The sequence below is a fragment of the Passer domesticus genome, chromosome 6, assembly GCF_036417665.1.
Source record: "Passer domesticus isolate bPasDom1 chromosome 6, bPasDom1.hap1, whole genome shotgun sequence".
Lineage (NCBI taxonomy): Eukaryota > Metazoa > Chordata > Aves > Passeriformes > Passeridae > Passer > Passer domesticus.
Window position 1 is genome coordinate 43,079,408 of NC_087479.1, and position 72,089 is coordinate 43,151,496.

General features: G+C 37.8%; 2 long non-coding RNA genes across 4 annotated transcripts; one reads left to right on the top strand and one right to left on the bottom strand.

Annotated features, from left to right (window-relative positions):
* Positions 1-1,774: 1,774 nt before the first annotated feature.
* LOC135302144 (uncharacterized) lies at positions 1,775-10,789 on the bottom strand. Of its 2 annotated transcripts, none has more exons than XR_010363849.1 (3): positions 4,318-10,789; positions 3,884-3,942; positions 1,775-1,998 (listed from the first exon to the last, which is right to left on the bottom strand). It is a non-coding gene; the product is annotated as an uncharacterized LOC135302144 (long non-coding RNA). The 2 variants fall into 2 exon arrangements; XR_010363848.1 differs by having other exon boundaries at positions 3,879-3,942.
* A 50,127-nt stretch (positions 10,790-60,916) lies between these two features.
* LOC135302145 (uncharacterized) lies at positions 60,917-66,929 on the top strand. 2 transcript variants are annotated; one of them, XR_010363851.1, is made up of 4 exons: positions 60,917-60,951; positions 61,242-61,310; positions 65,107-65,179; positions 66,701-66,929. It is a non-coding gene; the product is annotated as an uncharacterized LOC135302145 (long non-coding RNA). The 2 variants fall into 2 exon arrangements; XR_010363850.1 differs by lacking the exon at positions 60,917-60,951 and having other exon boundaries at positions 61,189-61,310.
* Positions 66,930-72,089: the final 5,160 nt, after the last annotated feature.

Sequence of the window (72,089 nt, forward strand, 5' to 3'; positions counted from 1 at the left end):
AGGTCTGAACACCCTTTCAGTGAAGAAATATTTTCCAATATCCAATCTAAACTTCCCACAGTGCATTGGGAGTCTGAGGATAGTCTGGCTCAGCAGGTCTGCATGGACAACCATTCCTTTAGGGCCACAGTGACTGCCACACTGCAAAACTGAGGCCGTTTCCTCTTCTCCTGTCACTTGTTACCTGGGAGAAGGGTCCCCTCCTCAGTACAACCTCCTTTCAGGCTAAACCAAATGAGCCCTGGGGAACACCACCTGTGGCTGGCCACCAGTCTGAGTGGATTGAACTCCAGTCACCACCATTCTCTGGGCCCAGCCATCCAGCCAGTTTTTTAACCCAGTGAGCAGTTCACCTGTCCAAGCCATGAGCAGCCAGCTTCTCCAGAAGGGCTTTAACAAAGCACATGTAGATGACATTCCCAGACTTTCCTTCTCCCAGCTAAACAGTGCAACTTGTAATAGAAGTTCAGGTTGGTCAAGCAGGACTTGCTCTTCCCAAACCCAGGATGGCTGGGCCTGATCCCCTGCCCAGCACGTGCTGTGTGATCACACTCAGGACAAGCTGCTCCAAGTCCTTCCCTGGCACTGAAGTCAGGCTGACAGACCTGTAGTTCTCCAAATCCTCCTTCCAACACAAATAATCGCTCAGTCATTGCAGGTGTAGCTGACAGCGAAGTCAGCGTGGCCCTAAAGGAATGGTTGTCCATGCAGACCTGCTGAGACAGACTATCCACAAGGCTCTTAAAACTTCCTTCAAAACAAGGATTTATACTAAGGCAGATGTAATGTACTTGTTGACCAAAGGGCTCAGAAAGGGGCTCCAATGGGACATAATGCATACTAAATTTATATTTTTAGAGCATTTTTATTACCTCAATGTCTTAGCAGAAGCATTCAGACACTTTATTTAACAACATATTTTCAATTAAGGTCTCAGAAAAAAATTGAGTCGAGAGCACAGAATTTGCCTCAATGATTGAAATTTATCTAAAACTCTGTTGCTGACAACCAAAACCTGGAGGGACAACATAATACAGAACAATGAGGCCATTACTCTGAATTTATCTGTGCATTCCAGGAGACCATGTCATGAAAATAGTTTAGTTTCACTTCCATAAAACCAAATAAAATTTTCTCTGGGATGTTTTTCTTATTTTCTTTTTTTAGCTTTGAGTTTTATACAGTAATTCTGGAAAAAAAAATATGATTAATACCTTAAATATTGGGGAAATTCTATCTCCCTATTAAACTGGAATTAAACCTCCTTGCTAACAGGTACTCACAGTTTCCAAACTAGTCAAATCATCTTGTTAAGATGAAAAGATCAATATTTAAAACATCAGTAAGGCCAGGGTTTTCCTGCATGTATCTAGGTAGTAGTAAGTATCAAGTTCCTTTTGCTCCATTTTTAGACACAGAAAAATTGGACTGTTACAACACAGAGTACATGGAATTAAATCTTTAACTAGTTTGGAGGATCTAATTATCTTTCTTAGGAGTGTTTTCAAAGGAGACTCAAGGTTGTTCAGGAGATATGAGAAGGATATTAGATATCTTGGAAAGATATTTCTAGGAGCTTGAGAATTTCTTTATATGCCAAATAAAATGTGCATATCTTTCTTTTTCACTATTCAAAAGTATCAGTAAATCATGTCACAATTAATTGTTCAGAATTTCTCTTACATTAGGAATGCCTCTTGTGAATTATTGCTCAATTGCATTGGACAATGCAAAGTCATGGTGAAGGCATGGTATAGCTTCCATAATTTATTTGAGGAAAAATGAACTTCTCAGAAGGGTTGAATAGACATACCACTGATGGTTCCTCCAGCTTTCCAAAACCCGGTCGTTGCTACCCTTAGATAACCATACATTAACAGATTTCCACAATTTGCCATCATCCATTAAAATGAGGTTTTATGCAGAAGTTGGGCTCTAAAACTGTGTTCATGTGTTTTACTCCTGAAGTGATGTCCTTATACAGTGTCACCTAAAAACCTGACAAAAGTAAAAAGTCCTATGAAGTGTCAAATGTGACTTAGGAAGGTACCTACAGTTACAAGTGCCATTTGGTAGTGTTCCAGTACTGCAGGCACAAATCCCTGAAATACAATTTGCAGACTGATAGCCTGTGTGTGCCTTTGCGTGTGCACAAAGTACACTAAAGCATCCACTCCTTTCACCCTTAACCAAGTCTCCACAGTACTAAAACTCTGCAGACCCAATCCAAGTAATTTCAAATTTCTCCTTGTCTCCTTGTCAAACGTAGGTATGTAAGGATCAAAATTAAATCTGTTGCAATAGTGAAACATAATTCAAATTTCAATCATATGAAGGGGAAGAAAATATCTTGTCTGTCTTGGAGTATGGCGTGAAAAAGAGCAATAATTTCAGAAAAGAAAGAAATATGGATAATTCAGTGAGTTATTGAGACAAGTGTTATTAACTTCACATGAAATGTGGCACAGCCACTGCTTTCAGGACTGCTCTGGCATGTCTGTGAATTTATTTTTTTTGCACAGTGTAGTTATTAGCACTATTTCTCTAAGCTACTAATTTCTAATAAACACTCATGATTTGCCTCTTCACTGTCATTAGAGTCAGAAAAAATACATTCTCGTATAATTTAGAATTTTATTGATTACAATGCACCTACACAGCTGTGTCAAACTTAGGTCAATCATAAAAACTTCTATCCAGCAATTTGTAATGCAGGGAAACTTTGGGTACAAATTACTATATGACAGACAATAATTACAAACCCATGTCAGATAGCAGGGTGAAGAAAATTCCCAGAATGATTACAGGTGAAAATAAAATGTGGGTAGATTTAAGGAGAACTCTTTTGTATGCTTTTGTGAAGAAAATCAATGAACTTTATTTTTGTAAAGGAATTTTCACAAAAACCCCTCTATTTTTGGTTTTGTTCAAATGAAAGCCTAACGAGTAACCTATGTGAAGCCATTAACTGAGAAAGGCACAGATGCTTTGGGAAGTTCTCCTGGTGTACTGCCATGAGCTGTGATGACTGCTTCTTTTGAAGCTTCTGGAAGTCTTTATCCCTGAATATTTTTAGTCCTGGATTGGTCCAGTCTCTGGCTGCTGCTATTGTTCATCCCACAATAATAACAATAGCACTTGGCAGTGATATGTGATGCTAAGGTGTTTTAGTGCTGCTATACATACTTCAATTAATTTTCAAAACAGCTTTTTAAGTATTATTAGCTACTTTTTTCTCTTTTTTTTTTTCAAAATAGGAAGATGAGATACAACACTGAAGTCACACATGCAAAGTTTATTGTCAGCTAACTACTAAAACCCTCCAGTTGCTGGTTATCTATTGGGCTTTGTTTAGGCCATGAGACACTTACAAAAACTTTTTGCAGAGATTTACTTTTTCTTAGAAGTCTCATTGGATATTTGCTGAGGAGGGTTCTGCAGAGAATTCAACACTGAAATAATTTTCAGGGTTTAAAAGTTCTTCATCCATAAGTCAAACTAGTCTATGTGAATTAAGATATGTAACTTTGCGTCTTATATGTTGTCCAGGTTTAGGACCAATATGGGAGACAAATTTGGGATACAAGCATCATAAAGTCACCCCAGGACATTGGCAAAGACTGCATTCCAGCAAAAGCCAAATTTCCCTCTCACTCTATATATTGAACCTGCATTTAGAGCTACTCCCGGGTAAAATGCTCTGCAACTCAAAACATTAACTGGGCTGCCACCACATTTAACTGTTGTGTGTTTGCAGTACCCTGATAGAGGGACCAGGCCTTTGCAGGGCTTCTGAAACCACCAGGATTACAAAGCCAAACTCAGGTCTCAGAAACTGCTGATGAAGTTGGTTTTGTTTGAACTTATTTACCCCTTACCTCACCTTCCCTATTCTGCATTGACTTTTGTTTTCTTTTGGGTTTCTTGAAACCCTTCTTCTCTCTAAAAAGAGACAGAAAAGGTAAAGATTAATCCTTTCATTTCACATTAAATTGCATAACTCCATAACCATGAGAGTTTTATCTTTTATTTACATATTTATTTACACTTACCAGCAAATAAAATGTCAGAAAATATTTTGCATTCAGCAACATAGACATGCAACACCAATGAAAGTCAACTCTATGAGTAGATTTGGGACCTAAATGGGAGGGAGTCATATCACTTACAAAAAAAAAAAAAAAAAAAAAAGAAAAAGAAAAAAGTCCTGGATTTTCAATAAATAAAAAATGTTCTGATCTCTTAAAAATAGGTTTAATAAATTAAAATTCTGATCTATTTTTAAAGAAATTAAGTAGTAGCAATTATATCACATACTGGCAACAAGTATTGTCTGGAATCAATTTTCCATTCCTTGGGAGCAACACATTCTCCATTTCCCACACAGCTGGAGCTATGAGGAACACCATCAAAACATAAGGATCTATGCCATTATTTGCAACTCTATAAAACAAATATTCAATAATTTTTAAGGTAAGCATATTGCAGTTTTGACCTATTCCCACCTGCTGTTCAATGACATCTCTTGATTGATCATCTAATGTACATAGGAATAGAATCTCAAATGAGGGATTAAAGTCAAATTACTCCCACAGGAAACATAATCCTAGTCAATATTTTATAAAACCTCGACTTAGGTGATCATTTCATTTGTGTTCCTTTTCATAAAAGAAGATTTACACGGCCTATGATGGCACTAACCTTTTCCTTGGACGGGTAGCACATCTTGTACATTTACGTAATTATCTGATTGATCTCTTGAATTATCACGAGGCAAAAAAGAATGAAAACATATCGAAAAATGTTTAAAGGGACAATTACATGCACTTATCTGTCCCTACCCTGTTTTCATTTCTCTGTTGATACCATGTCACAGCCATATCAAAGTCTTTGCTCATTGCTTTAGACAAAAAACACTTCTTATGATTTTTTACATTATAGAAGCAGAAGAAACTTATTCCCATGGCAAATTAAAGATTTCTTTTCCTGCACAAAAGGTATTAAAACCACTTTGAAACTACTTAGTCAGATTTTGGTCCATTCTTATTCAAAATCTTACTTTGTCATTATTTTCCTCCTCGTAATGAGGTTAAATATTTCCTCTTGAGCTGGATTAACTCTTGCACAAAAGGCTTTAGGAGAGAACAGAGGTGGCCAGAGCTTAAATGACATCTAAGTGGAACATTGGTCAAGTGCTGGCCCACTGCACACAGTTTATTTAATGCATTAAAATGTATATAATATAACTGGAAATAGAGAGTACAAAAGAAATCTTCTGGTCATGTGATTTCATACACTGTGGTTTTGCTTGCAAATGTAGCTACTTGTAAAGATCATAGCATGTTCATTTGGGTTTTTTCTTCCTTTTATCTTCTGCTACTGCTTCCTGTTAAGAGTAATCTATGTGACACTAGAGAGCAGATGTGGTGGAAAACAATTAATAGAGTTTAAAACATAGAGAAAAGTAATTAGGTGAATTGTCTCCACTTAGATTATCAAAAGGAGCTTTGAAAATCCAGCTCTTTGATTTCCTGCACTTTGTTTCAGGCCTTTGTTGTAGTTTCAGATGTGCTGTGAGGCCAAGGTTTTTGGTAGCTTCAGGGCAAACTTTGGAAACAAAAGGCTGTGTGTGCATATAACATGTATGAACATTACAAAAACTGATATTATTAAGTGTATAGGTTGAAAAGGAAAGACAGTTAATAGAAGTAAATTAAGCTTTTCAGAAAAAATTAACATCACCACATCGTCATCAAGAAATTCAGAAGCTTGATTTATTGTGAGTTTATTGCTTTGAAACAGCAGTGATTAATAAAAAGATCTATCTGAACATGAAAAGATGGTTGATTTAAATATTCTTTTCAGTGAATTGGAAGACAAAAACATTTTCCATGTGTAGTGGCAATGTAATAATAGTAAATCTATTTTATAATTTTATTTTGAAAGCCCAGACCAAAATCATGTGGCTGGTTCCTATCCCTTTGGGTTCATTTAGATTAATCAAACACATTTCAGTGCACTGGTGTTAAATTGCCTTTATCATTACACATGGGGGTTTTTTTCCATCTTATTTTCTCCCTCTCTTTCCTGCTGAGGAAGGAGAGTGATAGAACAGCTTGGTGGCCACATGGCACTCAGCCAGGACCAGCCCATCACACGGCCTTAGGTAACCCAGACTTTGTGACAGTGATTCATTGCTTGAAACTGAGCACCATCTGCGCTCTCAGAAACTTCCCTAGCCAAGGTGAAAGGTGAGGCTTAACAGCTGTATCCTCTTTGCTTTCTAAAGTCCATCCAAAGCTGTCCAAAGGACAGCAAAATCCTCCCACTAATAAGATTGTGACAGACAGAGTCTTCCATATGTTCCGGTATCAATGAACCCATTGAGCAACTGTCCTCAGTCTTGTCATGTCAGTGCTGAGCTAATGAAATGAAATACAGTCCTGTGACTCACCCTAAAATACTCTAATCTCAGCCTTCACCCTCTGGCACTCTGCAGCTCCCCGTTTGACAGAAGCTGCTGCCTCATTCTGCAGCTCCTCTAAGAGGTAGAGAAGTCCTGTTTGTGGTTCATGAAATAGGAACATGCTCCTGTGCGCATACTTCAATGACAGCCATTAGTGATTTAGTTATTTGAATTGGTTCTCTGACCTTCCGAGGTCATAGAGAAAAATTAAGCAAATCAAATTCACATTTGATTTTCTATTGCTCTTTTTATACAGAAAAAAAAAAAATCAAAGCAGAAAATAAATTTTAAAAAAACCACAAAGCCCAAAGCTTTCATTTTTATTACAGGTATTGGTGATTTAAACTTTTTTTCCATAATTGCATAATAAAAAGAGACTATAGTAGTTCCATATAACAAAAGAGTAATACCTCTTTCAGGACTTTAGAATCCATTTGCAGACATGCATTGAAAATGAAGCAAATTAATATTTTTTTTTCAGGATATGCAGGTAGCCACAATATTTTGCCATTAATAATTCTAAGGGCAGTAAGAATGCAGTCCCACGCAGATAGTTGAAAATGTCAGTAAAGCTCTGCTGGTTTTTAAGTCTAATTTATAGTAAAATCATTAGCAGTGCTGGAGAGCTTGGGAGAAGCAGGTATTTCACATTCTTTATTCTAGCATATAGCAAGAAAAGTTGTTTGTTTGGGTTTTTTTCAAAGCAGCAGCACACAGTGCACTGGTTATTACAGTCAGTGGGGCTGATATATGTTTTGTAACACTCTTTAGGAGTCACTGGTTCAGATTAAATTCCTCTCAGGGGACATGGACCTGTGGTCAAGCCTGAGAACTGTTCCATCCAACTAGTGAACTAGGGACCATTAAGAAGGAAAACTCAGACCTTTCTCTGGACAGAATCTGCTACCTAATTTCTCCTACTTTTCTAAAATACTCATTTAAACATATGGCTGAAATTGTCCATTGCACAAAAAGTTTGTCAGTGTGTTGGTGCATCCTTGAAATCTGTATATAAGAAAGCAAACCGGAGTGAAATGGTCTGCAGGTGAATAGTGAATGATGCATTAAATAGATTCCTAGGGGCTGTTGTAAAGAAAGTATAGATGGTGCATAGGGAATTTTTTCTGTGTTCAGGACAGTTGTAAGGAAATGCTGATAGATTAAACAGTCAATCTAAAATGTAACCTCTTTTACCTTTTGTTTTACATAGCATGATAAAGCTAGGGTGAAATATGTGCCACAGAAGAAGACAGAATGTTAGAGAGCCAAAGGATTAGTTTAGAAAAATCTCATGGAAATGGGCTTTCCCTGACAGATTTGCATATTTTCTTTTTTTCTTCTCAAAACTGGTCTGAATTGCACACTGCTTATCCCTTTACTTTTTAGAGGTTTGCATCCATTATTAAGATTATGACTGTGGGGTTTGCATTAGTACAAACCACTCTGCTAGGGGGCTAAGAAGTGAAAGAAACAGTATGTGGAAGTGACCTATTTTCTTGTTACTGTCTCAGAACTCCGCCAGCTGGCACGACCCCAGGTCAGCCACACCACAGAAAACCTTTTCATTCAACGTCCCTGGCTGTGATATTTCAGAGGAGAAAGAAAGAGATTTCAACACCTTTGTGTTGCTTTGAAAGTTCTCTAATCATAGAATCATAGAATGATTTAGGTGGGAAAAGATCTTTCAGGTCAAGTTCAACCATAAACCCAGAACTGCAAAGTCCACCAATAAACCATGTCAATAAGTGTCATCTTAGAGTACCTTGAATGGGAAAACAGGTAAGGGCAAAATAATCTCCAGAAATCTGTGTATCAGGACCTGTTGAGTAAAAATCTACACTTTGACCACACAGAAAAAAATCACTCTCAGAAAGATCTTATTCAAATTTCTTAATCATTTTTTAAACAAAGACTTTATATCCACAGCTTTTTAATTTTATTCAATTTTCCCCTCTGCTCTGGATTTTTAATTGATCTGGAAAATGATGGACATAATCTGAAAATTGATGTCATGCAGAAAAATAGCATCTTTCCCTGTGAGCAAAGGATTCTTCACCTACCATGAGCTACATCATGGAAACCTGCACTGCAAATATACCACTAGCATCTGCCAAGAAGATTATTCCTTCTCTTTCAAAGAATGCCTTAATACTGACTGGAACCAGAGTGGAAAAAGCATTTGCATTTAAAAGAGGCAATATCTGATAGTCTAATGCTTTTCATGCAACCCACAGATTTCCACCTATTTGGAAACTGATTCATTTTCTGACAGATTATGAGATTGATAAGTGAGACTTATTTGTCAGACTTGATGTTCTCCATAGACCTGTCTGTCATCAAGATGTAGAGGACAAATAATCTATCCTATGGGCTTTGCCAGGTCCCAGGTAACTGCATGGAGGAGTAAGAAATTGCCTTTTCTTTCAATGAAGTGAGATAGAGAACCCTTTTTCCCAGATAAGCCATACTGTACTTAGTCTCCTGCAGCACCTACTTCCAGTCCCTGAGTTTTCATGGAAAGGGCTGCTGTGTAGGGGAGGAAGCATTATACAGAGGATGTCCTTGGTGACCTGAAAGAGAATGATTGGGTTCAGGGCAGCTTCTTATTTCATTAGACCTCCCTGATGCTCTGCTTCCTGGTACAACTGGTGATAGTACAGAGCTCTGTGCATGGAAGTCAGGGATACAAAACAAATCCCTTCCAGGAAAGTGTAAATTAAAATTAATTCAGAATGGCACCAGAACTAGAGGAGATACACATGTGATCATCCATCACATAAGACTGTTGTTTGTACTCAGAGGGTTGTTAATTGCTTTGTTGAATACCTGAAGGAAAGCCCTGTCTCTACATGATATAAATTGTACAGCTGAACAAAGCATACCCAGTGGTCTAAATCTATAAGGAACTTAGTGAACAATGATCTGAGAGAAGGAAAAGACATGACAAATGAGATTTTAAATATACAGTCCTATAATTGTAATTTATTTTCTTTGGTAAATGTTAGCACCGAAATGAATGCTGAAAACTCAGGAGGTAATTGGTAAACCTTTTCATATTTAAGTGGTGTTATTAATTCAGATTGACGAGTGAAAGGGAGCTTTATACAAAGCTGCAGGTGAACAAGAAGATTCTCTTGCCTAGCAGCAGAGCCCTGACAGCAGCAGAACCCCACACACAAGGAGAGGAAGCTGCATTCCTGCATACAAGTCCCACTGCACACATCTGGCAGTGTAGGTACCAGTCAGCTGGTGGTAACAGCACAGCCCCAGTGTGGGCTAGGACCTGGACACTTGCTGTAGGGACATGCCCCCTCCCACTGCTGCCAAAGGAATGTGGAAGACAGCATGGCACTCAACTCTTGGAAGCACAGTCTGAGAGACTGGCCCACTGGTCTTGAGATGTAGCCCATGTGCTCAGACATAACCTGGGACCAGGGCAGTCTTGTTCCCCCCGTGTTAATTTCCAGCTGGCAAATCATGCAAAGCAGAACAGATCCAATGCAGGGAGAAAAGTGAAAGCCCATCATGAATATGGTCCTCAAGCAATTGAGGAATTCAGCATCAATATGCCAGAGTTGTGGTAATATATCTTCAGAGGTTTTCTCTCAGTTTATTTGATGAGTCTATCATCAAAATTAACACTCTGCCACTAGTGTTTCCAGGTGCTGTCTACTTAAGGTTTCCCAAACAAACACACTGAAATAGAAAATCCCTCTGCAGTCTCATTCTTAGTTGCAGATTTCCATCTGCTCTTTCCTTGCCATCTCTACCCTTCCACACACAGAAAAGTCAGAACACAGAAGATGAGCAGTTGGGGAGCTGGACTTGGACCACATTCAGGGGCCTGAGTGTGTGGAGGAGATTCCAGAGACCACTGCCTTGGGTGACATCTTCAATTTTACCTAAGGCAGACTCCTGTATTGGAAATATGCTGATACATAAACACACAGTTCTTCTGACAAAAAACAGATCTTATATTTTTCTTCAAGGAAATACTGAAATAATTTCAGTATTGACCTAATGTTAGGTCAATATCAGGTATAAGAGGGGAAGTCTTACTGAAAACCTCATAAAACTTGGGAATGTACATGACTTTAGCTATAAATGCTCTTTAGCAAACACCTTTCTGAAGAAAGCAGCAACAGGAGTGTTCCCTAGGTGCAAAAACAGAGCTAAATACCAAAATCGTTCGCAGTAGGACCACCCTTGCTGCACAGCAGCTTTGGCACGAGTACATCCCCGGACATCTCCCAGGCAGTGGAAAAGGAATATCACCCTGGCAGCGGAGGGGCGCGGAGGGGCGCGGAGGAGCGGGCTGTCCGCAGCCCGGTCCGCAGGGTGCGGTGCGGTGCGGGCGATGCCGCGGTCCCTGCAGGCAGCAGTTGCCTGGCAACTCCCGGCTCCAGCCGCATCCTGAGCTGCTCCGCGCGCCCGCCTCTCCCACCCACCCGCTGCGTTCTAAACAGAAAACAATTCTTGCCTTATCGACAGCAGAGCCAGTTAAAGATTCCTAGTAAACGAAAACTCAGACAAACTAAATCAACTGCGGGGAAAAGTCAGGCTAAGACACACTGCTCTACTCCATCACCCATGCCTTCCCTTTGGAGACACTGCCATTTGAAGCGGGGCTTAGTGCTGGAGCAGGGGCTTAGTGCACTGTGCTGGCATTTTCTCTCGGAACCAGGGGTTTGCCGGCCAGCTGACTAATTAGAGCAAGGAGCCGTCCTGAAATAACAGGCAGGGTGGATAAGCATGCGCTTGGGATTTAGAGTTAATATCCACTGGAAGAAATTAAATCTTGTTTGAGTGAGTGGGTAGCCAGATCATGATGGGAGGGGGGGGAATTTGGTATATGAGAACAGTCCGGTGAGTCATGCTGAGAAATTAATAGATTTTTTTAAAAGTACTCCACCACAAAAAAGGGCTGAACACCTTCTTCTGATGAAATAGGGAGAAAACTGCTGTTAAAAATCTGACACAGAGAAAAAGAATGCTTAACAGCTAGGAGGAATGCTGTGAAACTGTGATATAATAGCTCCACTGAATGTTATATAAAGATTTACTATCTGCTAGGCATGAAGCTGGGTGATTTAATACAAACTTCAGTTCCATGTGATAGCTAGCAGATAATGACATATCCTGAGGTACAAGCATTTGAAACCTTTTTCAAATCACTCATGGACCATCTGCATGCTCATCTCTCTGATGCATGCCCTGAGTTTGCCGTATTGCAGTTAGCCAATTTTTTGCCTTTTATTCTTTTTTTCCTCATTCTGCTTTACTAAAAGGATAGACAAGATTACTTTCATGAATTTAGACTTTTAGAGTGATTTTAAAAGTTTTAGAAGGACCGACTTTCTCACAATCTTTTTTCAAAAATATCTTTCTTGGTAGGTGCACACACAAAAACTTCCCCGCCTCCCCAAAACAAAAACCCCAAAGCAAAACAACAAACCAAACAAACAAAAAAACCCTCTTTTCTTATGCAAGTACCTTGGGGACCAAATATTAAAAAATTTTTTGCTATCAGATTTTGAAAATAAAATAATTGTGTTCCCAAAGCCCAAGGGGAAATATCATGGCAGAGAGGGCAGAAGATTAGATGCCAGTGTCCAGCAGCATTATGCATTGCAGTTTCTCATCCACGGGTGGACCTGGACCCTGTGTTATTGAGACAGCTGTATAACATAGTACTCATGTCTATTGTCCAGGGAGACCAACTCCTTAGTGCTCTGCATAAACTTTCATCAAATACTTTTTCATTGGATAGAAGGTTATATTCTACTGAGGTTCAGAAGCAGAAGTATTGGGCAATCCCTCTCAGATGGAGCTGCTGCTCCATTCTGCCAAGGCCTGGCACTGTTTGCAGCCTTAGTGAACTGTGGGTTTCTGGAAGCTGCTTTCATTAAATCCGTGTGACATTGGGACAGAATTTTGATCCTATTTTCCTCACTTTTTAAAACAAGGATGATTATGTTTGTCTTCACCACAGGGCAGTAATTATAGCTAGTTTCTAAAGAGCTTTGGTATTGCTGAACAAATGGTAGAATAAATTCTCCTCCATGGGATGTATTGATGAAATTCTTTTCTCGTAAGTTAGCAAACAGTGAATGACCACGTAATGTCAGAGATCCTGACTCAGCAAGCTCCTTCAGCATTGCAAGGTCCTTAGAATCACAAGAGGTTTTATAGATATGAATGGTACCACCAACAGACACAAACACAACCAAGCCCTGACAAGTCAAAATGATATAGCTTCCAATTAGAGCCCAGAAACAATTCCCAGAATCAGATTCTATATAATGTCTTTACAAGTGACCTTTGGGGACAGTTTGCTGCATGACTGCTGAGAGAATGTTACTCAGGAAAGCTGTGAAATGAATGACAGTACACAGGGTAGAAATTATAATTAGTTCACTGTACATTTCTCTTATGGGAATGCCAAAGTTCAGCAACATCCATTAGTTTTACAGGGCTTTGGTTAGTCCTTCAGATGGTCCAGTTTCATATAATCCACATGATTGCATTGCTGCTGAGACTTCTTTGTTGATGCAAAATCCTCTGGCTTTTACAGACTGACCTCAGAAAGAAAGCCATTATATATTTGAAGGATATAGACAGTTGTAGCCTGCTTAAAAATATTTGGACATTTTGACAATGCTTTTAAAGCGGGTTCTGTGAAGAATTCTAATGGAGCAGAGGATGTGGGAAATAACATAGTCATACATATCACTGACTGTGAAGTACAGATTAAATTGTGAATTACTTGAGGATTTGGGTGGTTTCTGTGAACTACTTCAAAGTGGTTTATGATAACTAATGCATTTCCATTGTGAAATACTGGTAGTTATATCATGTGAATCCCAGTGGAAAGAACATATGTTGTAGCCCCATCATATTTTTAAGATTTTCCTTGCTGCAGCTTTTGTTCCTTGCTTTATTGAAGGATGGTACTTTCGGTGCTGCAGGTTGTCTTCAGCAGGTATTCAGTTCACACCAATAGCAGAAGTCACTTGAGACCTCTACAATAACCTTTATAGAACCTTTGTATTTCTTTAGAGCTTTTCTAAATCACAGTGAACACTGAATATTTTGAAATTTGCTTTTACTAGATCAGTGCAGTATTACTGAATGAAGGTTTGAATACTTTTTCTGTGATGTTTACATGAATTCAACCAATTAAGGAAATTTCTATGGAGCAGGCATTTATAAGAATATATTTTTACATGTAGAGGAGTTCCATTTTGGTTTTCTCCTTTCTTTTCTAAATCCCTTGCAATCTCAGACTAAAAAATTTCTGAGGCAGGTGTGAGATCTTCTTTTACATATTTGCAGTACAAATCCTGATCAGACCATCTGGGCTCAAGCTCAGTGTAATTATTGAGTATAATGTTTCCTTCAGAGGTGATATTGGCTGTTATTTTGGTGTGGGCTCTGAGGCCAGCGCTCTATTGTAGAACCTGCAGAAGAAGAAGCATGCAGATTCCTTTAAGTAGAAAATATAGGCAGAAGTGAGGTGATTATTGCCCAAGTCTTGACTGATCAAAGGTAATTCCTATGCACTGCCAAATTTGCTGTGCTGTACTTGAAGGGCTAAAGAGTCTGTGTGAATTATAGCCCTTAAAAGGTTGAATGTGATCATGAGAAAGCCAAAAATTCCTTGACATAGAAACCACCACAATAACAAAGGTGGGGGAGGGTGGGGGGCTGTATCTGAATTAACATGAGCTACTTAAGATTATTTGGCTTTATGTGAATATTTTTTTATAAATGCCAGAAGACTAAGCCTTGTTGTTCCCAAGAAACCACACAACAAGATTGCATATCAGACTATATGGCCAAAATGGATAACATAACAATTAACAATGGCCATTGTTGCTGTGATAAATAGGCAGATTTCAATATTCTTACATATATTACTTTTCTTTTAAGCAAAGAAAAAGCTCTGTGGTGGGTAGCATTCTCAGACACAGTTTTTGTACTTCTCTCTCTCCAGCAAAGTGTTCTTTTAAACAAAGTATGTTTTATACAACTGCATTAGTTCAGAAATGAGGCTGCACTATATTAAATTCAGATTTTAAATTTTCCAGGGAATACAGAGATTCAGGCTTTTTACTGTCATTAGTCAGAGGCAATTTGTACAATTGTTCTGTTGAGCAGAGATTCTGAGCTGGATGTGCACCTGTATTTCAATAACAGCTTTAGCATATGAAATATATCCCAGGGAATTCTTTCCCTGTCCCTTTGGCTTTGCCCACTATTAGCTTGCTTCTGTTTGATAAGTGCACAAGGCATGTATAAACCTCATTATTTAGCCCTAGAAATAAACATTATACCTTTGCACTTGAATTACTCCAAGGATCTCCCAGCCATCTTGGGGGAATTGCATTGTACAAGATCTCTAAACAGGATGCCAGGCTTGTCATTTGCAACAGGAATTTCAGAAGTCTGCCCTTCTCTTTCCAAAACTGGAATCTAGAGTGACAACTAGCATAATTTAAAGCAGGTTAAGGAAGAGACTCAGTCATTTTCCCAAGGAAAACCTTGCACTCTACCATGACAACTCCATCACAATTCTTAGGCAAACGCTTTTCATATTACTGTGTCTGGGGAGTGAAAAAACAGGTATTGCCCAAGAATTTCTCTGTGTCACAGAATATCTTACTTTTTTATCTCTCCTAGTACGTCTGAAGTTCATCAGTTTTGCTAATCCTTTAAACAGATGCACTATTTGTGCTGCCCATTCTATTGATAGGACAGGGCATAATTTTCACTCAGTCTGTCTTCCCTACGAAGTTGCTGGTGTTTATGTGACATGTCCAGTGTCTAGGGCAAGACAGGTTGTTTTCCCATTTTCATGCTGTGTGTTTGTACACAATTGTGATCCCCATCTGATTCAGAAAGGATTCCAGAATTTTGATAAATATTTTAGGACAATAAAATAATGTTGCCACTCTTTCCAGGAAATATTCAAGTTCAGAATATTATACTCAAATGAAAGACAGGAAAGGAGAGAAAAAGTATTGGGGTCTGTGTAGATTCAGAGGAATAAAGTTTCTGTTGGTCTAAAGTGTTGTTGACAGACCACTAATCTCACTAATCTGCCATAGGCAGTTCATAATTTGCATTTGAGTCTGTTTTCTGATTTTGGAAATTCTTAATTTCTGAAGATAAACACATTTTGTCACTATTCAATCTTTGCAGGAAGATGATATGTGAAGAACTTCCTCTATAAAGAAAAAGAGTCCAGCTGTAACCCTCTGATCAAAGCAAACTGATCTGTGAGTTAACTGTGTAAGTTATTTCAAGTGGATCCCTCAAGTCACCTGCTCATCAAAATGGTAGAATTTAAGGGCAAAAGAAATTCCACGTAACATAAATACTGCATCACTTTCTAGGAGGCATTGCACTCCCTTGTGGGCATTTCAGCTACCTGACTCTTGACTGTTGGCAATCTGCTGCCATTTAATTATATCTTTACAGATTAATCTGCTCATAATTTTTTGCTGTATCTCAGTAAAGCAAAAGAGTCATTACCAGTTAGATGACTGGGAGAGGATTTTAAAGAGCAAAAATGAGCAGTCACAAACAAGCGACTGAAGTAGAAGAGAGAGAAGAAGTCCCTTGCCTGGCCTGGAATCAGCCAGTACTCCCACAGGATTTATGACAGAATCTATTGCAGTTCCCTATACCATAAAAATGAACAGTGAGCATAAGGTCTAAACTTTCCCAATGGGATACAATTGTAGAAATATATGGAATTTGCACAATCCCTCAAAAGAGGAATTGTTGCCTCAATGGTGAGGAGGCTCCGTAGCTTACAGGCTGGGCCATAAATTCAGGGAAAATATAGGAAACAGGGTAAAAAAAGAAAAAAAAGTTCTACATATTTTCTGTCTAAACTGAATAAACATTTGGTGAGCTGGTGGCCTGTGTCTAAAAATGAATAGTGTCAAAAGACTTTGGGGAAGACAGACAACTTTCATACATCATAAGTGTGTAGCACTGTAGCAGATGGATGGAATCAGTAAAAGCCAGGGTTCTTCTCATTTGGTCTTGGTTAACAGTCCTCTTTCCAGCTGGAGATTGGACCAGATAACCTCCAAGGATCTTGTTCAACCAGGTATTCAATGATTCTATTAATTAAACACAAAGATTGGCTGAGAGTGTCTTTGTTCCTAAGTAGATCTATTAACTTATTGCTAAATGTGTGAAGTACAACAGCATATTTGCTGCCTTTCTCCTTTCTCCACTGTGCACTTTAGAATGAAAAGAAAAACTTTTGTGGCAGTCATAGTAGCTTTAAGGAAAAACATAATGCCAGATTTTGCATAACCCTCCTTTAAAACCTACCCAAGGAGAACACCGCTGTTAATAACTTCCTTTAAAGTCTTTTCTGGTCACCTTATTTGACAATGGAAGAAATAGAAGACATAAGAGGAAGACTTATTAACCACTTTAGACAGAAGAAATCCCAGGCTTAACAGGCATAATAGAGAAGTCAGTGACTGAGTAATCACCAAGACAACTACAAATTAGCTTTCAAAGCAGAAAAGAGGATTGCATTGCATTGCCCTGTATTATATTGGAGCCTATCCTTCACCAGGCCATCTTTGCACCTCCTTTTCCATTTCCACCTCTCTGTTTATGTACCAAACATTTGTACACTGACTAGTGCAGTCATCTGGGTTTAAAGATGTCTGAGTGCATTTGCATAATGTCCAGTTACTCTTTTCTAAAACTTTTATAATCAGCTTAGGTCTGCTCAATGATACTGATTAGACAACCTTAATGTCCGCTGTTATCTTAATTCTCTGTAGAGCAGGCAACTGCCTTGAGGGAAGACATAATATTGTGTCTCTACCTATTTATGCCAATTTGGCTTGCAGCCTAAAACTTCCTTAGCTAACAATTCAGTCAGATTTTCAAAATTAAGCCAATAGATTTGTAAGCACCTATACTTATGCTCGTGTCCAATTTAAAAAATTTACAGAACGGGACAGTTTTAATAGATCTTCAAAAGCAAAAATGAGTGATATGTACCCAGCTTATTGTGAAAGACTTCATTAGAGCTGCTTGATATTAGCTTCAGTTTAAGCCTTTGAAAATCTCTTACTTAACAGCCTAATTCCAACTGCCAGTTGTTATTTACACTTGTGCTTTTTCCCCTCTGAGTGCTGGAGCAAAAGTTCTGTGCTGAGATTCAATAAATCAGAAGTGATAATCGGTTTTCAGGCAGGGCAGTATGACTTGTGCAGACTGAATTCACATGCCTGAAGGGAGACTTACAATAGTTCCATCACAGTTTTCTTTCATCAAGAAAGCAAGTAAAGAGCTTGCAAAGAGCTTGCAAAGAGAATGGCAAAAAGGCTGTGTACAGATGTGGCTGCTCATTGGCACTGTCAGCATTCCTGGTTCTGTAACCTGTGCAAAACATGCTTGGGAAGGGCAGGCAACTCTGCAACCACACTGCCAGCTCACAAAAACTTCCAGCTATTAGGAGCTTATTTCCAGCATTCTGCCAAGCAGAAAAAGTAATCCATGCCCAGTTTAGCATTCTCTGAAGACATTATAAATTACCAGCTGAACGCTTTCACCATATCTAACACTACACAATCAAACTACAGCAGCAATGGTATCTGAAATGCACAGTGACTAAGAGTCAGTCAGACAGTAACTGCCTGAGTTCCTACTGTTCTTTATAAAATGCACTGAAAAGAAAATAAGCAGTAAAGGTCTGATATTTTTCCACTGCTGGTGAATACACAGCTGCCAATATACCTGTGCTTCTTTTGTTTTTTACTGTTGTTTTGTTTTGGGGCATCCTTGAGAGTTTCAGAGTTGGAGTCAAATACAAGTCATTTGATGATCCTTGGATAAGTTATATCTAAATTAACACATGCTCTAGACAAAATTAAACAGCCTGTGGCAAGATTTTTGTGTAAATAGGTGCATCAATACATTGGGTTTTCAGACTATTCATCAAGCCAGAAAGATGAATGAACACAACCATCTTCACGCTCATAACACAATAGGTAACTTATTTAGGACAAGAAGATGTATACAATAAAGAGATTTATTGTGTGACTAAAACTAAAATTAAATTCCTGTTAAAATATTTATGTAGATATAGCTGAAACATTCTGCTTAGAGATAAATCAGAGGCCTTTGGCATTTCACAGACATATCATTCCAATATTCTTCTGCTGCAAATTTAGTGCTTACAAGATGTTAATGGCAGTTCAGTTTTCAGGACAGTCTCTGCAGAATATTTTTGCTCAGCAGGTAGTAGGGATTTGCATCCATATTTCAAATATTCTTCTATCTCATTACCGGCTTCTTATTTCTTTGTGACTTATACCTCTATAAAATCTGGCTTGCACTATGGGAAATGTAATTTGAAAAAAGAAAATTCTGTGTAATGAACATTTATCATATTCTTTCTTACTTTTTCCCTTTTTAGGGCTTTTTTCTAGAGAGACTGGGTGAAAGAATGGCATGGCATGCTTAATCAAAAATTTAAAAAGAAAGAGGAAAAAGGAGTCTTTTCTAAAAATCAAGCACTTAAAAAGAGTTTTAAAATATCGGGGTACTTCTCTCAATATGGTACTCCAAGTTAAGTGATAGCAATATTTCTTCTGTTGCCTTCCTTTCATTAAACTGAGATCTTTAAATAATATATGTATACTGGGAAGCACGTTTGCTTGGGTAAGTTAATTTGTAAGAGTCGTAATCAGTACAAATTCAGTAAGTGCTTTTTGTGATATGGCTGAATGCAATGAAGTGATTTGGTATTCATGCAGATGTCACATGTAATTTCAGAGCTGTTACACTGTAATTTTGTAGCACTTAATAGAAATTATGGTGGTGGCAATTTTGTCACTGTAGGTAAGGGGCTCTTAGGGCTTCTCTCATAAATTTCCAGCTCCCTCTTTTCAGGTGTTTATGATATAGTGTAAAGTTAAAACCATCAGCCTAATAAAATCAGGGTATAATTGATCAAATCCTGCAGAAGAGATGGACAAAACCAGCAAAATTTTAAACCTCTAGTTCAAGTAAAAATGATGACATTTTTGTTCAGTCTGTGATAGATGAAGAAATTCAGTTGTACATTAGGTTTTTGGAACCTTTCTGCCTCATCTTATGCCCCCCTGCACTCAGCACACAGTATTCCAGTACAATGGAATGCTAGCCAAAATTTGCTACCAGAGCTGGTCACAGTTTGGATTTCTAGTTCTTCAGCTTCCCTATTGAAAATCTTTCTCTATTTGATCATTATGAAACTCCTCACTTCTTTTGTGGAGAGGAAATAGCATGTTTGCACATTGGCATTTTTATTTTCCTTACCGCTTTTCAGATAGAAAAGAGATCAGCTATAACAAAAAAAAAAGTGATACAATATTTATACTTGGCATTCTAACCTTTAGCTTTTGGACCTGGCATTGCAGGTGAGCTAGAAAAGCAGCAGAAGGGAGAGGAGCATTTCACCACGTTTTGTTTCACTTGTTTCCATGCCTCTGGGCTGTTTGCAGTGCTTTCAGATCTTATGTGAAGGCTAAGCTCTGCAGTACATATATGCTCTTAACACATGGTCTGCTCCTTGTGCCCTGTGCAAGCAAGGTTCTGCAGAATAAAAAAGATAATTTTATAGCTTGTGACACATCAGAAGATCTTTTATATCTGCAGCAAAGCAGAGGAAATGTGAGATGCTCTACACTGCTCATGCCATGCATTTATATTCTCAGCTGAAGAACCAAGTAAATAATTTAGTTCTGCCGTCTCTTTTGAGATTAGTAATCAAGAAGCGCTGAACAGATGAGGCTAGAAAGAAATTTCTGATGCATTTTGCCTACTCAGACAATCACTAAATACCAATTTTTGATTTATTATCAGCTTAATTGAAAGCTTGGCTAAAGCTGTGAAGGCTTTTCCACTCTATTGTCACTCAATAGAAAAATAAATGTTGTAGGAATTTGCTGGAAGTCATACATTTATTCCCATATAAGTTTCTCTAGTACATAATAAAAGAGTTAAGGGCCTCCTGAAGTGCTGTTCTGGTTTAACGTGGATTGTATGCAAACTATAGTTTCAGACAGAAGCACGAGTTATAATTCTTATTCTGGTTTGACAGAACTGGTTTGTCGCACCATATTCACCTGAGATTTTAAAAGTGCCCAAACTAAACACAAGAGTACATTCAATTTGAAGTTTAATGTGAGTCAGAAACAAACCTCTTATCATATTCAAGTCTGATGAAATATAGTCATTTCCAGACTTAGAATATTAATCAAATACCACCCTGCTTATGTGCTATCAGTACCTGGCCCTGGATGGAAATCAGCCTCTCAGGTGTGTCATTTTTCTTGAACAGGTTCATAGAGAGTCATAAGAAATTCCACCAGGAAAGATTTTGTTAGGCTGTGACTGGGGACATTCAGCCAGGTGATCAACATACAATTTTTAAATTAATATTTACCGCTGCATAATAAGACAAGAATACACTAATCTTTAATAATGTTTTAATTCAAGCAGGTCTTATTGCCATTCAGTATAATTGGTAGATAAGATGTAAGAAACCTCTGCAAGAAGAAATGCTGTACTGTGCTCTTTACTAATCTCCATTTATGCCACTCAGACTTAAATTCTTTCCTCTATAATAAACTGCATCTCTATTTTACACTATTTCCAGAGTCAAGTTAAATTCTATCATAGATTCTAATTTTACAACATGTTTTGAAGAGAAAAACTATACATATAAATATATTTCTTCTGCTGAAAGGTCTGTTACCTTCTCCTAAGCAATTTTTGAATTGCTTTCCCTCTCCATGGCAAAGAATTCAAAAATTGTTTAGGAGATGGTAAAAGAATTTCTTCTTTCTTCTTTGTTGTTGTCTCACATCTCCTTCCAGAATAAATCCCATGGAAAAAGTTTGAAAGTATTGGGAATTGAAACTTGATTTCAGTGATACAATGGGATTCACCTTCAGAAAATGGTTTGCATCAATCTTCCACAGGAGATTTAACGAGACAAGTAATTGAGTGGGGTCTTATTCAGGTTACAAGATATGGGATGGCCCAGAAGATTAGCAAACTGCCATTGTACTGGCTGATCCACTCAGGGGCATGGAGGCCCAAGCTCAGACAGAAATAAACCCAGCATCCCCTGGGCTTTTCTGGTTGAGAAATTGCAGTAAAAAACAAGAATGCAAGAAGCATTTCTCACTTTATCATTCATGTTGCTTCTAAACATCTGCTGCTTCCTATTTTCCATTTTTCTGGAGGTAGGGAACTTTAAGAATGCTTTATCTATCTGCACTGACTCATATCCTTCAGGACTATGAATTCCACCAGTGCACGATCACTGCAGCCCAGGCTGCCACCAATCTTGATGTCACCAACTACATTGCACTGCTCACCATCAGGTCTAGTTTTGCAACCCCTCTGGTAGGGCTGTCTATTACCTGGCTCAAGAAGATATCCACAGTAAATTCCAGGAATTCTCTACTCCTGGGTTGCCTACAGATTTCTGTGCTGCTCTTCTCTCAGATGTCAGAGCGGTTGAAGTCCCCCAGCAGGATGAGAGCCTGTGAGTGTGATGCCTCCTGTACCTGGAATAAGAAGGTTTTCTTCAATAGCCTCTCCTTGAACACATAGTGAATCCAGGAAGCTCAGAAATTAGAGGTTCAGAGCTGTTTGATGGACATCAGAGGAAAAAGGGGAAGAAGAACAGTGTTTTAAAAAATAAGAACTACCATCATCAAGGAAAGCATGACTCAGCTTCAGGCACTGAGTATTCCTGGCTCACTAACACAGAGAGCTTCTCTTTCCTGAACCAAACAAAGCCAAGGCTGGAAAGCAGTTATTACTTAAGCAGAATCGCTAAGTATCTGGAGAAAAATAGTGCATTTAAGTTCAGAAAACAGTACACAACAGAATTTCTGTCCCATTACTGCCTTGGCACAACCTTCTGGAAAGAAAGAGGAGCTTTGATTAAGGTGCTTAGGATCCAAGTGGGCTGACATAAACACACCTAAAGGCTGGTGTCATTCAACAATTAAGGTTATTTTGTGGGATTAAACTGAGCAGGTTTCTGGCAGTTCATATGCCTAAATCAAAATCAATAAAAAGGCCAAACACTTTCTTTTCAAAAGTATTACACATTTTGCACTAAAAAAAAAAAAATACAGTCAACCCTGCAAAAAAACCCCACAGAATCAAAAAAGCTTTTAAAAACCTCTGGTTATGAGAAATTATGAAGTGAATACTTATTTCACAGTTAAAGGAAGTATTTTCTGGGACTTTTCAAGTTGAACAAATAGCATTTTATAACACCTTGCTCATAATATTTGCATTATATTTTCATGTATCTAACTCAAATATAGTTATATTAATAATTTAAAATAAGAATCCTTTTCAGTATAGAGCCAAAACTGACATAGTCAGCTTTACAGGGGATTTCAGCGTAGATCACAGGATTTAAATGATAAGTGAACACATCTTATTTGAAACAATCAGGGAAACAAAAGCATAGTATCAAGAAAAACTGCTAAAATTTACAGAAATTTCTGAGAGATAGGCATCTTGAATGTCTCCATGGCGTCATTTTCTGAGTGCATCATAACAAGGAAATGAGAAAATGTTGAATTTAGGAATGTGCTGGCTTGTGAATTGGTGTTATGAGAGCATATACTGTCAGTATGGAGAGACTTGGACCACAAAGAGGTTGATTAGTAGATAAGAGAGAGTGGCAAATCAAAACAGAATCAGAGTCTAAACAAGAAGACAAATCAGACAGCCCATTAGAATCTAAAAGTTTCTTTGAAAACTATTTCCTTACAGTCAGAAAACTGATTAAATGAAATTTATCCAGAAAATACTTTGTTTCCACAGGCAGAAGCTGTAGCTGATATTTATCTTGTTCAAGATTAGTAACCAAAAATATAATCCTTTGGCACAGTTTCTTTATCATTTCATTCATTAGCTGTTGAAGGTAATTGGTCGATTAGTAGTGCCAGATGGGATTCCAGTGGGGAATAGGAAGATAATTCTTCTTTTATTTATTTCTGCAAAGACATGTGTGTGTGTTAGAATCATGATTCCTATTAAAAAACACAGATGTCTTTCTATAGACTTGTCTTCTTGGCAGAGTCTATTAGAATTTATATGTAGTTAGGAACAGTGATTCAGGTTGTTGTCTTCTACCTCTTCAATGTTAATACTCTACCTGCTTGTCACCAACATTTGGAACATAAATATAGAAACTTTGAATAACATTTATTGGCTATGTCCTGTCAACCCTTCCTTATTGGAGCTTTTATATCTTATTTGGATTATTCATGTTAAATAAAATGTGGTGTTCAAAAAGAATAGTATTTCAGGAAAAAAAGATACCACATCTAGATAAAGGAAAAATACTTTTGAAATTTGCATGCATGCAGAAACAAATGGGTGGTCTTTTCTAGACTGAGCTATTGGATAATACCAGGGGGGAGAAAATCTATCTTCAGAAAGTAATGTACAATTTTTCAAACTAGCTATTTCTGTTTTTTTGTCAATCATCTGCCATCAAGATACAGAGCACATTGTGATAGAGCGGTAAATGATCTGCAGCTATCTACTATGAAACATTAGGTCTTCCATTAACTTCTAAAGGTTTCTAACATATGAGACATGTCCTTTCATGTTCAGTTCAAGCAGGGGTGTCAGTAAGGCTTTGGAGATGCCCTGATATACCTGAGATGCTCACAATGTTCTGGGAGTAGAAGCCACACACCCACCTGGAAAGATCTCAGGACACCGCAAGGCATCTCAGGTAGCACAAGAAACCCTTCTTTAGACAACAGATAAAAACTTCAGCAGTCCTTGGGAAATAAGGTATGAATCACCCTTGAGCTGCTACTGGATGCTCACTGATACAGCAATGAATTCTTTATGGTCATTTGAATTCCTGGCTGTTCATGCTGTGTTTGTGAAAATTACAATTTCTTTTGTGGTAATTCACTGAAAGTCACTGCCTGACAAGTAATTCACATATTTCTTTATGCAGGCATGCAAGCTGTCTGTTGAAACAGCCTTTGAATTTCTCCATCTAATCCAAATAATTTTAATAATTACCTCTCACTCAACTTTTTGTATTTAATTTATATTTTAGTTCCATCTTCATGCCACTCAAGTGTTTCCTTCAAAGACCAAATATCTTGATAGCAAAAGACTATTTTTTTCTCTTCCTCAAGCTGTAATGTTCTTTAGATATTTTCACAATCTGATATTCTGCAGCTAATATTCATTTACATATCTGCAAAGATCGTGGTAGGGAATTCAACAGAGCTTGCAGCTAAGGCATCCATTTCCTTCAATCAAGACGGAAAGGAAATTGCTTGTGGGATAAGGTCTATTGCCGATCCTCAGAACTATGCCAAATACATGCTGAAAGTAAATGGTCACCTAATTTTGATGTATTCCCTCATTTGTGATATCCAATACCCTGCTCAAAGCAGCCTGGAAAGGTTAGAGGCCACCTGTCAAGTAAAGAGGCTGATAATTGCTGCTGTATTACACTAAAGGAGCCACTGGGGCTGAGCTCTGTCTGTGCATGGCAAGTCATGTGCCTCCCTGGTGTAGCCCAGCTGGCATGTTCATTGGCTGAGGGGAATTTCTCATCTGCCATCCATGATGATAATCACAGATGGGGAAATTTGTGTTACTAATAAAGAAATTATAAGAGGAATATATGCCATTTATTAAAAGTGTCAGTTTAAAAGGCAGCAGATATTACAGTAATACATCATTTCTTGACCCCAAAGTCTATTACTGTGCATGCTAAGAAAAGACATTTCTATTCCTTCAGGCTTTCACAGCACTATGCCATTGATTTAACATTAAATGTGATTAGTTAGCATTTTGCTTCTTTCATATGGCTTGCTGCCAAAAAAAATTTAATTTTTGTACTTAAAGTGAAGCAAATCAAACTCCCACCACACATTCTGAAGGATCAGCTGTGCATAAGATAACCTGTATATAAGAATACCTTCATTCGTCATTTCTATGCTAGATTATTCTAGCTTTAAATTAACATTGCACTGTAAGGGAACAATTGTATCCTCTCTCTTGGTTCTCAGAAAGAAGCTGTGTCATGGGATCTAGAGAAACAGCCCAGACATGTCTCAGTCAGGCAAATACTTCTGCAAACACTCCCAGGTTTGGCTTCCCCTGCTCAGGCCACAGGAGGGGAAACACAAGCACTCTGCATGTCCTTCACAGCAAAAGCACCCATTAACTTCAGCCTCTTTGATACAGGGTCATTTGACTTCATGGGTTGATTTTGCAGCATAGTGAATCAGGAAAGGTTCTTATGGTTTAGCCCCAAAAAAGACATGATGCCTACAGCAACAACAGGCAACATTATTGATTTTTAACTGAGAAAGCAAATAATTTTTTTCCAAAGTGATTTATGACTGTATGTATGTCTCAGGTAGTGGATTCAGCTGTTTGTGAACCCAGACATGTTTCACATCACCAGTGCATAGATAAGCTCCTCCACCTTACTTGCTGGACAGTCTTTGAACCAGCTGATAGTTGATGCATAGTGATGCAGTGGATGCCTGTTCTGTGGAAGACAAAGCCATACCTTCTTATCCCTGAGAAATCTCATAAATGGATAGGCCTGTTCCCTCACCTGCTTTCTCAACATCCTGAGAAGTAATGACATTATGGATCTTGAAATTAATGTTGGGGAAAGCAACATTGAAATAAAAAAAATTTAAAAAGTCTTCATTGATAGATTCTGCTATCACTAAATTACTGTTTTGAGCAAACCCTGCATCAACCAGAGCTTTTATTTCAAGGTGATAGGATTTGATGTGAATCCATCTAGCCCAGGAATATGATATGTACCTAATTTTCAGGATGAGATAATATAATCTTTGGGAAGGGGGTTGTAATCTTAGGTATAACATTCTTTGACTTTGGGTGAGTTTTCTACAGCCAGAGTGAGAGGAAACAGAAAGGAACAAGAAAAAAGTATTTGTGTACTTGTGCATGTGGTGATGTATATACAAGATGGGTTTACTCATCTGTTTGACTTTAAAGTTACGTCTTGCTACAGGTTCTGAACCAGATTTCTCTCCTTAGTTTGGTGGGTTTTGATGCTTAAAATGGTCTTGGACACTGCAAAATAGTTATAAAAAACCTCCTAACCAGATTTAATTTCAAATGGACCTTGCCATGCTCCAGCAACACCCCTATCTTCATCCCAAGTGTTCTGTGCGTGCTTCCATCTCATTTGTTGGAAGTTCATTATTCAGCTGGTCCGGCCTCCTGTACCTTTCAGTCACTTGCCCATGGGGATGTACCATTCTGAGCTTCTGTATAACACCTGCTTCTAGTTTTCCAAAACATGAATGTGGGCTAAGAGTAGCAGAAACTCAGAAAGAAGCCAAGAAGATATATTGTGTGTTTCTTTAGCAGATATTAAAACTTCACTGATATTATTGCTGCATTTTTTTCATACTCTGGTAATCACTGTTTTTCTCACAGACACATATATAAATATGAAACTAACCAGAGTATCTGGTATGTTGTTTTAAAGTTTTTATGCACAGTGTGCAGTGGAACGTGCTGACATGAGTGTGGCTCTGACATTCACACTGTGCAAAAACATGACAAGCTATTACACCCCTCACAGTCACAGCCTGCTTTGTCTTTAAAATTATGATGATAGTCTTCCTTTCCCATTCTGAGCCTTTCTGATTTAGGCAATAAAATCTTTTTGGATATAGACTACCCATTAATTTGTGCTTGTTCAACACTGCCATCTCTACTGAGATCTACAGAGACTGCCACATTTCTAATAAACAACAATAATGAGACAACATATACTAGGCTTGTGCTGACAAATACACACCTTCATTCTTATTCCTTACAAGTAATACATATTATTACATGTTTGTCATGCCAATAGCACATCTAGAATATGCTTCACACCAGAATTATACAGATAAAACCTTTACAGAAGTCTTCACAAGGTCATATGTTTTATGGAGATAGATGGAAAAACTGTTGTCTTTCTTTTTGAATTTGTCATGACAGTTTATGAGTTAATTCCTGGATTGTATGAAATCTTTTCTTGGGAATTGGGCATTAATAAACCAGGCAGGTGGCATTTTACAAACCTATAAGATTCAGCAGCTGAGCCTACAGTCAAATGAGAGATGAGAGCAGCAAAAGGGCTGCTCTTCTTTTGCAGTATTATAAATGGATCGAGTTACTCTCTACATGCGAAATTTCTTTCAATCCAGGGAGCAAATCAGATTAGAGGCTAGAATAAATCTTTCTGGATGAAATCACATTCTGTCCATAGAAATTCTATGTGATGGATTTTTACTGCTGAATGCTGCTCTACAGAGACATTCAGCACTGACACCATTTTAGGGCAGGCATTTGAAGGCTAAAGCATTAGAAGATGGTGTTGGACTGATAGAGCCCACCTGTTCTTTTTAAAGCTGCTTCTCAAGTACAAGATTAAAGCCAGGGGAAAAAGACAATGAAGCTTCAATAACTCCACTTAATAACAAGTCAAGCAAAACAATCATCTTAAAGGATTTGGTTTTTTGTTTATCCCATGGAAGAAAGTGAAAAAAAACAGGCTGAGTTTTCAGGACAGTAAATTGGAGAGCTTAGAAAGACTTTGGAAAAGCAAGGCATGGACAAGTTTTGCCCTCTGTTTAAAGGAATTTTTTTTTTTAATATTACTCATTATTCTGTTTTGAGTAGGAAGAAAATGGCCTCAAATTTTGCTAAATTAATAATCCTAGGCATACGAACTGCAGAGATAGAAAATTTGTAATTAAATTGTTAGAAAATTACAGTAATTTAAAAATACATTAAAAACCCTTACTTAATCTAATCAAAAATCTTCACCTCATGCAAATATTGCATATGATGTCAGTAATACTTTTAATTCTTTAACCATTCTTCAATTTTAACCAAGATGTTAAAATTATTTAGAGCAGGGTTTGTCTTGCTATTACTGGCTTATATAAGACAAAGTACTACAGATGTATTATAACGTCAATAGGTCTTAAGAATATGAATGTCCAAGCTTCATATATATATATGGATCTCTTCTGTCCTCTTTCAGTTTTTATTGCTAACTAAAAAATTATTTTGCTTTGGAAAAATGGCAGGAGATAAGAACAGACAATGGACTAAAGTCTTCTTTTGCCAGTCTTGCATTTTTATCTTATTTCCCCCCAGAGAAGAGTAAGGATGATTCACCAAGGACAAGTCAGTATAATCAGAGAAAGTACCAGCTCTAAATAGCTATACATATAAACACACACATATATCTGCCTTTATTTGTGAGTTTTTCTCCTCCAAATTTGCAGAGTTAAGGGAAACAATCAGAAATGTTTCAGAATAGTGCTCACATGTTTTCCATGACTAGAGCTGTGAAAATATGTTGACAAAAATATTTTAGGAAATGAACATTCTTCTTAAAACACATCTGTGGCAATTTCTATATGGACTGGAAGTGTTTTCTGATGAAAAATGCAAACTTACATTTCACTAAAAGCTTTTTAAAATAGAGGAGTTTCAATTTTATGCAATAAATTTTAAGCATTTCAAATGGCAAATGCTTTTTTCAAATTTTAGCATGGTATCTCTGGTGCTTCTATAGAAAATGTTGGCTCTAAACTGGTCTTGTACTTTATCATAGGTACTTGTCCTAAAAGGAGCTCTGTGATTGAAGTTAAATAAACAGCAGCTATTTTATCAAAGCTGCTCAGTGATGACCTGTATCCTGCTTTTGTGTGGGAAAAATGTCTGTGCATTTTTATATAACAACATGAAAAAAACAAATATCTTCTTTCAGTCACATCTGTGAGCTTGTACCTGAAGCAGAAATCATTACACACCTGGTTTTGCAGCTCCTATTCGCAAGACTGATCCCATGAGTGCAAATAAAAGCTACAGGTTTAACACCCATCTGAAGAGAAAGAATGTTTCTGATGAGTTGTGCTGTGGCCACTCAGAGTGATAAGTAAACCTCTGCTGCATATAGTGGTGCTTTCCATTGCTTTCCTTTGCATTACACAAAACCCTATTCCCACTGTACTTATATTTCAGTCATCATTTTCTAGTTACATGGCTACATTTTCATCTGTCCTCTTCTTTCATCAGCTAAAATCAGCAAGGGAAGAGATATCTCAAAATGTCTTAAAATACAGCTCTCCTAGCAGCCATCTTGTTATATTTTAGACATTTGAATGAAGGATAGTTTTGTTTATTAGCGCATTCAGGCAGCTAAAATGGAAAAAGGAGGAGAAGATGGATGTGCCAGTCCACCATAGCCAGCTGCATGAGGTAGACTTAAGCTCCTGCTTGTTTCTGCTTAGCAAAAGCCACTGTGGAATCCAGGAAGCACAAAGGGCTTTTCCTTGGGAAAAACATGTGTGATAAATGCCAAATAAGACAAGAATCATTCTTAAGAATTGTATCTTTCTTTCCAAAAAGATGGCAAGTAGACTTCTGAGACTGCTTCCCTGATTTCTCTCTCTCACCACAAATGAAAAAAAAAAAAAAAAAGGAAGAAAACTCAAGAGAGCGAGACACCTCCCTACAGTTTTCTTCAGTTTCTCCTTCCATAAACTAATAATGATAAGGCTGATTCAATGTGTATCATATGGCATGTGTAGCAAAGCCCACTATAAGCACCTCTGATGCTTTGCTACTGAATGACTCATTTAAACCTTAAAATGTACGTGAATATGGAAAGGCATGTTTCATGTCAATAGAACTAAATATATAAATATATATATATGAGCTAAATACATAAATGACATCCTCTACTAAGGGAAAATATATGCCAGCTTTGACTTTGTGGGGACTTCCTGTAATTACAAGGTTGTAATTAAGATTTTATGGTATGTGGTCTAAAGTTTTCTCTATTATTGGAGAAGTCAGCACCTGTAGCACTGAGTGAAGGCCACCCTACCTGAGCTGTGTACTGTCCCATTCTCCTTTTAAAGCCTCAAGGTTGCACATGGCATGCATGATTTTCTGATTTCAACGTCTTAATTTATTGAACATCTGTGCCTCACTAGCTCTGAAGTCAACCATGATAGTGGATACAACAACCAGTTTCAGCTGGCACATCTCCCAATATTCTTGCCTGTAATGTATTCATTTAATGCCTCAACTCTTTCACCATCCTCTGTGACTTCAGTTCCCACTGGATCTTGCAATGCTGCAACTTCTTTGGCTCCCCATTCACACTCACAAGAACACCAAAAACCTTTTCAACCTCCTGCTTTTTCTGCCCATCTATTAAAATTACTTTCTTGCTGGAGCAACTGTACATTTCCAAAGTTTATGTCAGCGCAGATGACAGACTTTTGCTGAATATGTTGTGGGAATCATGGACCAGTACATTGTGTCAAGTTGGGAAAAACCACTTCAAATCAACACCACGGTTTTTGGGGATTTAAATGACATGTAATTTGTGGTAGCTTACAAGGTATTATGAAAGACAAAAAATGCTGTCAAACTCTTCCAAAACCTCAATAAAAATGCCTCTGAGCTGTTCATCTGAAAACACAATAATCTATGCCATATTTTAAAATTCCTTTTCTGTGTAGTACTAAGTGGAAAAACACAAGACTGCATGAGTATGAAGCTGATATGAGCAACAGGCAGTGGTTCACTCACTCTTCTCAAAGGCAGTTGCTATTACAGATATTATTTACCAGACCTCAGCGCTACACCAGCAAACAACCTTTGTCAGAAGAGATCTTTTCACACATTTCTTCTATAATACAGCAGACTTGTAGTTTTGGGCAGCAGATAAAAATTAATCTCTGTCCAACTGAAATAGAGATGTTATGGAGAATGTAAGCATAAAGAAGAATGTGGTACAGAAGATTTTGTTCAGAATGAACATGTCACAGTGATGTACAAGGTAGAATTTCTATTGCAATAGGACAAGAGATTAATATCCATGAGGAGAATAACTACTACCCATGCAACTCTGAAGATAAATTATTAACAGCAATTGCCTCAAAGGAATGTGACTTGCACATGGCTTTAGACTCAGTGTAGTCAAGGACTCCCAGACTTTTGACATCTCAGAAGTCAAACATAAAAGCACATTAAAACATCAGCTGTTATTGCTGCTGCCTCCCCCAGTTCCATCTAGCTCATCAAAAATTAGCCTCGTGTTTAAAGAGCTTGCTTATGCCCCATATGGATCCTGCCCACCAGGTATCACTCACAGTGTCTGAGAATGCTAATAACACACTTGTGGTCCTTTTCATAACATTGTGTATGTGTCTTCTCTCCTCTTGGAGAGAAAAATTTATATAGATGTACTTACACCTATTTAACTCCCCCATGTGAATAAGAATGGTCATGAATAATGGAAAACCAAACAGGAATAAATAATATTTATAAGCCATATGAAGAACCACAGAATGACAATGAATGGTAGGGGCACCACATTCCTAAAATACCTAACTAGGTACATCAGCAGAAGCAGAAAGTGGAGAAACATTTAATTTTATAAGAGATATGACAAGCAAGTGAGAGGTCAGTAGCACAGCCACTTCCTGAGATATTAACCTGACATGACTAAATTGACACTTACTTTTCAGATTAAGGGCTTAATGGAAATAGCAAATGGCACAACTTTAATCTTGACTTGAGACAAGGATAGTAATGAAAGCAGAAACTGCCTGAGACTTAACCCATTCTTCAAGTTGTCTTAAAACAGTAATCTCAAAATCCTCTTTAAGTGATGGAGTTTGTAAGGCTGGATATAGTAATTTGTAATGGAATTTTACAAGCCATTAGGAATGCATATACCTCAAGAGAATGCCACATGTCACAGCCTTTTCCAGGCTGAAAAGTACATGGGATTATTCTTATTTTGGCCATTTTTCTCATTTTATCTCCTTGTCCTAAAATGTAATCTGTGTCTGATCTTCGTTATGCGTTTTTTTATTCCACTTGGTACCAAGATGTCACATTATAGGAAAGAACGGTCTGTTCAGATCTGTTCTGTTCTGCTTCTTTGAGCACTCAGACCTTGATTAACTTGCTACAAAAGCAATGAGACTTTCCCCAATGACTCTGATGGGAGCTGAGCTGGGCCCTAACTTATTACAAAGCCACAACAACAAATTCATTGAGACAAAGGTAAAAGTTCCTGATTCTTTCCCACCATGAAGCTCTTGATGCAGAAAGATGAGAGCACCAATAATACCAATATTCTGAGAGTCTTTGAAGATATTTTTCAGAAAGGTTTGTGGCTTGTCCTTTCCCCTGAAGACAAGAACAAACACGTCACACAGTCTCTCATCCAAGTTTTCAAGCTCTGGGTATCTTGCTTCCTGTTCTTAAAGAGTTTACTTCTTCTTTAGTTTAAGCAAATTCATGATGGAGCTACATTTTATTCTCACATGCCTCTCTGCCCTGGCTTTGGGGCTCTTTCACCCTTTTTTATTTCCCAGGGCTAAGCACCTGCATGCAAGAAAGCTGAAGTAATTAGCTTCAAAGTATATTTTCATGATGTCAGCCAAATCTGGCATTTGCCACACCAATTTGTTTTCCTATCTGAAGTCCTTATTTAAATTTTCATCAGACAAAAACTTTGTCAGGCTTAATTTATGGGTAAAGAAGTGACAGGCAAAGAAAATCTTTGAAATAATAATAAAAAGATTAATAATAGTATTTAAAAATAACACCACAGCTTCAAGTGCAGAACACCAGCTGTTGGTTGATAATACAAATAGAAAGTTTACGTAACTCTGAAAAAGAAAAAAAAAATTATTTTCACAATGAAGATATTAAAAGATAATTAAATTTTATTTTAAAGGTACATGTCTGTTAAGGTGAATTAGCAGTGGGAGTAGTGTAATTCATGAATTAATAGCTTTAATGAAGAATAAGAATGGATTCACTCTGTTAAGTCTGGAAAACTCAAAAGGATTTGTAATGGGACAGACCCATTTCAGAATTATGCTTCTGAACCAGTGGAGTCTTCATGGCATTGTGTCAGCAACAGCCTGTCAAGAAACAGCATGGAAGGCTGATTGTATACTTCCTGCACAAGAACACCGACACAAAATCTCATGCAGACTTTTAAGTTCATATAAATGCTTTCTGGTTTTAGATGTGCCTAAATTTCAGGAGCATGCATAAAGGAATAGCTATGTGGTGTCTCTTGTTTTGTAGGGGATTAAAAACATCCTTAAGCTAAACTCTGTGGCTGGAAAATGAGGCTGTTTTTCTCTCTTTTGGTTTTGCTTGTGGGAAGTTTTGTTCATAAAAATATCTTTTAAAATGTCAGTTTCACAAATCTTGTTTCCAAGCTCTTTGACACCCTATGGAAAGATTCATCTTGTTTTTAACACACTAGCATAATATGTTCAAAATCTGTATTCTAGCTAAACAGTGTGGTGTCATAAAAAAGAAGAAAAAGTTGTCATCGGTTATTTTCTTTTTGTCCTTTTTACCTGTAATATTCAGACAATGTCTCTAAAATACTGAATTATTTTCTTACTAGAAAATGTTTTCTAATAGCTTTCTTTGGGAACTCATTTTTCAGATCTTCCTTTTCTAAAGATTCAGAACATCCTTCCATACCCTAAGGACAATGAAAAAACCATTATTTATTATTGGCATGTGAAATAATGATTGTTTTCACACTGTAATACAGATAAGGGAGCACACTTGACTAAAATGTAAAATCTGTGAAACAAAGGACTCTCTCCCAAATCATCTGTATGTTCCTTACTGTCCTTATTTATTCCTTAATGCTTTTTCTTTTACTTAATATTGAGCTTGCTGAGCTATTCAAAATATAGTTGCCTACAGAGAAACAAAGCAGAATCTTATGCAAATCACTGGAATAAGAATATACCCACTCTTTACTTCAGAATTGAACCTCTCATGTATTAGATGGAACTCTTTACCTTTCTGTGGCCTCTGTGTCACTAAATGCATTTGCAAGGAAATTTTTGCAAATGATTGGCCATCGTGTTTTTGTTTGTTCTGTCACTATGTGTATGTAAACTGGAAATGTATTGTCAGATATTTCCCAGTTGCTCCAGATGACATTTCTGCTGGAAAGATGTTTGTTGAATACAATGGTAATAAATAAAAAGAAAGAAATATAGCATTCATGTTTCTGATTTAAGTACCATGCAAAGCCAAACTGCTACCTTCTACTGAATCTGGGTTACAATGATTGGTTTTTCTTATTGTTTTCCTTAGGAAAAATAGAAATGCATTTTTGGACAATTTCTAAATACACTTGACAAACAATTGTTGAACTTCATGCTAAATCTTCAGGGATTTAATGATCTACATTGTAAGCAGCTCACTGAGGACATAATTCCATACATCTCTTTTTACACTCTAAAAAGAAAGAATTTTGGCTTTAGGCAAAATGAATCTACTAACCTCTTCATTTCATGGCAATATTAAAAAATATATTATTAAATAAAATCATGTTTATAGGAATTTGAACATGCTGCTTCCTTAATACAAAAAATACAGTTGTAGCACAGTCTTACTTAGTGGCCCCACAGTCCTGAGGGCCTGCACATGGGTTTGAGCCACCTCTCAGGTACCTCATCTTTGCCAGAAACTATCCACATGGTCTTTTATAGTCAGATTCATTCTCAGGTTCCTATTCCAGGCTATTTTCACATTGTTCCTTCAAAATATGATTAAACTCAGCTCTTTGTTGCTAGAGGTGTGCTATGGTACCAAAAAGCACTTCCCGAATACTGACAGGATGTGTGCCTCTCCTGCAGGGCACCGAGGTGTCACACTGATATCTCAGTGCACAGAGCACTCCTCCCTTTTGCTCCAGAAGTTTTTCATTCCTGTAAAATGCAACATTTTTTTTTTACAATGTTCACATAGGAAGGACTGAGATTTACCAAGGGAAAATCACATTTGAAAAACCTGATTTCTGTTTCAAAAGGAATTCCACCAGAACATAAACTTTTCAACAACTGAATCTCCACAGGAGCCCAAAATAATCTAGGTTGCATCTTTTTCTGTGCCTATTAGCACTAATTAAATTTAGGGATGACTACTTGCAACCAGAAATTATTCTCTTGGGATTCTTTATAATAATAAAAAAAAAATTGAAAGACAGGTTTTTCTTATGGCATTCTTCCTTCTTCTTTCAAGGACAGAAATATTGCTTTCTAAGAGAGGTGGTACTGCATTGGTTTGATGAGACAGTTATTGAATAGAGCATGGAAAATCTTAGAACAGAAAATACAGGCATGAAATATCTCTAAGTGGAAGGTAGCTGCCTGCAGACAACTCAAAAATTAGAAACAGTGCACATACAGCTCATGCTTCAGCAATGAAGCAATATCATGGATCATGGTCGAATTGCTCCAAACCAGAAATCTTTCTGAAAACTTTACAGTGAAATAAAAACTATTTTGCAAAGGAAAAATAAAACGAATAAGCACTTTTTCAGTGAAAGTGTCACACTAAATAATTATTTCACTGAGACATTACACAAAGCCACCAATTAGTATTTCATAAGGCATTATGCATAATGGGAACAGTCCTTCAGTTGCAGATTTGAGGGGCATTTATTTAATATTGTTCAAAAGGAAGTTATGCAATTTATTAAGTAATAATGAAATTCAAGGAAGAGTGCTTTCAGCTTTGGTACACTGGAAATAATTGTACTAGATTAATTGGTATTTGCCAGTGATACTGAATATCCTCAGAATTCCAGTAATTTAAGCCAATTGGAATCTGACTAAGCCCCATTTAAAGGACTCTCACCAAACTTTAATACACTGTATTAAAGCCATAAGTAATGCATCATCCAAAGCAGCTAAACTTAGGTCTTTTTTGTCACCTCTTTATATTTTTCCTCTAAATAGTTGTGCAATGCTTGCAATCTTTTTCCATGACAAATCTGAAATTTTCTTTTTGAGTATTTCTCCATTATCCCCACCTCTTTTCTTAATTAATACAAATAGACCAGACCATTTTTTAACTAGTAAGTAAAGACTGACAAGAGGACGTGTCTTATTTATAAAAAGAGAGAAATTAAATATCTTATTTTAATTTATTATGAAGCACACTATTTCTGAAACTTTATACCCAACTGAAGAGTATATGAACCAGAAAAAAGCTTATTAGCAATAAAGTACATCTCTGAGCTTTAAAAATCAATGAAAAGCTCATTTAAATATCTTACAAATATATTAGTAAATAAGTGTACAACAATAATATCGTTTGGAGATTATTTGTGCTCAAATCACTTGTAAGAACCAAAATGTAGCTTCTATTTTAAAAATCCCAGTCAAAACAATCAAGGATTGACATATATGTACAGGAGGAAGATACACTGATCATGTATCTGCAGCAGGAAGGCAACATCAGATTCCCCACTTCCTGTTATTTGCAAGCAGACTTTGTGCTTGATGAGGTAATACTGACCAGGCTGCAATACATTGTCAAGCTGTTTTGGGCTTCAGAACAAGCACATCCCAATGACAATAACATCAAAATCTTTGAAGGTGGCGATACAACTGCAATTTAACATTTCATCAGGTTTTTTTTAAATAATTTCAAAATATCTCAGCAGATGTGATCTGAAAGACTGGATGTGTATGAAAAATACTCATCTGGGATGTAGAAAAATAGAGCAATTTTTACCAACAAATGGCCTTGAGAAATATCTTTAATCTTTCTGCATTTCCTTTTTCCATATACAAAGGGAGTATAGAAAAGTAAGCCAAAGAAAATATTTATTTATGTCCTCAAGGGATTCACTTTTTATAATGGTAGAAGCTACTTAACAGGCCATCAAACCTATTTCTTAAAAACCAAAAAAATCTAGACACATTCAAAATATAGATGAAGAAGTCTTAATCACAAGATTCACCCAAAATTATGTTCAGTTATCAAATATGAACCCAAGATTTTCTTTAGATCAACTATCAATGTAGGAGTCCATAACAAATTTTTATATTGGATTTTCTGCTCCATTCAGAGAGGCTAAGGCCACGTTTTTCTTCTAATTTCTTTTTTAAAGGGTGAAAACAAGAGGGGGTGGCATTGAAGTCTTCCAAAACCACCTTACTAGATATTCCAACAAACAAAAAATATTTCCAAGCCAAAATCATGATTCAGTGTAGCAAACTGTTCATTTGGGCCCTAATCTCTAATTGTTGCTGTTTGACTTGCTCTGTGCACTTTGCACTTAACAGCAGAGTCTGTTTTCAGGATCTAAATGGGGCAAATATTTTCATCTGGTCCTTATGGTTTTCTGGCAGTAGAATGAATAAATACAAGAAACAAAATCAAAGATAGACTGGTGACTACATAGTCCAAAAGATTAATCAACCAATAGCCAATGTGCAGAATTAAAAGAACACCTGGTGTGTTATTGAAGGGGAAAAAATAAAAAAAAAAACAACAAAACAGGGCTGAAAAAGTATATTGTAAAAACCTGTGTGAGATTCTTCAGTGTATTTGAGACGCAAAGTGAGGTAATAATCTCTGCAGCCAGGAAAAAGTTTGTGATTTTGCAAGCCAAGATTAAAAATCTGCAATAAAGAAAGATATCCAGCAGTGCTCCAGCTAAGCTCATAAAAGAAGTTCAGGATTGCACAGCAACATGAGTTCTGACTCTCTAAGAACAACCAACGACTGCAATGAGTGAAAATGAACATACTTTACTCCAGCTTGGAGGGTGAAATGGGCTGGAACATTGTAATTTATGTACCTGCTGAGCCCATACCAGCACAGCAATACAAAAAAAATTATCCATTGGTAGGGCACCAACAGCTCAGACTTTCAGGTCACTCCTTTCACTACTCCTGGCAGGGGTTAGATGATTTCAAAAGAGACGAAGAAATGGATTTGCAACAGAAAGAGTAACCATCAATGTGTTTTGAGGACCTTACTTACTCCTTTTTCTTTCAGTGAAGTCTGTGTTTTTGATTATGCTAAGCTGTCCAAGTATGCTCCTCTTTGGAGATGAGAACATTATTTTCATAAATAATTTCTAAAATCTAGTTATCCAAATATGTACATAAAACAAGCAGGGGTCTTTACTGCCTGATACATTGCACAGTCACCTCTAAATGTAAAACATAGTCACCTCTATATGTAAAATGCAATCACTGTCACATGACAAAGTTCTCACATCCCTTCAAGGTCCTCACAGCTAGGAGTGACTTAAGGGGGAGCATGTCCTGTTCTGAAGTGCTGGTTGACTTTCCAGTGCAGATCTCACTAGTGTGACTGTTACTGGAGCCTTTGAAAATATTCCAAAAGCCCCAGGATCATTGTGAATAAACCCAAAGACCTCGAAGATTTGAGAGGAGAAGCTGGCTCCTAAGAATGCAGGACAGGAAGGAATACCTCTGGTGCCTAATTGCCATTCCCGCTGCTGTAGGTAACCTTTTCAGATAAAGTCTGAAAAGGAGAGGAGTTACCAAAGTGATTTCACTTAGTTTCCAGAGAAAACACAAGGTCTTTCCCCAGCCTCCTCCAGCCCTCTTTATGTCACAGGACCTGTGGTTCTGCAGGTATTCTCAGGTAGCCTCCTGTTGTGCAAGGGTGTTCCCTCCATATCCAGTGCTCCTGCAGTGGCAGAGGTCACTGGAAGTACCCATCTAGGGCATATTTGGCCACTGGGAGCAGACGGCTCCATGGTGTGGATACTGCATGTGTCTGTATTTGGGGAAAGTTGGTGCAATGGAATACACAGAGTCCTGAGGGTCCATGGATTACTTTCTTTAGGTACTTGGTGGCAGTTTTAGCAATCCACCTCACAGAGTCATCCAGTTCCTGGTGGATTATGCAACTCAGCCCTGTTTTGTTAAACAGCAAGACTTGCTGCCTTCCAAGGAGCTCTCAGGTGGTTTCTCCAGAGGATGCCAGTTCCTGGGAAGGATACCCCTGGGATGAATACCTCCTCCAGTCCTTTGCAGCTGGAAGTGGGCAGTCACTGAGGGCTTGGTGGGCACTGATGGTGCTTTGGTCTTTGCAGCTGGGTAAAACTTCCAGAGAGCCCTGATCTTACCATGCTTCACTTTTGAAGGCTTTTTATAATGTCTAATTCTTTTCTTATCAAAGTTAGCTGTTCCTCTTGCTGATGGTGGAAAAGCAGCATCATACCCCTGCAGACAGAAAAACTGAGTCAGTCTTTCTTGAGCTCCTGTGGCTACTGAACATCTCATATCTTTCAGCAACTGGAACTGTTTCTGCTGTTTTGATTAAATGTTCAAATGCTACTAAAAGCTTATGTGAAACATCTGATACCTTTCTCTATTAGTGAATTAAAGTAGGAATGCCCAAGAAAACTTGAGTATTGATAAAGTTAGGGACACACTGTGATTTTAGCAGCTCATTGATTGTTTAAATGACAGATAGAAACAACAGGTGAAATGTGATAATTCATGTTCATAAAGTCAGAGTGCTGCCATGCTGAAGTTTGTGATTTCAGCAAGTTTCCATTTTTGAAGAATTGAGCCAATGAAGTGAATAATTAGCCCAGGATAACCTAAAGAAACTACAGAGGAAATGTAACCCAACACCAAAACACAAGTATCCTAATCATAATTTAACCATGTAACTAGTGCTGGCAAGATTTTTATACCTCACAAACCCTGTGGAAAGGCAACTTACCCAACCTGGTGGTAGCAAGGACCAGGATAGGAAGTACAGGGTTTGGATCACTAGGAGGAAAGAAAGCAGGCATTGGTAAGCAGCAATGTGTGTCTGTCAGAGACATCTTTCCCCCACCTCTAGCCTAGACTCTGCTTAGGCTTCAGCCTCCCATGAAGCTCAAGTCTCTTTGGTCTGAGTTCCCTTTTCCCAGCATATAGGGGGAAAAAAAAAAAAAAATATATATATATATATATATTTATATATTTTTATATATATATTTATATATTTATATATATATATCTCATTCCTGGCCCTGCAGCATCACTGAGAGCTTTGCTGGGCTGAGTACGTGGCACAGCTATGAGCTGAGGAGCCAAAGCAAACTGCAGAGCACTTGGCTCTGAGCTCCTCCAAACAGCACATGCTGCGCAGGAAAGGGGAGTTTTTTCTCTGCTTACTTACATTTTAATCTGATGTCAAGATTTTCTTCCATGTAAAAATATGCTTAACAGCTCTATATCAATCAGCAGCAAGTAAGTATGGCACATTTAGTAGTTATGACTTTTGTTACAGTGAAGAAAATCCAAGAGGTCGTTCAATGGCACAGGAGTGATGGCAATGCAGAGCTCCAGCTCTGCTTCTGAAAATCAGGCTGTAAAATGGAAAATTGATTAAAAATGTAAGATATACTGCTCTGGTTATTGAAAGTAATATAAAAAAGCTGCAGCATATCTGTTTATAGCAGTTTCTGTATCACAGGGGTCCCCCTAATGGTTTATATTTGTGGTGTTGGTCAATTAGTTTAAAATACATATTTTTTTACTTTGTAAGAGGAGAACATTTTCATCTTGTGCTATTTTTATTGCACTAACTGACCATTAAGTGTTTAAAATCTCTTGCACCAAGACATGATAGAGCACATCAGTGGTCACTGAGCCATCCAGCTGGAGTAAGAACAACAGTTTAGAACTCACTTTTCTCTCCCTGGGAGTGATGCAAGAGCTGACCCCTCTGGCATTTAGTCCCTGCAAGGTCTGGGTGCCCCTTCATCTTCTCAAGAAGAAAGATTCATGTGGTTTCATTTAAGGGAAGCATCCTACAAGGATTCTCTAAAATGGGGGGTACAAAGTCAGATTGGGATGTGTTGTGAGTACAGTCAGGAGCCACTCCCACAAAGTGACAACAGACAGTGAACCTTCTCCTCTTACATCTGTCAGGGGGTCTCATACCCTCGGTAAAAGAGGATAAAATATATGCTTGGTTTATCATCTGACACTCCCAGAGGGACAGAAACCTACCTGGATGTAGGAGTGTGGGAGAAGCATTGCTGTGGGTCTTTCTTCTGCTGGCAGCAGACCCTGCACTCCCAGCCACTACCAAAGTCTTGGGTGGGGTCATTTGGGCAAAAATATGGGGCTCAGCTGTACATAACAAAACCAGCACATTTTGGGAGTCCAAGGAAGGAACAGGAAGTAAAATGGAAGGCCAGGAACCTCTGAGACAACAATAAAAGTGTAAACCAGTTATTTTGTGAAAAAATTATAAGTAATAAGCTTGCGCCTCTTGAAGAGTGTTATGGATTTTTATATCAAACATGCCAAATTTTAGGGAATACCTGTTTGTGAGGGATATGTGGGCAATGGGAAAGTCATATATGTAGTCATACTTTCTAAAAAAAAACATGTCAAATTTCATACTGGATTTGTTTTCCTGAGTCTATTTCTGGTTTATTCTTTTTATCATCAGGGTTAGTCTTAGAAAATCCGGGCATAATATTAGTGTGTAGACTTGAAATTGTTTTGAGTCTCTTATCTCTGCCTCATTTTCTATTTTCTTTTTCACCTGATGTACTTTTAGATACCTTTGATTTAGGAACATTCAAAAAACTGTTGTCTTCTTCCCTCAGGTGAGACAGATCATCTAAGTATTTTAGTGCAGTTATAATAAATATATCTGTACTGCCAGAGGAAAACACTAACAATTAGAGGGAAAGTAACTTATATTCCAAGAGCAGTAAAAGTTTTAACCTTTTAATTCTCCACTCTTTTATTATTCTTTAAATGTCACGGGCTGAAATCACCAGAGTTGTATCAATTTATCAGATGAAAATACAAGTCCCTGAATTCAATTACTAATAAGCCTTCTCTGTGCAATCTTGAACCTATAGATATACATTTGTTTATATAGTCATGTAGCAGAAAAATAGTTACATAATGGATTTCTTTGAGAAAATGGTCACCCTTGCCCAAATGCAAATGAATTTGTTTTTAAACCCTGCTTTTGAAATAATTTGAATCCCTCGGGGTTCCATGGCATGGGTTTTCCTCTTAGCTTTGTTACAGTGAAAGCACACATTCTGCCAACCTGAATTTTTTTTAAAACTACCCTGATCCTTTAAATTTATTACTGGTTACTAACAGCTTCCCATGCTTCACTTATATATTTCAAGTTAGTACCAAGCATGCAATATGGAACAGGTCATATTTTTTAGCTTTTTTCTTAGCTAGATTTATAGTGTGAACTCCTACATTAAAATAATTCATGATGGATAATAGAACCTCAAAGCATATGGCAAAATAAGTCTCAAGGATGGCAACATGAGTAATTCCATAATAAAAAGATGACGCTGCCTCCATAGTACTGATTTTTTAGAATATGCTCTGTCAGCTCACTTATTTATACCAGATAGTAAATTTCATCTTTTCACATGCTTTCTTTTCCCAGATTTTTATTATAGTTATTTTACACCCTAAATATTAACTTGCATTGCTACTTTGTTAAATATATTTTCTGACACCCAAAAAGCTATGGATTAAGCATTTCTATACACACAACATAATAAAAAAAAATTTAGGATACTTGAATAAAATCACCTTCTAAATGCAGTAAAAATTTTACATCTTCAACAATATTATTATTGTTAGAGAAAGAACTTAGCTTTCAAGATTTCAAAAGACTGCTCTTATTGAGTAACTTTCTCCCATAGTGTTCTTTTACAGTACACTCAAGAGTTTTGATCACTTCCTTTAGATGCTCTGAAGAAAATCAGCTCATCAGAAAGTTGAGACAGCATTATTTGAACAGCAATAAAATAATTGAACAGCTGTTCAATTATTTGAACAGCAATAAAAATTGTGAATCATGTGTTGGAAGGCTATTTTGCCATCACTTGTGATGATGGACACTGCAAACAACCATGATAGCTACTGATACTCCACAAAAACTCAAGGATACTCAGGGGGAAAATAGACCCTTAAATCACAATGAATTGTATATAACTCATTGCAATCTCATGGGAGACCCAAGCTGGAGAAGTCTGTTCTTGCAGGACTGCACCTCATGGAAGAGTGGCCTACCCCATAGAAGTTTCTGGAGAGCTGTTACCTGTGTGATGGACTGACATTAGAGATGTTTGTGGAGAACTGTCTCCAGTGGGCTGGACCCACACTGGAGCCAGGGAAGGACATCTCCCCTGAGCAGCAGCAGAAACCATCTGTGATGAACTGACCTTAACCCACTTTTCCTGTCTCCCTGCACTGCTGGGGGACAAGGCAGAGCTGGAAAGGAGGGAAGGGTAGGGGTAAGGTTTTTTTAAGGTCTTATTTTACTTCTCACTATCCTGCTCTGATTTTTTTAGCAATAAATTCAGTTACTATGTCTAATTTCAGTTTGGCTTGCCTGTGATAGTATTTGGTGAGTGATCTCTCTCTGTACTTATGTCAACCCATGAACCTTTCACTATAATTTCTTTATCCTGTCCAGCTGCAGAAGGGAGTGATAGGCTTGGGTGGGTGCCTGGCATCCATCCAGGTTCAACCTACTACAAGCTCTTAGGAAAAGAATTGGTCAGAGATATGGAGTTAAAAGCTAAAATATTGTGCCTTTTTCTAAAAATCTATGGATTTTTCTTTAAAAATTAATGCTCTAATGTAGTACAAAAGCCAAGGATTTGAAAATAGCAGAGAAAATTACATTTAGAAAGTGATGGGGCAAATGTTAGATCTCTTGAAATAGAAAAGGAATGAATTGTCCATGTGACACAAATCGAGCAGGTCTCATTACTTTCTCCACATACCTCTCTTTAAGGCATAATTTAAAACCAATACTCCCTGCAATATATAAGGTATAGTGTATTGGCATAACAAGCAGGAAAGTGCCTGAAGACATGAACAAAGAGGATTGATATGGTTCTATCCTCTTTCAGAAGTAGATCAGTATATTTCAAAATCAGAGGAAAATTCAGTATGAAAATGTGCCCTTCCAACTTCCCTTAACATCACAGAACTTCATTCGGAATCTGATGGGAATCCATGGAACTATCAAGTGAATAGGGTGTTATTCAACAGTCAGGGTGGCAGACTGTGCTCCTCTTCAATTAGACTAAACAAAGTTCCTGTCTGATCCTGAAACATAGATTTACCCTCAGAAAGTTAAATTAATCATCCTTTATTCATACATCTCTATAAAGATACTTTTAATTAGCACGATTCCCCTTGGCTCTTCTCTTCTTTTTAACTTCTCAACATGGTCTTGACGGAACAATTGGTCTTTATTAATATGTGACAGCTTAGAGCTGCAGCGAGCTGTTTGCCAGATGTTTGAACTCTGTTGAACTGCTGTTCACTTGTCAGACTAGCAATGAGGAGTGAACAAATATCGCCCTATTCAGCCTCCCTCCTGAGCTGCCAGAGAATTTCAAACAACTTCAAGGGCCAGAGCCAAAGGATCTGCTGAGAAAGAATAAGGTATGTTCCTGAAGAGATCAGTGAGCCATGACTTTTCTAGAAAAGCAACTTTGTTTTTTTGTTATCTGCTGTGCATGTGAGTCAAGGGCTGAAACATCAGAGGAACCCAAGCTACAGGGAGTGAGAGGCTTCAGAATGACACAGCTTTCACAGATTCTAAGGTTCTTCTCAGACTGTTAAGTAGAGGAGGGAATAGAAGGAAGAAGGCTACTATAAAGCTTCTCCAAACAGGCGTATTTGACACTGAAGAACTATCTGTGAGCAGAAAAGGAAGCAAGGTCTTTTGTGAAGAATTTTCACTTTAATCACTTTTCATTTTAATCACGAAGAAGAGAAAAAACATAAGGTTTGTTTCTCCTTTTTGTTGGAACCCCTTTTTCAGATTTACATACAAAGTGCACAGAGTCAAATTAAGCACAAAAGTAGGTCCCCCATGTGCTGAAATGTGTCCCACCAGTTTTGCTAATAAAACATACACAAGCACCTTGTATGTGACCATCTTATCGAAGAGACGCACTCAGTGCGAGAGCAGAACCGTGTCCCATCAGGACGTGCTCCTAATCCCAGCCCAGGACAGCCTCTCTCACATCAGCCGGCTGCCACCTCCTAGCTAAAAGCACATCTGTTTGTACCCACTAGGACACTTAAAATCACCTCTTTGAGAGCAGTATCTGTAAAACATGGATGGATTCTTTATGTACAGCAGTGTACAGTGTGCTTTGGGTAGTCCCAGTACCCACTCGTTACTGCAAACAAAATATTGTTTGTTCTGTGACCTTAAAAGCCTCAAGATTGTTAAGTAGACTGAAATTATAACAGTTCAGTGTCATTATTTTGTAACAAATGCACTGCATTACATTGTTTACCCTGCACTGAAGGACTCTTTAGCAGGATTATATGATGGTTGTTGTACAGGATGCTTTTAGAAACAAAATGGACCTCTCATGAAGCCATAATTTTCTTTAGTATTCAAATTTTCTTTAGTATTGAGCAGTGATATAAACACAAAGCCAATAAAATGTATTAATTATCTTTGCTAGATTTTTTTCTCATTTTAATTATGATTCCATTAGAGGTTCCAGATAAGAGAAAAAGGATGGACTAGGAAGTAAGAAGTACCTTTTATGCATAAGTAATAAAAGGGAAAAAAAGAATATTAATAACCCCACCAAAAAACAAAACAAAACAAAACAAAAACAAAAACAAGGAAACTCATCTCTAGCTAGCTTGTCCTTATTCAAGGCCCTTCCCCATTCAAACCTAGTTTAAAGCCCTGTCAACCAGCCCTGCCAACTCATGGGCTAGAATATTTTTCCCCCTTTCAGACAAGCAAGCCCCATCTGTGTCTAGAAGCCCTGGTACCATATAAAATGTCCCACATTTGAAAAAGCCAAGATTTTACTGACAGCACCAGTCCTTAGGGCACCTGTGGGATTGTGTGGGTTCTCCTGTTCCTTTTGACCTTCTTACCTTGAAATTGAGGAAAACACCAGCTCTGCTCCCATCCCTTCAACCAGTCATCCCAGCACAATTTTTGATTGCCCTAGGACTCTTCAACTTCATCACTGTGGACCTGGACAGCCAGAAGTGGGTATTAATTAGAGAGCCATATTTGTCCAGGGAGCCTTCTAGTAAAATCTCACACCTGGGCCCCAGAGAGACAGCAGAAAATCCAAAACTGAAAAATGCAAACAGTCATAAAATACTTCCATCTTGCAATAAATTAAAAAAAAACCACACATTTTCTGAGTAGGGGGACTCAGATTGTCCAGCAGATTGTCCAGTGTCAGTTCCTAAGCCAAAGTTTTTGAGCTCTCATTCTTTCTGGGTTTATAAGCAGATCGCTAAAGTTGTCCACAATTGTTTTTATGTGTCACTAATGATGATAAATTGTTTTCACATTTTTCTAAAGAGCTTCTACCCTGTTTAACAGTGCATAAAATTCTATCCAGTTATACCAGATATGATTGAAGGATTTTGACAGTTTCCTCATGAAATGGACTACTGCTATGAGTTCACTAATCCTATAAACTTGATTTTCATAATTTCCCATGTGATAACAAGAAAAACTGCAAATGAATCTGCAGTTTCTCCCATCTTTTGTCATTATACCCACCTCAATAAATTTGAGTTATCTTTTCCCTTGTTCTCTCTGAGCTGAAATATTATTTTCTTATTTTATCTACAGGCCTTCTTGAAATCAGCACTAACACCTAGAGGGATGTGTAATAGTCTCTCTGTGCTGATTGATTTGCTTCAAGTACTTTCAGGATATTATTTTGGAAAATAGTCTTTTACCTTTCTTAAATTTGAGAAGATTTGTCCTCTAAAATCTTGTTTTCTTACATATTTAATTAGCCAAAGCCTGGTTAACAACCATATATAGCAGGGACAAGATGTATCAAGGCAAATAAATCAGCAGACAGTATTTTCTTGTAAGTTTTCATCCATTTTTATTATGTGTCCTTTGGCACTCAGATTGGGCTGCAATACATAGAACCTTGTTATCTGTGCTGCAATTGAGGGTCCCCTTACTGATGCCCAGAGCTAATCAGAAGAAACTGTGTGCAGTAAATGAAGTAATTGTGGTCTGCTTAGCTCGGTCCCTTTTTTTTTTTTTTTTTTTTTTTTTTTTTTTTTTTTTTGATAGAGCTTAAAAGAGTTCAAAAACATCCTATCCAGGGCTTCATTAGATAGGGAAGAAGCAACAATACTCTTACACTGTAGCAGTTCTGCAACAATAGCGCAAATAGTGCAGCCAAAACCCACCCTGTTGTGTCTTTCAGAATTATACCTGCTGTTTCTGATTGCATTATGGGTACAATTACATGGCTGGGGCTTTTCCTCTCATGTGCTGGGATAATCAGGATCTAATATTTCATCTGTATTTTGAAAATTCAGATATCTGAGAGATTAAAGCCTCATTCCTGTGCTGAAATATAATGAAAATAAATCAATACTTTGCTGTCAATTCCTTAAAAATTAACCTTAACACACTGCTGACTGCCATTTTGAGTACTATTTTCCTTCTTTTTTCCTGTGTTAATAAAACTTCCCCTGAAACTTTCCTTTTTATGGTTTTAAACTTTAGTGATAAAGTCATGCAATGTTTTGCACCACATGGAATACTACGTAGTCTTTGCCTCTAACTTTCAACCTTTGGACAATATTAAAAAAAAATTAATAAACATGTTAATATGCTTGTTCATGCTATTCTCTCCAGCACTTGCGAGAGTACTTCATGGCTAGCAGTATGTGTACAAACTTAAGTTCTTATCTGTTATATGTAATTTGTTACCCTTCTCATTTTGCTTTCTCTCAGTTGTCTTGTGTCATGGTACAATCTATATTGTACCCTTTTGAAATATAACCCTGTATTTTAAAACTCCATAAAACACATCTACCACAACTTGAATTGACTTATGCTGCCAAGGAAAGAAAATTATTGCCTGTCAGCAATTACAGTCTGATTCTGATGCTTGCTCTCCACTGTGCTTCTATAAGCCAAGATAATGTGAAGCTGTTTGTACGATTAACCAATCAAATACAATAAGAATCTCATATTTCAGCACAGCCACTGCAGTAAGGGAATATGCAGGGAAATTTTCTAATCAATGCACCTCTAACCCAAAACAGACCAAGGGAAATATAGCTGACCTATCAGCAGACCTAATGCAAATAATGCCATCCTATAATTTTTTGCTCCCAAAGTGTTTGTTCTTATATACAACAGCCATTAATCTTATCACATAATGTACTACCTGTTGAATCTCCCTGTGGAGAGACTAATGCTCTCTCCAGCTACTTCAGCCAGAGGGAAAGTCTTGCTAAAGAGCACAACCATTTTGCAAGAGGTAATTTAAGAAGCATAGACATGAAAAAAAGCATGGATTTAATTAGGATTAGATGAAGTAAGGAAAAGTAATAGTGTAAGCAGGATTGCTAGACCAAGAGGAGGACTGATACTGCTAGATAAAGAAAAGCAAAAGTTCACCTTGCCCATCACGAAAGTGAACTGTTAAAGAGAGATCAGTGAAGATCTCTGTTGAATGTGTCAGCTGCTAAAAAATGTAATGAAAATAAAACCCACAAATTAAAAATAAAGTTGCAGTGACTTCATAATGTACATCAATGGTGTTACTTCACCTTTGTATATCTGCCTTCAATCTGATCATTCCATCTGCAGTGGAGATAGAAACAGATGCATCCTAAAATCAGGGTAATGTAGGTCACTGAGAAGGTCTTGAGTGGGGAAAGGTTGGGGTTTATAGGAGTATTCATACTAGAGTATGTCTGGAAGAGTCAGCCTTTCTCAGGACTTTCAGGATCCAAGACACATTGTGCCAGCCATTTGAAGCAGTTTGCCAGTTCTGAGAATAAATATATTGTTTAGCTCTTACTTTGGCCTTTTTCAATCTTCCAGCTGTTTCACTCCACGGTGCTTGAGATGCCTCATGTGGAATTTATCATCATCTCTTTGACTGTTTGGGAAACTACTGCCTATGCATATGCATTTGCTTTAACAACAAATAGAAAAAAAAGATAAAAACAACAGAAGTAAACCATAGGTTTTTTCTCAGTCACTCTTGGTCTCTGCACAGTAGTTTTCATTTTAGCCTGGACTTCCTGCTAGTCTTAATGGTCGCACTCTGGCATCAAGGGAAGAGCAGATCTGGCAGAGTGAGAAGCTGCAGGAGCCAGTTTACCAGCAGGGCAGAGAATTTGCTGTGGTTCTAATTGAAAAAAGCATCCTCATTTGGGCTTTTGCCTTCCCTATTTCTTTCTCTCTCTCTCTCTCTGCTGGCTTCCTGTTAAGTTCTATTGTGTTTTGCCAATGCAGTCATCATATTCTCTAGATACTTGATTTACATAATTGAAGCAGTCCAGCTTATTTTAGGAAAATTACAACTTTGCGGAGAAAAAATAACTTATACAGTAATTATAGCAAAAATGTTCTGCTTTGTGTCAGACACAATGAAATTAGTGGGTTTAAAAATTAAGAACAAGGTCCTTTTAGCACTCTGTGTCATTTTTAAAAGAAGAATGAATACTCTTAAGAAGCAGCTTTGCATGTTAATCTCAGTGGCTGGGAACATTTCTTGTTAAGATATATGATAGAAACTATTAAAAGAAATATTGAAGGAAGGAAATTAATTTTGCTGCAGTAAAATTGTCCTGTCATTCTCTAAGATAAGTTTCCAGTGTATGTGTTTCCATTAAAGAAGATGGTTGTATGAATAGTTGCCTATTATGCAAGAAGAAATGTTGGGACCATGTTGATTTCATCCAGGATTTATCCAAGATATTGTCAGTCAAGAAAGCAAGATTCTGAGTGGTTTGGTTCCCATTAATGTACAGTTCCTCTGTGCACAGGGTCTATTTCCAAAACAAAAGGTACAATACTGACCATAAAATACATATATTAGAAATCAGAAACCCCTGTCTAAATGTAAGATGTAACAGTAAGGTGGTGCTGCAATACACACCAGGGATCCTGTGTGTCATAAACAGGATTAAGGTGTGCTGACAGTCAGAGAGCAACAGAGTAGTAGCAATTAGGATTTGGCTAAACTAAATACATACTTGAAGATTGTTTTAAGGCATTATCTCTTTCCTTTAATAATGAAGAAAAATTCTGTAATTGCAATTATCCATTGCATCCAAAGTTTTCTCCCACTGCTGCACTTTCCTTCCTAAAACAACTTGGATTCAGATCATCCCTTTTAGGAGAAATAGGTGTCATCATACACTGTTCTTCAGAAATTCCAGATCATTCTCAGCTAAGATTGACAATTAATTCCACATTTGTGGAACCCTCTTAAAGATTAACTTAAACACCAGGAGCACTTGAATGTCTCAGCTGAATAGGCAATTAGAAAGTTTTTGCTAATCAGCACTCTTTATAAGATCATCTCAAAGCTAAGCTGAAATGTTGAAAGGTCGGTTCATGTCAGAGAGGAATCTACTGATTCACATTATGTTCAAATCCCTCCCCACAGCAGAACTATAATTCAGTTAGTGGCGCTGAGCAGCACTGTGTATTTTACTAGTATTTTAGTTTTACAGCAGCCACCATTTCCAGTGACAAAAGCTAACACTGCTCACCTCTGAATTTTTTTCCCTGTAAAACCTGCTAAAAAAAATCATACAAATAGTCTTTATTTGAATAAATCAGAAAACCTAAAACTAAAGTCAAATATCATTTCAAGCACATTCATTTTTATATGTCTATAATTACTTCCCTTATCACTCCTTGTGGCTTTTTGAAAAGTGATGTATCTTCTACTGTATTTTTTTTTCCTTTTTAACAACAGAGGAGGATTTTTTTTTATAGGCACAGAAATATCTCCATGCTGAATAGCAACCTTTTAATTCAGCTGCTTCTAGAGGTAGTTTCAAGTTCAATCCAGACCACGCAAATGGATCTCAGGGATATCAGCTATTCCTCTATCTAAATTTATGCATCATACCCAGCTTCCTAGTGCCTGTTCTGTTCCTCTCCATCAGGTACCCATTCTGAAGCCCATAGGGGACAATCTGTGGAGGCAGGGTATGTTCCTGCAGGATGCAGGACCTAGAATAACAGCCCAGTTGTTTTCTCCTTTCATTCTATATATTATTTCACTTTTCTCCCATTTAATTTAATTCAATTATTTTTATGATGAATAATGCAGTGTTCACATTTTAATGGCATTATTACCTAATTAGCTTATTGGTCAAAGAAAGATGCTACTTTTTAATTAATCATGAAAAGAACACATATCTCTGAAATGAAGTGCCAAAGGTGTTCTACTCAGAGTGGTAATCAGACATTTATTGACCTTCTAGCTACTACTGCATAATGCACAAGCTGTAAAACGCACTCTGTTTCAACATACTAAAGAAATCACACATTTCAAATCAAATTGAACAAATTTACTTCAAATAAAACCAAAGCAGCTCTGTTCACACATTTCTTGTCTTACATTACCCTGTAAGTTTTGATGCACATCTGGAGAAGAAATACAGCTTACTTGGAAAACAGCAGTATAAAAAATGGAGACAGAAAAACAAAAACAAAATAAAACAAAATAAAACAAACAAACCAAACACCCCCAAAATTCTCTGTCTTCACCAGTCTGTTTGCCTAGGCGAACATATCAAAACAAAAGATGCTATCTTGGGCATTGATTGACTTTGGGTTACAGCTGCCCAACCTATAGACATAATTTGAGATTATTTTATCTAACACACAGCTGAAATATAGTATTTTTTTAATAGGTTAAAAAAACCCTCAAACCCAAATTACGTATTTTAAAAACTCACCTGTAAAACTTCAGAAAAATAGCCTAAAACATTGCTGAATTTTCAATATCACAAAGCAAAAATAACAAGGCAGAAAAGCGATCATAGTTAAACAATAAACACTGATTGGGTGAAGACCTTAGAATATTTACAATCAATATGAATAGAATATATCCTGTTATTGGTCCTATTTGAAATTGATCATTAGCAATTACAGACTAACAATAACCAGCACTCCTTAGCTAATGTTGAGCATTAGCCACCAGGAGGAAATAAATAGCATAGTCTGACCCTACCTATCTCACCATCTTGTCCTATCTTGCCCTGTTAAACACTGACTTCATAATTTAGGTAAATATTTAATCTTGGAAATTAGTTTTTTCACACTTCCATACACAGTCCACTGAATATACTTGAGATGAATCCACTAAACTCTTGTTCTTCCACAGGAGAGAAATATTTGCTTTATGTGCAGGCCTTCTCCCTTCTAATTCAATCAGCAAAATACAAAGCCAGCATACATTATATATCAGCTTCTGTCATTAGGAGTTAGTGAGAGGTTATTCAGCCCTATTTGGCAAAAATTAATTTCATGCAAGTGTTGTGTACAGTGCACAGTCATTCTTAAAGTACTCGATGTAAGTGGGTACAACCTGGTAACATATGGTTTAAGGCCTTTTTACATAACTTCCTTCTTGCTGATGCATTTTGAAAATAGCTCAAGGGGGACAATCTGGCTTAGCTAGGAAGTAAGTGCTGGAGTTTGATACAAATCCACATGTTTACCCCATGAGCACTAAGCAGTTTGATTTCCTGTCTAGCTAGTGTTGATTAGTGTTGCAAAGTGAATACAATGATAACTTGACATTGCAGTTCCAACCTAAAAGGGTTATTTATCCATATTCACTCTTTGTGCATGCTGATGTTTCTCCACCTCCTCCCCACTTGCTCAATTTTATTCATGTGACTTTGCCATCAGTATCTCTGGGGGCAGATGACCTTTAAAGGCATAAGAGAGGATTCCAGTGTGCAATTTGTCACCTAGCTGGCATATAAAGATAGGGGACATGAGGAATGGTTGCATGCAATTCTTCTACCTCTAGAACATACAGCAAGCTGTGTCTGTAGTTACTTGAGCCAGATTACTCACACAGATTCCTTTCTATAACTTGTAAATTACAAATGATATTCCAAAAACTTTGAAGACTTTTTAATATGCTTTCTATCATTGTCCCATTATTTAGATTAATGGGTTTTTTTACTCTTGCATTGTGTTTGCAGACTTAGTGAATGACACCTGTTAAATTTGAAAATTACTCATTTTTTTTCTGAATGAAACTGTTAAGGAGGAGCAAATCTATTTAGATTTGCTATTAGTGACACACAGCTTGGTGTTAAATCATGGGACTTGTCAGTGTGCAAATCCAAATTCTTTGGATTGCCTCATCCAAAGAAGCCAGAAAGGAGTGGAAATGTGATGTGGCACCACCCTGGTCAAGGACTGGACATCTTTCTCCATCTCCCTCTGATTTCAGACTGGTATAAAATACCAGGTCTCACCTTTCTCCTCCAGGCTCAATTACTCCCTTTGAAATAGCCTGGCCTTTAAAAGGAAGGTGACTGTGCACCTTCTACACAGTTTCATTAAAATTCAAAGCCTTGAATCTTTAGATGTCAGAACAAGAAAAATTTGAGCAGCGTTTTTCCACAAAATTCTGAATGCTTACAAATCAGCTGCTTGGGCATAAACCAGTAGCACCTTTCAGTGTAGCACACCATTTCTACTGACCTTTCATGCTACCAGTAAAAATGAAGATTGCATTTTATTTTATAGTAGATCTTACTGAAAGCACGATGTGTTTCCTGATGTGTTTCGGGCTATATTGGTGACAGGAATGAGTGTATGTTCCCTTTACCAAATCCATAACTGCAGAGTGCATTGCAGATTTCAGATACAGCTCATGCACTGCAGTAGTCTCACAAAGCCAATCATGAAGCCAGAAATGGTTGTACAGGGCCTGTACAGCACTGACTTGGCACAGAATTAACTTGCACGGTTACTGCATTTTTCCATGTGTTTGCTACAAGTCTATTTCCTTTCAGTTTTGTGTGCAAGACTGGAAGGAAAATTACAGGGTTTTTCAGGGTTGTAATGTGATTTTTTTGTTGCTTTATCATTTATAATAAAATTCATTACCAAAACATTACTCTGTTTGGAATTTTCTTATAACTCAGGGATTTCTTCCTAGCCACATGTCCACATGGTTCTTATATCCTCTTCCAGTGTAATTCTTTAAATGTGATCTTTCTCAGTTTTGGTTTTTTTTTTTTTTTTAATTAATCTTATGGGAGATCCAAATTGGCATATACATAAGACACTTTCCACCATGATAAAAATAGAGCTTTCCTCAGTAAGACTCCAGGAGAAATATCTTTACTTCACCTAAGCTAACTCCCAGGAGATTCAGAATGTCTAGAACTTTGTAGGCAATCAATCACTGCAAAACAGGTTTCTACCATCGACACTTTTTGGAAAGCAAACTGTAATCAAGTTTCTGTCAGTCCCTCATGTTCTACAGGGTTAAACTAAAAGTGAGTGTGTGTATCTTCAAAGAGACTTGAAGAGCTAACAGCTGCAGACAGAGAGTGAGCAAGAGATTTCAGAAGTGCCGTAGATCAACAAGCTGTCACTAATAACTCCTGATCCCTAATACAAATAAAGGCCTGTGTGTCAAGTGCCTTTGGAAACCTTTCTACAGAGCAACCTGTAAATAATGGGAAGTTGGTCAAGATACAAAGGCTGAAATCATCCTGTCCTTCCATGAGTCATAACTTTCCCTTGGAAAGTATTGCTGGAATATCGTTTTGAATGGTAAGATTTCAACTTTCATCCACACTTTAAAAACCTTTTAACACTAACTTGGGTTATTCTTTCATAAAAGAAAGGTATGCTTCCAGCATCAAGATAATTATCTTGATTTTAAAACTTATTGGAGATAAAACAGAGGTACCTTTATCAGGTTTTAGCAGCTACATCATTGCAAATAAACTACAGCTCCTTCCTTCAAAGATTTTACAGAGACTCACTGTTTTGATACAAAAATGTATGTAAAAATTTGATGCAAATATATATTAAAATGCAAAGATAAGATTTTAACTTTTTCCAGTAGAGATAAAGCTGTAACTCTGGCAATTGATGTTCTTAGGCCATCATGAAAATCATTCCACATCTCTGATGGATGGTCTCTCTCTCCACAAATTACAGATGTGTAAAGACTTGTTAATGTGTGTAAATTACTAATTTTCCAAACTGTTTTTAATGGATATGAACTCACCATCTTAGGAACTTAGGAAGAGTTCTCTAATGCATGCTTCCACATTAGGTAAAAGCAATATCACAAACAACTTTTCCCGAGTTTTTCCCTTCTCTTTTCAAATGAAAATATCTAATGAAATAAAAGAACTGATAAAAAAAACTCATTAGGAGAAAATATAGTATACACAGTTGGCTAATAAAGTATAGAAGAGCTGCAGCTTGACATTTAGATGTCATTAAGTATCAAAGATAACACACAAATTATCTGGGCTCAAATCCAGCTTATGTGTATAACAGCAATATAATCAGAGGACACACAATTCAATGAACTGTGCTGCCTAATGTAATTCAGTTCTGTTTCTTCGTCTTACCTTACAGTATCCATCACTTTTATTGTTAGTGTTAGCCACTATCATGGGTTTTGTTTAAACTATAAAACATCACAACTGAATTATCCTATTACACCAACTCTTGGTGTTGATATATTGTTTGCAATGGTAACTTCATATAAATTATTTCTTATGTTTTCTGGACAGTGGGAATTATCACTAGTCACTAGAATTTAGCTCATTATAATTTAAAAATTAATTAATTAAAAAGGGAATTAAATACAAAAAAATCTTCCATAAATATATGTTATAAAATATATAAATTCCAGATAAATATTTTTCAAGTTGGCAGTACATTGAAAAATGAAGTGACTCATTAACAGACAACATGGGAATGAAAATACATTAAATAGTTTTAGATTGGGCTCCATAAAAATCCAAAAGGAATACAGATACATATTCTTTCACGCAAAAGTATCCTAAAAGGAAGTGCTACAATATGAGAAGCTACATAACAGTAGCTAACTTCCTATCCAACAGTGTACAAACCCATTCCTATCCACCCAGCCAGCCAGGGTGTGGGAACCAAGCCTATAAATGTTCAATGTACCCCAAAGGTTGATATTTTTTTCAGGAAAGAATCAAACAAAATCCAGAAGCACAAAACAGTCAAAGTGAAGTCATCACTGGCCCTTTTAAAAGGGGATGGCTATTACAAGGAAGTGTCTGACTGCAGAGCCAAGCCTAGCATTCTGCACCATCCCACCATCAGGTTAATGCCCTGCCAGGCGTTAATGCCCTGCTGCTTGGCCACAGGGCTGCTCTGCAGACATTCTCCAGCTGAGATATGATCCCATTATTGGATTTTCCTTATGCTCCCTTTCTCCTGTTGCCTCTCACCAACAAACCCATCCATCTTTTCTCTATTCCCATTGGCACCATTGACTCATTTTCAATCTTATTTAGTAATTTCAGCCTTAGAGACTCCCAAGAGACAACAAGCCCTTCACTGTTTTGACACTCTTCACCCAATGCCAGCTCCAAGCACTCCTCTTCCACTACCTGTAAAGTCCACTAGTTTCTCTCATTGTTTTATTGTTGTCTTACCTAATACATTCTCTATGGGTAAACATAGATGCATTTTTCTTCTAAAATGCACCATATGAGAGACCTGTACTTATTGGACCACCTGGTATAGTCAAACTATATAGGCTAAAGAATTTGGTTCCCCAGGAATTATAAGAGCTAGCTAATGAAGAAATAAGAAGTGATCATGATGAAGAGAAGGGACAGGTGTAAGTCCTAGCAGCATTTAAGAAAAAATCATTATTTATTTTGACACAATAAATATGCTAATGAAATTCACTGCCAGCCCTGGATGGGAGAAAATGTCAATACAGAGAAAACTTTGAATATCACAAAAGAAGAACTGAAATTCTTCTGGGACCAAAGTATAAGATAAAAGGACAGAGTACAAAGTCATGCATTCAGGACTAAAAAAAAAAAAAAAAATCTGCTATATGCTAGAAACAAGTTATCCATAGATAATTGGGTGACAATGAGACAATACAATGATTCAGCTGTAATAAAGGCAAAAGTGATTGAGGATATTTTCGAACAAATGTTTCCAGATGAAACACCAAAGTTATGTGCTGTAAAAGCACACAGAAAAATCTTGTTTATTACAGGCAGTTTTGGATACTGATGTTCAAGAGTGACAAGTTCAGCCTGAAGCAATTCAGGGAGGAGTATCAGGAGCAGGGGATGGCTGGAGTTAGACTTATGAGTGGGCATTGGTTAAAAAGAATGACTGAGAGGATCTATGATTGCTTTATACAGATCATTCTGGGACATAGATGCCAATGGGGGCAGAGAGCTGTTTAAGCTAAAGGACGTAATCAGACCATGGAGCATGGAGCTGTTAACAGGCTATGACTAAATATAGGCTGCCAGTGAGAAGCTTTCTAACTATTAGGAGACTAAAACTGGAATAGCCTCTTTCTACACTATCATAGCAGCAGAAGCAAAACCCTGAACTGTATTTTATTACAGCACGAGGCTGGAAAGTGTTCTGGACCATGGCTGTCTGTAGTGGGAGATTAATCTGAAATTGTGCATTTGTTAGCATAAATTCAGTATGGGTAAAGCCTTATCTCCACTAGAATGCAACACAGCTAAAAGGCTGTGGACACGCACTACAAATTCATTCTTGCCAATGAAAGAAACAACTGCTTTCAACAGCTGGTGTGAGTGTCCCTGTGCTGAAGTTATCACTCAAACCAGTCAAGCAGCCGTCCTGAGTCATTGCAGGCAAAACCTGACAGGTCACTTTAAATTTTCTCCCTGACACTGGCTGATTCTGCCTGAAGCAATTTAGGGAATGCTCATGAAAAATACTTTGCTGGCAGATCCAGGAGACTAGCAAGATGTGGTAATTCCCACCCCCAACATAGCTGGACCAGAAACATTATATTTTTCTGCATCTAGTTGTAGTGGGCCACAAAACTGTATGACTATTTATTTTGGTCCTTCTTGAACAGGTATAAACATACTCATGCTAATATAAGTCATTCCCAAATATTTTACTCCAGGATATATGTACTGTTTTACTAGGATATATAATGATATAAATATTTCAGTGCAATATAGTGTTCCTAATCTCAGCAGTTGTAGTGGGTTAAAAGCTATGTGTGGATGAAGCCTAGAAAAAGCCGGCATTATCTATCTGCTCTCGTTCTGATGAGACCAAAGCAATAGTAATCACATTACACTGAAGTCCTGACACAATTAGCAAGCATGCTGAAATGAAAAAAACTTCACTTTAGTGCCCCTGAAAGCTTTATTGTAGTTAGCAAGTGTTCATTTTCATAATAATATAATTGGAGGAATGGAAAATTGCAGGTAATTGCTGTTGTTGTGACCTTGATCTTTTAGTAATGTAATTAATGTAATTGCTACTATTTTGAATAGTATTCTTTCATGGGCAGCTTCAAAGTCTTTGAGGAGAGTGATGAGGGCAAAGGTGCAACATAATTTTTTTCCCCTGCACCTCTCTTGGCATATGGAAAATAATTCACCTTTCACTAAAATTCTGGTTTGGGTTTGGGAGCTTTTTCCTTCAGTTTTCCATATCCTAATTTCCTACATGACTTGTAAGTGTTTATACAACATACTCTTTAAACTGTTGACAATTTTTGAAAATCAACACTATTAAAAATCTTTTAAAAATCAAATAATTTTGCTTAATGGCAAAATTTTGGTTTTGCCATTTTGTTTACCTTACTCTACAGTAGCTTTTGTGATTAAGAAATACCTCACATATTGATTTTCTGAACAAGATAAAAATGCCTCAAAAGTGAATGTGACATATTTACCTTTTCACACAGAGAATAGAAGGTTCAATGTTATTTGGACAGAAAATGCCCATATGCACTGTTGGCTACAATCTAGTAGCACGGAAGACTCAAAAAAACTTCAGCAAATGCCTGGGGAGGGAATTAAAACAAGGACAAGAAAATACCTCTCCAGACCACTCTGACAGATTTCAACAATTTCCACCTAGGACTCTCTCTGTACTTGTTTTTATGTTTAGCAGGTCTTGAAGGTTTTTTCTCACAAAGCCATTCATTCAGTTATTGAACCTAAGTAAAAATTAAGCTACAAATAAAAATTAATCCACAGTCTTGCCTCAAATACACACTTTCTTATTCTTAGACTTGAAAGTACCATGCTATGTACTTTTTTGTACTTAATTTCCCCCTCATCCGAAGCCAGTGAGCAGCTCTTTCCAATGCACCTTCAGGACCCTGTGGATCTCTACAAGATCCCTTTCCAAAGGAAATATTTGCTATATCGCAGAATCACAGATGATAAATTATAATATAGAACTAAAACCTGAGAATCTGTGGTGACTTACTGTGACACACACCCACATCTGGACTCAACTCAAGCATTTGTTTTTTGGCTTTAAATTAATTTCTTTCCTTTTGTTTTCATTTTAGGCTTCTCTTTGTTTTATGCCCTGTCTCTTCAGGTTAAGATTTCTTTCATCTTCTTGACATTCTCATCCATTTTTCCAGCAACAAGTAACACTGAGGTTCCCCTCTGCTAGAACACTGATTCTCACAGACAGATCTCTTGGCCTTGGCTGTCAAGATTACAGGATTATAACCCCCAAGTGATAGAAAATTGAGATCTATTTCATACTGCCTAGGTCCTCATCCATCTGCTGTCAACATAGGTGCCTTGTCTCCAAACACTTTTTTTTTTTTTTGCATTGTTTTTAAGCAAAACAGTTGTCTTCTCTTTTTTTTCCTTTTTTTTTTTTCCTCCTTTTTGGTCAATCTTCTTTATAATCAAAATCTGCCCAGACATAGGGCTCAGAACTCATACAACCAAGTAGAGAAGTGCTTCATGGCAGACTTGTGACTCCACGAGGGACCCACACTGGAGCAGTTCCTGTGGTGCAGCCCGTGGTGAAGCAGCTGTGCTCCTGCAGCCCATGGAAGACTCTGAGTTGGGCTGCACGAATGGTGGATTCCAGCAGGAGCCCCCTGCTGCAGCCAGCCTGGAGACCAGGGGAGGAGTTCACTGCAACCTCGTACCAGGAGCCAGGGGTGGAGTTTGTAATGGATGTGCCTTTAAGTTGCTGTAGTCCAAGACGTGAGCTGTTGTTAGGAGGAGAGTCACTATAGGAGTCACTATAACAGGAACCACCAACCAAGGGAGGAGGGGCCTTACAAGAAGCAGCTGCAGTGCAGCAGTGACCCAGCGGGAGCTGGTTTGGTGCCCAGTAACTCCTCACACACACCACCTCTCCACTCCAGAGTGAGCACCATAACAGACGGAGCCCAAAGTCATGGACTAAATTAACTCAATTAACATTTTGAGAACATTTTTGGACATTTCATAGACATTTTGTAGACATCTATGGCAACAGTGTTAAGGCAACAATGTTTGTGTAGCATAGCACAGGATGGGAAGGAGGGATGTGGTTAATAAGATGGTTTTGAATACAATAGGACCTGGCCATGATGTAAATGATGCAGAATAGAAGGTGGAATGTTCAGGGTATGTTTCTGCTTCTTGTACAGCCACAGTGGTGAGGGAGCCGGGGATGCAGGGGAGGAGACACAGCTGGGACAGGTGACCCAAAATGACCAAAGGAACATCCCAGACATGGCATCATGCTCACTGTATATAGTCGGGAGAGGAAGGAAGAAGGGAAAACATTTGGAGTGATGGCATTTGTCTTCCTAAATCACTTCCCAAGCCCTGCTTTCCTGGGGATGGCTGAACACCTGTCTGCCCATGGGATGTAGTGAAAGAATTCCTGGGTTTGCTTTGCTCCTGTGCATGGCTTTTGCTTTACCTACTACACTGTCTTTTTCTCAGCTTGTGAGTTTTCTGGTTTTACTGTTTTGATTCCTCCCCAGTCCAGCCCAGTCCTGCTGGTGAGGGAGGAACCAACTTGGTTGCTGACTGGAGTCAAATTTTGGCATCAGGTAAAAGATATTTAAAGCTAGTTACTTACCTCATCCCTCTGCTAGCTCATACTCCCATTAACAAAGAGACACAGAACATAATTTATCATTATCCTTCTCTTTAAGAGTTTATACTGTAATGATTTCCTTAGCTTGAGGTCTTTCTGGAAGTATTTTAGGGTGTAAATAAGATTGTCCTGTGAATATATTTAAGTGTATATTTTTACTCATTCTGTAGTTGCATGTTCAGTCTGAGTTTGTAATCTAAACCAAGCCTCCTTCTCTGCAATAGTTTACTCACTGCATATGGAAAGGGCACAGAGAGAACACAAATGTAACAACCTGAATGTTAATTATCTTCTACTTTTAACTTCCATGTGGAAACAGTTTGGTAAACAGGTTGAAAGCTCTGAAAATATCTCGAGGGCGCATTCCAGCCCTGGGGAAGCATTTTAAAAAACCCACATAAGATGGTAAGGCTTTTGTAGAATTCCATCAAGGAAACAGTTAAAAACTAGCTTTTCAAGTCAAGGTTACTGCAAGTGTATTATCATGATGGCAGCCACATTCTTCTCTTCTTCTGGTCTAGTTGAAAGTCTCTAGAGCTTCCTCAGCCAAATATCACACAGCTCCTGAATATATTCTCTGCTCTGTTCCCTCTCCTATTAAGTCCAAACTTCTTCACACAGCTTTCTCAGCGTCCTCTTCTCCCTGTGTTCCCTTGTTTTTCCTCCTTGCTGCAATCCCCTCACTTCTGGTAAGGATAACGTCTTTGTGCCTTTCCTCATTCTTCTTTCCATTACTGCCCTCGTGTGGCTTCAAATTCTGCCTTCCCCAAGTGCATCGAGCAATCCTCTTCGGCGCTGTAAGATCAAAGACAGTCCTTCCAGCCACGCACACTCTTATTCTTCTGAGACAACATAGGAGACAGAAGGATGGGCTAAGATCTCCCATGCATATTTGTTTTTTCAGAACATGCTGCAGAGCTGGGGTTGAATAGCATATGAATAGAACATCTAAATTCCCAAAGTCTTCATTTGCTTTCTGAGTTCCCTTTGAAGAAGTTATGCTTCTATTGATAATTATGGAAAACTTCCAAAAATCGCTCTGAGTTTTAAATGGCAGCAGAATTTGGTCCCAATGAGGGCAAGAAAGTTATAATTCTTCTTGGATTTGGCACCATAAAATCATATCATTAACAGAGGGATGAGATATGACCTAAACCTTGGGACGAGTGAACAGCACAGAAAAATTCTTCAGTGTTAACAGACCTTGGAGATACAGCTGGATTTCTCACATATGCACAGCAGCAGCTAGGGCTCTTAAATCATGAGGCTTTACAACACCCTACTGAACAAGCAGGTAAATCTACTGATCAGAATTGATTTTCTGCTACCTTGTCACAGAAGAAAAAGCTCAAATTTCTTTGGTGATGAAAACAGACAGAGAAAAATCTGCACCAGTTTTCAGTTAATTTTAAGCTAAATGATGACAATGAGTAATGTGAATATTTTGTTTTCTATGTAGTTTAATCCCTGGTGCACTTTTTGTTTAGTTACAACATGCCTCAAATAGGAATGCATTAAAGCAAAATATAAGTTTTAATAGCAGAACTTATGTGGAGAGAAGTATACATGTGGGCTCTATTCCCCTATACCATACCAGCTGTAGGAAATTTATTTAGATTTTTTCTGCATCTGCTGCCTCAAAATGAACATTTTTATGCTCATTAGGGATACATCCTGATGAAAATGAACTTTTCAACTACTCTTAATGTTCAATTGTTGGCTGGTTTTTTTTTTCTGGTACAAACCTCATCCTGCCTGTGTGCACATGCCCAACAGCATGTTCTCAGAAGATGGGAGAATAACATGTCAGATCCTCCCCTGACAGTTTTGTGAGCCCTGCTCGTGCTGCTCACCCAAGGCTGTGTTCTTTATGTATCAGGAAAACAGCAAGAAATGGCTTTCAGGAACCAGGGAGCACGGAGTTGGACAGAGTGTGAGCATAGCTGTGTGTTTAAACATGCAAAAAGTGTCAGAAAGGAGCTATTATCTTCATTAAACACTAAAAACTAGACAAGTGAGCAAAAGTGTGTCGGAAGTTCCAGATTATCTAGATCATATTTTGCTGTTAGAGATCAGTGTCTGGGAGGACTAGGACTAGGCTCTCTGTGTACTATTAACTTTCTGTGTGACATTAGATGAACTATTTGCATATATTTGTAAGCATTTATTCAAATTACCATATTAAAATGCCTCCACTGAATTTCACCTTTTTTGAAACATTACAACACTGCCATTCCTCAGCCTACAAAACACTGTCATCAGCTGTTACATAACCAGAGGACCAGATATTCCTCCTCTCACAGGCATTTTAAATGCATATCTTCATAGTTAATTGCCAAACTATCAAAAAAGATCCTGACCTGTTAAGCCAGATGCTGTACAAAAACATGACAAAAATCCAAACCCTCCCCAGAGAGCATGAAATGTAATCTGAAATAGAAGACACAAACAAAAAAGAAGAATTAAGTGTGATAGAAAAGAAATCAACAGGTAAGTATGTAATCACTACCTGTGTCATAAATGGTGCATCATATCAATAATGTGATTATTATAAAATTTAAAACAGCCAAGAAACCACCTTCACTGCAGCTGTTTGTATAGGCTGTGGCTACCTATTCTTCACAGGGTAGTATTTTCTTCTCACCTTCTTGCATTTTACATTTCACAAAGTCAGACTTCTATGAGTGTTTCAATTGCATAAATTATTATCATTCTTTATGCACCCAAACACTTCAGCAAATGAAGCAGATGCCTGCCTTGATGAGGATTCGGTCTAAAACCATAACTCAAAGGCTTTTGCTGATGAAATATTGTCTACTCTTTATGTGCTGCTTTCTTCATAATATGCATAAATATGGAAAGCTTACAATTTCTGATGGTCTAAGAATGTTCACCTTGATTCTAAGACAATTTGTTGGGTTCTAATGTATTTAGAACTACATCATTAATCCACATTCACAGAGGAAAAAAAAAAAAAAAAAAATCAGAAAAATCAAAAAGTGACAAAAGAAGGGGAGAAAAAGAAAGAAATTGAGAAGGAGGGATTTATTTCATTTTAATTAATTCAGTAATTCTTCATCTGTATGCTTGGCTTCCACTTACAACAATGCAGGGATGTGCAGAAACATTGCTTAAGAATCTTACATCTAATTTATACAAATCAGACTAAAAATTCACCTGAATACTCAGAATATCCTTCTTTGAGGGGAAAAATATTTAATAAAACTCTATTATGAGCATATGAAAGTAAACAAACCCATTTTAAACAACAATTTTACTTTGAAAAGTAAAAAAATTAAATTGACTGTTGTAAAAAGGAGGATTTGCCTTCCACAAAACCCTCACTTTCAGCTTCATTATGCAACTTAAATGACATCCATCTGCATTTTAATCCCTGCTTGGAAGTCTGCTGGTAGAATTAATAATTATAATCAAAACCCATGAAAGTCCATGCTAATGATAAGATAAAGAACTTACTCCCACCACCTACAGTGAGCAGCTAATCTTCCTCAGTGTCCTAATCTACTGATGTACCGGGTTTGATCTGAAATAAGGGCTTAATAATGAATAATCTGCCCATGAATGATTCTGCTGAGCAGAAAATGGAAGATTAAAGAAGGAATTCTGAAGAATTACCTGTCTCTGATTTTCTCCAATTTTAAGATTGCTTCTCCAGTGCCCTCTCCCTTCCCCAGAAAATAAACCAAACCAAATCAAAAACCCAAACTAAAACCCACCTTTTTTGATAGTTGCTGCCACCCTAAGGACACAAACAGCCAGAGCTGCAGAAAAGTGGTCCCTGCGTGGCTGCATCTTGTGCAGGTGTGTGCTGGTTTTGTCTGGGGTAGAGATGTTTCTTTTCATAGTTGTTGGTACAGGGCAATGTTTGGATTTGTGCTGGAAACAGTGTTGATAATACAGTGATGTTTTCTTACTGCTGAGTAGTGCTCACACAGAGCCAAATGCTTTTCTGCTCCTCTCCCCACCCCACCAGCAAGTGGTCTGGGAAAGTGCAAGTTGGAAGCTTTCTTTTTCTCATTTTTATCCTTCCCATTCTCTTCTCCCCATCCCACTGGGGTAGGGAGTGAGTGAGCAGCTGTGTGGTGCCTAATTGCTGACTGGGGTTAAATCACAAGAGGATATTTGGTGTAAAGCTGCAAGCTGTCATTAGCTCCAGAGAACCGAATCATCAGTGGAGAAATGTAGGGAAGCCAAGTCCCTTCTTTAATAAACAGTTTGAGAGTTTGAATTTGGCACTTGCAGAAAGTCGGTTTCCTGCCTGTACTGTTTAACAAAGTTAATCTCTGTGCATATGTACTCTACAAAGCTGAGGGAGGTGAGACAGATTGCAAAAAATATTTATTTACTTGTGTATGAAATCAGCAACCAGAGAAGGGCTATTTAAGCTTAGCAGATGTTTCACTGTTACAACTGACTTCCTTACCCAGATTTGAAAAAATTATCAAGGAGCTGTAAATTTCAAAATTTTCCGTTTCAAAGGCATTAGGTATCTTCATTTTTGAATGACAAACTTGGAACGCCCTTGAGGATGTATGTACTCTTTTGGAAACACAGAGCATAGGGAATCAAGGCCCTTTATTCTATCCTTAAGTGAGTATCCAAATATTGATGAAGGTTGATGATCTTATTGATGTCATTTGACCTGTGACTGAGCTGCTTCATTGAGACAGCAGATACCAAAAAGACATCTGACTCTGAAATCCATACCAAAAAATGGCAATCATGAAGGAGTGTACTTTGTTGACATAAGGTGGTTCAACAAAACCTGAAATACTAAACACATAAATGAAAGCTTATTTAGTTCACCAACAAATACACTACACAATTACTATACATGTGTTGATTTGGATGTGCAAGAGAAAAATTAATAATGAGCAGGCAGCATTTTGAAAATGAGTGTACTGCACAAGAGAGTCATTATCAAATTCTTCAAGTACTTTTCCAACTGAAAGAGAATATTCATCTACAGTTGCTTTTACTCTAGTGATCTTTATCAGAAAGAAAAAGGATTAGTCTAATATTCTGGGCAAATTCACTGGAAGAGACAGTGCTTCCACCAAACCCAGCAGGAACCAAGTGTAGGCAAGAGGTGATAATGAAAAGTGGATGAAACCCCAATCTTTATTCACTGTCCCATCCATAACCCTCCCATCAGAGCTGGTTGGTATTAAAAGCCTGTTTAAGGCTCCTGCTCTCCCAGATGGCAGATACCTACCAGGGCCCCAGGCAGGACAACATCTGGGATGCGATCAGGTCACTCTACTTTACAGTAGTTTCCCAGCCCATGAGAAATTAATGATCTTCATTGTCCCTGTGTTGTAGTGCCAGGCAGGGGCCTCGGTCTCTAGATGACTGGAAACGTCAAAGGGACATGGGACAGAGGAAGAAGAATGAGGAAGGTGGAGACCAGCAGAGGAAAGAAAATGCACCCTAGCAAGCCAAAGTAGGACCATACTGCATGCTGCAGGGTGGGGAGAGGCCAAGTTAAACTCCAGGTCCTTAGTTTCTGATTTCACCTTTGCCTTATTCATCAGTCACAATCCTCGCCAAGTCCCAGAGTACAAGAAAAAGCTGCCTTCCATTTGGCATGATGATCTTCAGCAGTGCCTGGTGGATGTGGCCGTGGGGGAGACAGGGAGGAATATTCCAACTCCAACTGTACCCAGCCATGGAGCGTGCTGCCCAGAGACTGGTTAGGTGCTGGCAGAGTCTGCTCCTGGCTCAGGTGCCAGTTTGCCTCTTCACTCCTCTGTGCAGCTGTGTTTGCCTTGTGCAGAAGTCGTAGCCACTTCTTGGTTCACAGGGTCACTGCCCACCTTCCCCAGGCTGCTGGTGGGGCAAGTGGGGCTCCTGGGCCCCCAGGGAGCTTCCAGCAGCGAATTTGAGATTATTTCACTGTGAGCAGGGATGCTGATGAGTCAGATGTGAGCCACCAAGCTCCAGGGAGGATTTTGTGTCATGGAAAGCACAGTTTTATACCAAAACTGCCCCAGGACAACTACTGGCAGGGAAGGAGAGAGCTCCCAGAGCATCACACAGCAATTGTTCAAAAAATAAAGCATCACCATATGCTGAAACCCTTTCAGGGCCTTGACTGTTCTATGAACAGATGTCTTTCTTTCAATTTAAAGTTAAAAAGCAGGCAATGGTTTGGTGGACCCTCGACAGAACCCTAATATAACTTATCTGCAGTCCTTTTACGATGATTTTAGTGTTTTTATTTACAGTTTGCTTGGATTATAAGAACATTTCTGACACATGTCATGAGGTCATTGAAAGTGTATTTTTTTTTTTCTTTTTTGATTATCTTCCCTAAAGACTTCGGGTTTCATTAAAATCCTAAGGCACTTGCTTCCTTTTAAAAAAAATAGTGGTATTGGCTCTCCACCAGAACAATGATCACTTATGACATAATTTGCTCAGCCTGGTCAATTTGCACAGTAACTTTACCTGCTGCTGAGCTCTACTTTATGCATCCTTATAGGAGAGGTGGGAATTTACTATTTATAATCATTCGTCAGTCTCCATGTGCTTAAATGTGACTGTAGATTTTTTTTCTAAAACGCTATATCCCAACTATGGAATAAGTCATTCCAGCTAGAAGAGCTTGAAACATGAATCAGACGTGATTTTGCTTGGCTCTTTAGGATTTTCTTACATTTGGAAAATTCTGGATGTAGTTCTACACATGGGAGGTTTTTTTCCTACAGAAAAATGCTTTTTTATCCTGTGTAAAGTTCTGCCACCTACCCCTGACAGCAAGAGGGGGATGATAAACACAGACCACACACTTATACTTTTAGTGTGGAAAGATAAACAATTATTAAGATATATTTACCCATCTCCTTGAACATAAGCTTAATCTTTGGTGCTTTCCAGGTGCTCTTTTGCCACTGAAAAAATAGTCTTTGCCTGAGAACATGACATAAATAATTAAAAACCATCTGTGGCCCCACATCCTACAAACCATGGTGGATTTCTGATGGCTTCATCTCTCCACATGATGTATAAGGACAAGCAGCTTTCTCCCAGACAGACTAAGGGGGATTTTGGTGTCTATGTGTGATGTGGGACAAAGCAGCAGCCTGCCCTGCCTGCACTGGAGGAGGTGGGGCACAGAGCTGAGAGCAAGCTGCTTTCTGCCCCTGTGGCACAGGAGGGGCTGAAAAACAGCAGCATCTAAAAGGAGGTTTATGGATTTGTATATATTTCAAACTACAGCCTTGGATGTGTCTTTTTTAATCAGATTATGATGCCCAAATTTTCTCTCCAATGCATGAGGCAGTGCATTAGAAAATCCTGTTATCATGTTGTACCCAAAGACCTCTAAGAATACATCCACTGGGGACTTGTAATTCACTGAGGGATCACTTCTTTTCTTGCTGGCAGCATCTTGAAAAAAAGGCAGGGCTGAAAGCCCTTAGCCAAAAGTTTTCAGATAAGCTTTCTTAATGGTTCTTTAATTTTCTAAGTGCATTTTACAACATTTTTCCCTAGTTGTTTACAAATAGGGTTAATTAAAACCTGGGATAATCAATGGAATAGGTAATAGTTTAGGTATAAAATGAGATAGAGAGGCTGAAAAATTACCTCAGGTGGTACCAAGTGCTAGGCATAGATTTTAGAAGTACTAGTCCCCCTTTTTCCTCATCACACTAACACTTCTCTGAGAGTATTTTTAGTATTTTTCAACACATGTAAGTCACTAGCTAGCATGGTTTTGGCTATATCCTATTTTCTGTGCCACCCACAACTTTTCCCCAAAAAATCTGAAAGAACCCTTCCATGTGCCCAAGTAGAATGTACACCAGAGTTTATATGGAATGGTGTGAGGAAAGGAGGCAAGCTTTATTTTCATGAGCTTGAAGGAAAGCATTCACGTGCAGTTGAATCTCACAAAGAAAATGGGTCAGGCAGAGAGCACTAAGAAGCAAACAGTGTCAAAGGAGAGGTGGACAAAAAAACAAAAGGGTACATCAGGCCCTCACAGAGCTGCACAGGGTCATTGTTCATTCAGCATTTGCTCAGGATAATTCAAAGGACTGTCATCAGGGCAGCAGGTGAATGGAACATCTACAAGCCAGAAAGTGCCAAATGAATGGCACTTGAAGCATTTAACAGATAAACATTCACCATTGCATGGCACTTGTCTTTGGGTATTTACTCAATTCATGAATATGGAAAGGGGGGAGGTAAAGTATTACCTGTTTCTCTTAATTGTATGGGTTTGGGATTCCTTAAGCCTAATGAAATAAATATGCAATTTGGTGACAGCCTTGGTAAGCACAGAAGATTTGAGTCTGACTAAATGGGCATTTTTAAGCACAACTAAGTACTGATTACTTAAGATAGCAATTTTATAACTCATTTCCAGCTAGTCTAGCAGGACTAGCAGATTCTCTAACCTTGATGAATAAAGTTCTGCAAGGAGATGCCAGTGAACCCAAAGAACAGCTTCTCTTCCTATTGCAGAATCTCAGAATCTTTTGGGTTGGAAAGGGTCTCTGAGATCAAGACCAATCTGTGACTGATCACCACCTTGTCAGCTTGAGTATGGCACTAAGTGCTAAATTCAATCATTTCTTGAAACCCTCCAGGGACAGTGACTCCATCATCTCCTTGGGCACTCCATTCTAATGTTTAATTAAGAAATTACCCACAATGTCCAGCCTGAACTTCCCCTGGTAAAACAATATCCTGTGTACTACCCTGCACCAAACTGCAAGCTACAAATTTCTGACCTGCAGAGCAGGGGAAGGCAGGAGTCTGGGTTTTAGTCTGCATGTCACCTAGGTACCTATTGTTTCTGTATATAAAAAGAGTTGTAGAAATAATTTTTTTCAATTGATTTCTAGAATAGGATTTCTAATCTGAAAAGACTGATTTTGTTTGAACAAACATTTTAAATTATATGTCTAGTGCTTGTAAACAGTGAAAACACCAACAGGTATGGCTGGAAGTGTTGCACCCTATAATTAATACTTTTTCCCTGTAAGAAACTTCAGTGTAGACATAGGCAAGAATGTAAGTAACTTCACAGAACACTTGTTAAAACTGTAACTACATATATGGCTCTTGGCATTACCTGTTCATCACACATCCTAGGTACTGTGATCACTTGAAGCCAATAAACCAGTTCATGACATGCAATTTTTGTGGAAACAGTCTTATTGGGATAAAGGATATCATGATGAACAGTCAAGGTTGTTGGTATTTTATCTATCCAAAACTAATGTTTTTTCTTTTGTTAACACCAAATATATTCCCCAAAAATGAAGGGAAAGAAGTTTACAATTTTGCTCAGAGTAGTGGCACTCAGGAGGAAAGGATTGGTACCACTGGAGAGATAGTCAGCATAAAGGAAAAAAGGAATTTAACTTCAAGTTACATGGCAGTTCAAAACAAAGTTCAGAATGTGTAGAGAGTTCTGAGAACACAACATTCTCATTCTGAGAATACATTGCACACTGAGGCTTTAGTAGGACAAGAATGCAGTGTAGAACAAAGCAGGCTGGGCAGTGTTCTGGTAGTGTGGCTCCTAAATAAACTAAAGCTATGTTTGGCCTTAAAAGACAGAATATGACACAGAAAATATAGAGAAAACAGTCAAGGCAGCTGAGGGATTTTTTCAGCAATGCCAGCTCTGACCTATTGTTCAAGCATTAACCACATCTCTGCTTCTAAACAGACTGAGATTCATAAGAAGAAATATTTTATTCAAACCAAATATCTTAATCATTTCAAAGTGATTTAATTTTGAGGATAACTTTTACTCCAGGCAGCCTGAAGTGCTCCATCTTCTTGACTCTCTGTTGCCTTTAGAGTCAAGCCTACAGCCAGCTTTGAAATTCTTCACTGATTATCAAGTGGTATAGTTGCACTGCTTCCAATTAAATGTATTCATTTATAGCAGTGCTTCTGCTGGGTGTGCTCTGAGAGCTGTGATCCAATTATTTCTTCATTGTAGGATTAGATGCAGCTCCAGACAGAGTGAGAAGACTAAAATCCCTAAATGTCTGGTTCCACAATTGAGCAAATGAAGGGTAGAAAATAATTTGAATTCTAGGGTGCTTTGCAAAACAAGAAAGAATGATATGTTTACTTCAGAAAAAAAAAGTCTCCTCTAGGTGTTTTTATCATCAAAAATTATATAAAGATTTGAAATATTTTTATTTTGGTAGTGATTGAAATATTTTTATTTTGGTAGTGACAGCTCTAGGTAATAGGAACTTGGCTAAAGCCATAGCACTTAGTAGTATCTTCAGAATTCTGGAAAACTAAATTACACCTCTGTTTTGATTGTATTCAATTTGTATTTTCCTCATAATTAAGAGGATTGGAAACACTCATCTTTCAGAAAAAAAAAATAAAATTGAAATGCTGAGCATAAAAGTGTGTGATCAGAACTTTGAAAACTGTCTTGATTCTGTATATAGCTGTCTGTCAGCAGGAGCAATAGCCAGCTATGACAGTGACTTTACAAGGCTGTTTCACATTATCACTTTCCCAGGCAAGCCATCTACTCATCTGGAAAACTGTCATTTTGTGGATTCACTGTGGAGATTTCTGGGTTCCCTCACTCTCCCATGGGTGTCACTGTTCTCACCAACTCTCACTGCCATCATTGCTCTCTGCTTTCAGAATTGCTTGGCAAGATGCTGACTATGGAATGCAGCTGTAACCACAACAATAACCACACGACCAAGCATTA